The sequence below is a fragment of the Dendrobates tinctorius genome, unplaced genomic scaffold (assembly GCF_039654945.1).
Source record: "Dendrobates tinctorius isolate UK_male_01 unplaced genomic scaffold, ASM3965494v1 ptg000017l, whole genome shotgun sequence".
Lineage (NCBI taxonomy): Eukaryota > Metazoa > Chordata > Amphibia > Anura > Dendrobatidae > Dendrobates > Dendrobates tinctorius.
Genome location: NW_027361685.1, coordinates 607,700 through 679,788, shown reverse-complemented (window position 1 = coordinate 679,788; position 72,089 = coordinate 607,700). Strand labels below are relative to the sequence as shown.

At 46.3% G+C, this 72,089-nt stretch overlaps 1 protein-coding gene across 1 annotated transcript; it reads right to left on the bottom strand.

The window, feature by feature from the left end:
- Positions 1 to 23,997: 23,997 nt before the first annotated feature.
- On the bottom strand, positions 23,998 to 42,344 carry LOC141082370 (uncharacterized). The gene is made up of 5 exons (XM_073566309.1): positions 42,327 to 42,344; positions 24,740 to 24,931; positions 24,431 to 24,610; positions 24,224 to 24,347; positions 23,998 to 24,140 (listed from the first exon to the last, which is right to left on the bottom strand). The coding sequence occupies exons 1-5, from the start codon at positions 42,342 to 42,344 to the stop codon at positions 23,998 to 24,000; spliced, it is 657 nt and encodes a 218-aa protein (XP_073422410.1).
- Between the last annotated feature and the right edge of the window lie 29,745 nt (positions 42,345 to 72,089).

Here is a 72,089-nt window from a genome sequence, read left to right as displayed (position 1 = left end):
GTTCAGCTACGTAGAAATTCATGCAGCCGCACACTTGCGGTTTTGCACTTGCGGTGAGATAAATAAAACACAGCTAGCAGCGTTTTTTTCCATTGCTGCAAGTACCGCATTTTGCGGGATCGCGGCAAAACCGCAAGTGCCGCACATGTCCCATAGGGAATGAATGAGGCCGAATGCAGCGTTGCCATAAGTGATCCGTTACGTGACAGATGCAGAAAAACTGAAGGATCTGCAGCAAATGGCGAAAATCGCTGATGTGAAAGTAGCCTAAGTCACTGCCGACAGTGTCTGCATTAGTCATACTCGCCAAAGGGGGAGGCAGCACAAAAAGTGCCTAAGGCAGCACAAACTCTAAATATGGCCCTGGGTACCATGTTTATTTATATACGTCTTTTTGATTGTGTGGTATTGCACCTTGTTCGGCGGTATGATGATAAAGCATTGTTTTTTGCCTAGTTTTTTTTTTGAAGGGGTTCACTAAAGGGGTTAACTAGTGGGACAATTCTATAGGGCGGGTCGTTACAGATGCGGCGATACTAAATATGTGTATTTTTATTGTTTTGTTTTTTTATTTACAAAAAAATAATTTATTAGGGTTTTTTTTATTATTTATTTAGGATTTTATAAATTTGTTTTTACACTTGTTTTTTTTTGCATTTTATTATATTGTCCCAATGTGGGACATTACAATAAAGTGTCAGATAGCTGATCTGACACTTTGAAGAGCCCTGTGACAGATTAGCGATCTGACAAGCGCTGCACAGGCTTTCTTAATGCCTGCTCTCAGCAAGCACTGAGGAAGCTGCCTTCCTGCAGGCTCTCACGGCCATCTTGGATCCGGGGGCCTGCAGGGAGGAGACCCTCGAAGCAGCGCGAGCACATCACGCTGCTCTGAGGGTCTCAGGGAAGCGTGCAAGGAGCCCCCTCCCTGCGCAATTCTTCCCTAATCCCCTGCTACACCGCGATCATGTTTGATCGCAGTGTGCCAGGGGTTAATGTGCCGGGGGTGGTCCGTGACCACCCCTGACACATAGTGCCGGGTGTCAGCTGTGATAATCAGCTGACACCCAGCCGCAATCAGCAGCGCTCCCCTCCGGGAGGGCCTCTGATCGTGCTGACGTACCATCCCGTCCCCGGTCATACGGGCCCGGGTACCGTGGACGGGATAGTACGTCAGATGTCAGAAAGGGGTTAAACTTTTCCCGAGCATCCATTTGTTTGTTTGGTTTTCCTCCAACACTCATCTGCTTTATATAATTCAGAATCTCACGAACATGTTGCACTTTGCCCTTTATACACACACATGTATCTTTGGCAGCATATTTTGGATGGGCATTTTTTAGACCAAGTCTCACACCACACTCATCTGTTACACCGATCTTCAAATGGGCATGAAACCCATTCTGATAATTGATGGTGGCTAAACGACTAATCATTGTTGGCTGTAACCTGGATCTCTTACCTCCCATAGTCACTGCTGTTATTAATCATGTACTTTCCCATTCCTGTCATCACCATGCCCCTTTTCCAGATCACTTCATCCAACGATTCGTCCGCCATATTGTTACTAAAAACATGCACCTTCCCAGCAGCAACTGTGTTGGAAACCATGTTACAGTTTTGCAAGGTGTTCATGATGCCCCTAAAAAAAATGTGCACACTATGTTGTTATCTATCCCCAGGGGGAAATGTTTTCCAGGCCATACACTTAGTGTATGGGCATTCCAAGTCTAGGAGATCCACTCCTTTAAATTGGGCATAGTTTTAAATCAGGCCTTCCTCCACATCTCATCATCCGCCACCACTAGATCAAAAGGGTTTATGTGTTCCGTGCAGCTACAGCCAGTGTCGAATTATTAGCAAGGGTGGGTGGTTATGCTGTGCATAAAATACTTGTTCTGAAAACGGTTGAGGTGTACCCCCCAGGGGGAAATGTTTGCCTGGCCGTACACTTAGTGTATGGGTATTCCAACTCTAGGAGACCAGCTCCTTTGAATTGGGCATAGGTTTTAATCAGGCTTCCGTGTTGCTACAGCCAGTGTCGAAATCCTAACAAGGGTGGGGTTTTTTTGCTGGGCGTTAAATACTTATGGAAAAGGTTGAGATGTACCCCACAGGGGAAAATGTTTGTCAGCCCAATACACTTAGTGTATGGCAATTACAAGTCTAGGAGACCCGCTCTTTTTAATGGGAAATTTTTTGTTAAGAGGCCATCCTACATGTTTCTTCCAAGGGGGGGATTGGGCTTATTGAGGTGCATATGACTTGGTAGCAGGGCAGGCCTTGCAGTCAATGCATAAGAAAACAGAAGGGCAGTACAAAATGAATAATGTGAAGTGGATTTTCCTGGGCACATCCAGTACCTGGGTTTAAAGGCTTATTGGGGTGCATATGACTTGGTAGTAGGGCAGTCCTTGCATTCAATGCAACATTTTTTGTGGAAGCCCTCCTGGACATCTCGTGAAAGGGGTATCGGGGTGCGTCGTAATTCTTTTCAGCCCATCCACTCACTGCATATGCTATGACAGTTTAGGAGACCCACTGTTTAATAATGGCCCTTTAAGAAGATTAATGCCGGCTGATGTCCCGGTAAAAATAGGCTCTGTGACTTTGAGTCACTCATTCATAAATGAAACAAGATGTGTCTGCTTATGTGTCACACACCACATAGCAGCTAGGGTTGGTAAATGTTACATTGACATTTCCCAGTGAATGCATTTGTATTGGTTTAAAGCAATGTTAAAGTTGAAAAACGCTTCAAAAACGCTGAATCTGAACATAGCCCAAGTGGTAGAGGAAGATTTTAGTCTGGGGTTAATTATTATGTACAAGTCATTAACCTGGAAAGGATGCACCTTAACATATTTCCCAGCAAAATCCGTTTTGGTTTCATTTTGGTATGTTTCTTGGTGCACTGGTAAAAGTGGCATGAAACTCTGACAACATTGTTTACAACTGTGAACTAGGAGTCAGGAATGCTTCCAGGGGCGATCCCCATGATGATCCCGTGTCATTTTAGCAGTGTTTCCATCATTTCCCAATGTTTATAGACCTTAAAAGGACCCCCGGGGGGATTGCGGTAATAATGCTCGGGTCTCCCATAGACTTATATTGGGCTCGTTGTTCTGACCGAGTACCCAAGTATTCCTATTTGCTCGACCTGAGCAACATAGTAACATAGTTAGTAAGGCCGAAAAAAGACATTAGTCCATCCAGTTCAGCCTATAGAATTGTCAGAATAAATCCCCAGATCTACGTCCTTCTAAAGAACCTAATTACTGTAAGATACAATATTGTTACGCTCCAGGAAGACATCCAGGCCTTTCTTGAACTCCTCGACTGATTTCGCCATCACCACCTCCTCAGGCAGGAAATTCCAGATTCTCACTGCCCTAACAATAAAGAATCCTCTTCTATGTTGGTGGAAAAACCTTCTCTCCTCCAGATGCAGAGAATGCCCCCTTTGTGACCGTCACCTTCCTTGGTATAAACAGATCCTGGGCGAGATATTTGTATTGTCCCCTTATATATTTATACATGGTTATTAGATCGCCCCTCAGTCATCTTTTTTGTAGACTAAATAATTCTAATTTTGCTAATCTCTCTGGGTATTGTAGTTCCCCAATCCCATTTATTAATTTTGTTGCCCTCCTTTGTACTCGCTCTAGTTCCATTATATCCTTCCTGAGCACCAGTGCCCAAAACTGTACACAGTCCTCCATGTGTGGTGTAACCAGGGATTTGTACAGAGGCAGTATAATGCTCTCATCATGTGTATCCAGACCTCTTTAATGCACCCCATGATCCTGTTGGCCTTGGCAGCCGCTGCCTGGCACTGGCTGCTCCAGGTAAGTTTATCATTAACTAGGATCCCCAAGTACTTCTCCATGTCAGATTTACCCAGTGGTTTATCGTTCAGTATGTAATGATGATATTGATTCCTTCTTCCCATGTGTATAACCTTACATTTATCATTGTTAAACCGCATCTGCCAACTTTCGGCCCAAGTTTCCAACTTATCCAGATCCATCTGTGGCAGAATACTATCTTCTCTTGTATTGACTGCTTTACATAGTTTTGTATCATCTGCAAATATCGTATTTTACTGTGCAAACCTTCTACCAGATCGTTAATAAATATGTTGAAGAGAAGAGGTCCCAAGACCGACCCCTGCGGTACCCCACTGGTCACAGCGACCCAGTTAGAGAATATACCATTTATAACCTCCCTCTGCTTTCTATCACTCAGCCAGTTACTTACCCATTTACACACATTTTCCCCCAGACCCAGCATTCTCATTTTGTGTACCAACCTCTTGTGTGGCACGGGATCAAACGCTTTGAAAAAATCAAGATACGCCACATCCAATGACTCACCTTGGCCCAGTTTATAGCTTACCTCTTCATAAAAACTGATTAGATTGGTTTGAAAGGAGCAGTTCCTCATAAACCCTTGCTGATATGGCATTACACAGTTATTCTCATGGAGATGATCCAGAATAACATCCCTCAGAAACCCTTCAAATATTTTACCAACAATTGAGGTTAGACTTACTGGCCTATAATTTACAGGTTCACTTTTATTATTATTATTATTTATTGATATAGCGCCATTTATTCCATGGCGCTTTACATGTAAGGAGGGGTATACATAATAAAAACAAGTACAATAATGTTAAACAATACAAATCATAACTGGTACAGGAGGAGAGAGGACCCTGCCCGCGAAGGCTCACAATCTACAAGGGATGGGTGAGAATACAGTAGGCGAGGGTAGAGCTGGTCATGCAGCGGTTTGGTCGATCGGTGGTTACTGCAGGTTGTAGGCTTGTCGGAAGAGGTGGGTCTTCAGGCTCTTTTTGAAGGTTTCGATGGTAGGTGAGAGTCTGATATGTTGTGGTAGAGAGTTCCAGAGTAGGGGTGATGCGCGAGAGAAATCTTGTATGCGATTGTGGGAAGAGGAGATAAGAGGGGAGTAGAGAAGGAGATCTTGTGAGGATCGAAGGTTGCGTGCAGGAAAGTACCGGGAGACGAGGTCACAGATGTATGGAGGAGACAGGTTGTAGATGGCTTTGTATGTCATAGTTAGGGTTTTGTACTGGAGTCTCTGGGCAATGGGGAGCCAGTGAAGGGATTGACAGAGGGGAGAAGCTGGGGAATAGCGGGGGGACAGGTGGATTAGTCGGGCAGCAGAGTTTAGAATAGATTGGAGGGGTGCGAGAGTGTTCGAGGGGAGGCCACAGAGCAGGAGGTTGCAGTAGTCAAGGCAAGAGATGAGAGAGATGATGATGGCATGGACTAGGGTTTTTGCAGATTTTTGGTTGAGGAATGAACGGATTTGTGAAATATTTTTGAGTTGAAGTCGGCAGGAAGTGGAAAGGGCTTGGATATGTGGTTTGAAGGAGAGATCAGCGTCAAGGATTTCCCCGAGGCAGCGAGCTTGTGGGACTGGGGAGAGTGGGCAGCCATTTACTGTAATGGATAGGTTCGTTGGGGGGGTCACGTGAGATGGGGGAAAGATTATGAATTCTGTTTTGTCCATGTTAAGTTTCAAAAATCTAGCGGAGAAGAAGGATGAAATAGCAGTCAGACATTGAGGAATTCTGGTTAGTAGGGAGGTGATATCTAGTCCAGAGATGTAGATCTGTGTGTCATCAGCATAGAGGTGATACTGAAAGCCATGAGATTCTATGAGCTGTTCCAGGCCAAAGGTGTAAATGGAGAAGAGCAGGGGTCCTAGGACTGAACCTTGTGGGACTCCGACAGATAGTGGGCGAGGTGAGGAGGTGGTGTGTGAGTGGGAGACGCTGAATGTCCGGTCTGTTAGGTATGATGAGATCCAGGATAGGGCCAAGTCTGTGATGCCAAGGGATGAGAGGGTCTGTAATAATAGGGAATGGTCCACTGTGTCAAAGGCAGCCGACAGGTCCAGGAGGAGGAGGACAGAGTAGTGTCGCTTGCTCTTGGCGGTTAAGAGGTCATTGGTGACCTTAGTAAGGGCAGTTTCAGTGGAGTGGTGTGACCGGAAGCCAAATTGTAAGCGGTCGAAGAGGGAGCAAGAAGAGAGATGGGAGGACAGTTCAAGATAGACGTGTTTTTCCAGTAGCTTGGAGGCAAAGGGGAGAAGGGATTTAGGGCGATAGCTGGATACAGAGGATGGGTCAAGAGAGGGCTTTTTGAGGATAGGTGTGATGGAGGCATGTTTAAAGCTTGAGGGGAAAACACCAGTTGTTAGTGATAGGTTGAAGAGATGGGTTAGGGTTGGGATGAAGACTGTGGTGAGGTTTGGGATGAAGTGGGATGGGATTGGGTCAAGTGCACAGGTGGTGAGATGTGATCTTGAGAGTAGAGTGGAGAGTCGATCTTCTGTAATGGTGGAGAAGTTGGTTTTGGAGGTGGAGGGCTGGGAAGTCGGGAGGAAGGGCTCTGGGGGTTGTTGACCAAAACTGTCTCTGATGTTATCAATCTTCTGCTTGAAAAATGAGGCAAAGTCTTCAGCTGAGATGAGTGGGGAGGGAGGAGGTGCTGGGGGACGGAGGAGAGAATTGAAGGTGTTGAATAACTGTTTAGGGTTGTGAGACAGGGAGGATATGAGAGATGAGAAGTAGGTTTGTTTAGCTGTGGCGAGTGTGGTCTTGAAAGTAGTGAGGGACTGTTTGAATGCGATGAAGTGCTCATTGTAGTGGGATCTTTTCCATCTGCGCTCAGCAGCCCTGGAAGCTCGCCTCAGTTCTTTGGTCAGGCTGGTGTGCCAGGGCTGTCTGTTGATTTTGCGAGCTTTGGTATGTGTAAGTGGGGCAGCAGATTCCAAAGCTACAGCTATTGTGGTGTTATATAGAGCAGCAGCATCATCCGCATTGTGTAAGGAACTTATATCTGTGAGAGGGAGGAGGGATTCAGAGAATAAGTGTAGGTCAAGAGGCACTTTTAGAGCCCTTTTTGAATATTGGTACCACATTTGCTATGCGCCAGTCCTGTGGAACAGACCCCGTCGCTATAGAGTCCTTAAATATAAGAAATAATGGTTTATGTATTACATTACTTAGTTCTCTTAGTACTCGTGGGTGTATGCCATCTGGACCCAGATATTTATCTATTGTAATCTTATTTAGCTGGTTTCGCACCTCTTCTTGGGTTAGATTGGTGACACTTAATATAGGGTTTTCTTTGTCTCTCTGCATTTCACCTAGCATTTCATTTTCCACCGTGAATACCGTGGAGAAGGTGTTTAATATATTACCTTTTAATACATGTATCAAAGTACTACTGGCAGTTATAACATGGATGAATGTGACACGCATCTCTATTCTCTTCATACAGGTAACCAGCTTTTCCAATCTCTGCTCTGAATCCACTCCTGTGTCTCCATTCAATGTCAGCAAGCAGTTAATCCTGAATGCTATCTCTGTGTTTTCAACTCTGCAAGCTTATATCTAGTAACCAGCTTTTCCAATCTCTGCTCTGAATCCACTCCTGTGTCTCCATTCAATGTCAGCAAGCAGTTAATCCTGAATGCTATCTCTGTGTTTTCAACTCTGCAAGCTTATATCTAGTAACCAGCTTTTCCAATCTCTGCTCTGAATCCACTCCTGTGTCTCCATTCAATGTCAGCAAGCAGTTAATCCTGAATGCTATCTCTGTGTTTTCAACTCTGCAAGCTTATATCTGGTAACCAGCTTTTCCAATCTCTGCTCTGAATCCACTCCTGTGTCTCCATTCAATGTCAGCAAGCAGTTAATCCTGAATGCTATCTCTGTGTTTTCAACTCTGCAAGCTTATATCTGGTATATAGTTTTTTCAACTTACTCTGCTTGTCCCCTTATGTTGTGAGGTCAAGAAACTTTTCAAAGTGCTTTATGATCCATGTAGTGCTGGACATGTGTTTATTTGACCACAACATTTTATTGGGTCCTGGTGTCTCAATTTAGTGTGATTGATTAACGAGAAGAGAGAGAGCCAACAAAAAAACTTAGCCTTAACTCCTATATATTCAGACCTAGCTAGGGGGAGCATTTATGCAGGGGTGGCATTTATGCACATGTAATCGAAGTACATGTATCAAAGTACTACTGGCAGTTATAACATGGCAGTTAGACAGGGCAGTAGACAGGTAAGACATTTATATACATCTACTCCCTGTACATTAGGAGTGCAACAAATATATACCATATGCATTTGTGTAATTTTAATCCTGGCCACTGCATTCACACACATCCACCGCCCTGGCATTAACTCTCTACACTCCATCCATATCGGCCCCTCGCTCCTTTCCTCTCCTATGTATAGCACTCACGCTCTTTTCACGTTGTTAAATTGCACAGATCCAGTCAGTCCCTCCATTCAACATCAGAGATGCTCTCACAAATCACTTAACCATCTGCTCACTCTTTCTATCCTCCTTCTCCTAGTCGCAGGAGACATTGCTCCCAACCCTGGTCCCCCATTTTATAGAAAGTCAAGCCCCCCGACTGCTACACTTAGAAACCCCTCTAATCTTATTAATATTCCATGCCTGCCATCTGTCTCTCTTAATTGTGCACTTTGGAATTCTCGCTCAGTGTGTAACAAACGCTCCTTCATCCATGACTTCTTCCTTTCTAATTCTCTTAACCTCCTGGCTCTTACTGAAACCTGGATCCAGCAGTCAGACACTACCGCTGCTGCTGCTCTTTCATACGGGGGGCTACACTTCTCTCATACCCCAAGATCAGACAGTAGAGCTGGTGGAGGCGTTGGTCTGCTCCTATCACCAAAATGTACCTTTCAGGTTATCCCTCAAGTACCCTCACTTGTCTTCCCTTCTTTTGAGGTCCATGCCGTCAGACTCTACACCCCCTTCTCCATACGAGTGGCGGTGGTGTATCGTCCTCCCGGCCCCTCCCATCAGTTCCTGGATCATTTTGCCACTTGGCTTCCACATTTTCTCTCCTGTGACATCCCTACCCTCATCATGGGAGATTTCAACATCCCCATTGCTCTTCCCCTCTCACCATCTGCTACTCACCTTTTATCTCTAACCTCCTCGTTTGGCCTTTCGCAGCTTACTAATTCTCCAACGCATGAAGACGGAAACTCCCTCGACTTGGTCTTCTCTCGGCTTTGTGCTGTGGATGATTTTGCAAACTCCCCTCTCCCGCTCTCTGACCACAATCTTCTTTCATTCTCTATAAAGAACTGCCAGGCTGCTCAGGTCACCCCCACTGTCCAGACTTATAGAAACATACAGGCCATTAACACCCAGAAACTTATGAAGAACTTGCAGTCTTCATTGGCCCCTATCTCCTCCCTCTCATGTCCTGATTCTGCATTGAAGCATTACAATGAAACACTTCAAAGTGCCCTGGATGAATTTGCATCCCCTATAAATAGAACACCACAACGCAGACGGCGACAACCCTGGCACACCCTGCAAACACGTTTCCTGCAGCGGTGCTCCAGGTACGCCGAACGTCTGTGGAGAAAATCCAATCTACACGAAGATTTCATCCATTTTAAGTTTATGCTTAGAACATACAACACTGCCCTTCACCTCTCCAAACAAACCTATTTCAACACCCTCATCACCTCACTGTCCAATAACCCGAAACGTCTCTTTGACACTTTTCATTCTCTACTCAATCCAAGAGTACAGGCCCCAACCACGGAGTTCCGAGCTGACGATCTGGCCAATTACTTCAAAGAAAAAATTGACCAGATTCGACAGGAAATTATCTCCCAATCCCCTCATACCATGCACTGTCCTCCCTCCACCACTGCATCTAGCTCACTCTCTGATTTTGAACCAGTCACAGAAGAAGAAGTAAGCAGGCTCCTTGCATCTTCTCGCCCAACTACTTGCACCAGTGACCCATTTCTGTCACATCTCCTCCAGTCCCTTTCCCCTGCTGTGACCCCTCACCTGACTAAAATATTTAACCTCTCTCTCTCTTTTGGTATTTTTCCCTCATTTAAGCATGCCATCATACATCCACTACTTAAAAAACCATCCCTCGACCAAAACTGTGCCGCTAAATATAGACCTGTCTCTAATCTTCCCTTCATCTCTAAACTCCTGGAACGCCTGGTCCACTCCCGTCTTATCCGCTATCTCTCAGAAAACTCTGTTCTCGACCCTCTCCAATCCGGTTTCCGCTCTTTACACTCCACTGAAACTGCCCTCACTAAAGTCTCTAATGATCTGCTAACAGCTAAATCAAATGGTCATTACTCCATGCTAATTCTCTTGGATTTCTCTGCAGCATTCGACACTGTGGATCATCAGCTCCTCCTCACTATGCTCCGTTCCATTGGCCTCAAGGACACCGTTCTCTCCTGGTTCTCCTCCTATCTCTCCGACCGCTCCTTTACTGTATCTTTTGCCGGTTCCTCCTCCTCTCACCTCCCCCTTACTGTTGGGGTCCCCCAAGGATCGGTTCTAGGCCCCCTCCTCTTCTCCTTGTACACTGCCCCTATTGGTCAAACAATCAGTAGATTTGGTTTCCAGTACCATCTCTATGCTGATGACACCCAATTATACGCTTCTTCTCCTGACATCACGCCAACCTTTCTAGAAAACACCGGCGATTGTCTAAACGCTGTGTCTAATATCATGTCCTCACTATATCTGAAACTGAACCTGTCAAAGACTGAACTCCTGGTGTTTCCTCCCTCTACTAATGTACCTATACCCGACATTGCTATTTCTGTGTGTGGTTCCACTATTACTCCCCAGCAACAGGCCCGCTGTCTTGGGGTCATACTTGATTCCGAGCTTTCCTTTGCCCCCCACATTCGATAGCTGGTTCGCTCTTGTCATCTGCACCTCAAAAACATTTCTAGAATTCGACCTTTTCTTACTTTTGACTCTGCAAAAACTCTTACTGTTTCTCTTATTCATTCTCGTCTCGACTATTGTAACTCTCTTCTAATCGGTCTCCCTCTTACCAAACTCTCCCCTCTCCAATCTGTCTTGAATGCTGCAGCCAGGATCATATTCCTCACCAATCGTTACACCGATGCCTCTACCTTGTGCCAGTCATTACACTGGCTACCCATCCACTCCAGAATTCAGTATAAACTTATTACCCTCACCCACAAAGCCCTCCATGGCTCAGCACCACCCTACATCTCCTCCCTTGTTTCAGTATACCACCCTACCCGCGCCCTCCGTTCTGCTGATGACCTGAGGTTGGTATCCTCAATAGTCAGAACCTCCCACTCCCGTCTCCAAGACTTTACACGTGCCGCGCCAATTCTTTGGAATGCACTTCCCAGGTCAATACGATTAGTCCCCAATCCCCACAATTTTAAGCGTGCCCTAAAAACGCATTTATTCAGACTGGCCTATCGCCTCAACACATTAACCTAACCTATCCCTGTGTGGCAGAGCCAAAAGTTTTACCATAACCAGGTTCCCAGCATCATGTTCCCACATGCTTTATGCATCCATTAGCCCTCTGTGTCTGTACTGTCACACACTTAACATTATGGCTGGTCCATACAATCAGGGCAACTATTACCACCCACCTTTCGTGTCTACCTCTTTCCTCATAGACTGTAAGCTTGCGAGCAGGGCCCTCTTTCCTCTTGGTATTTGTTATAATCTACTGTATGATTATTGTTATGCTGTAATGTCTATTGTCTGTACGAATCCCCTCTGAAATGTAAAGTGCTGCGGAATATGTCGGCGCTATAAAAATAAAATTTATTATTATTATTACCTTTTTCCTCGTCATCTACAACCATTCTTTCCTCACAATTTTTTAATGGGCCTACACTTTCACTTTTGATTCTTTTACTATTGATATAGCTGAAGAACAGTTTGGGATTAGTTTTACTCTCCTTAGCAATGTGCTTCTCTGTTTCCTTTTTGGAAGTTTTAATTATTTTTTTAGATATTTTTCTCCTTATGGTTTTTTAGAGCTTCAGCGGTGCCATCCTGCTTTAGTAGTGTAAATGCTTTCTTTTTACTGTTAATTGCCCCTCTTACTTCTTTGTTTAGCCACATTGGGTTTTTCCTGTTTCTTGTCCTTTTATTCCCACAAGGTATAAACCGCTTACAGCGCCTATTTAGGATGTTCTTACACATTTCCCACTTATTTTCTGTATTCTTATTTCTGAGGACATTGTGCCAGTCACCCAGATTAAGGGCATCTCTAAGCTGGTCAAACTTTGCCTACCTAAAGTTCAGTGTTTTTGTGACTCCCTGACATGTCCCCCTAGCGAAACACAAGTGACACTGTACAATATTGTGGTCGCTATTTCCTAGATGGCCAACAACCTGCAGATTTGTTATTCTGTCAGGTCTGTTAGATAATATTAGGTGTAAAAGTGCTGCTCCTCTGGTTGGATTCTGCACCAATTGTGAAAGATAATTATTCTTGGCTATTAGCAGAAACCTGTCGCCTTTATGGGTTTCGCAGGTCTCTGTTTCCCAGTTAAGTATACTTGAAAAAGACCTTATTGTGGTCGAAACGTATGTTTTTACAATGGCAGAAGAAAAAATTTTTGTAAGCACTTTTTCACTCGGATTGGATGCTGCTCCTTTTTATTATTTGCTTGAGACATCTAATGTCTGTCATCCCCTGAGGAAGTAGCTCATACTTTGAAACGCGCTGGGCATAAAATATTGATCTTCTACTATAACAGCAATCATGTATTATGTCAAGCAGTGCATGAAAGTCCAAAAATAAGTTCCATAGGATTTGATATATTGGCGGTCACTTGTTTGACCCTTGGACATGCAGCAGCTACCAATTCTATGTGCTTTATCTCTCCTACAGCAGGTGAGTGGATTTTTTATACTTTTTAATATTATCATCTGATAAGACCCTATTTGCGCTTTTCTGTTCCTATAGTGCAATATATATAATTGTTATACTTCTTCCATATGGACTTTCCACTTACAATTATATATATATGTAAAGGATTTTTCTAAACTATACTTTGGGACAGATTTAGATACTTTTTATATACATACCTGATGATTTCTGTTGTGAGCTCATCTGTTCATTCATCTTTTGTGTCCGAGGATCTTCCTCTTCTGGTGAAGGAAGGTAGTGAGGCTGATTACCAAACACCTGATCAGGTGGATGGTGACTGGGTAACGGGAACTTCTGACTGGATATAAGGCAGCCGACGCCCCTTCTGAGTCGCTGGTGACTTCTCTGCTGGATTCTTGGAGACCAGTCTGATTCCTGCTTCCCAAAGATAAGTTTTTGCTCTGCTATTGAACTTATTAGTTTTGGTTTTGTTTACCTTGTTTTTTGGAGTTCAGCCATCCCCGGCTGGGGGTGTTCTGGATTCTTTTTCCTTGATCAGTGTTCTCTTTTGCTCTGCTTTCAGAATATTCTGAGTGCTGATATAGAGTTTGAAGTCTAGTGACTTCAGGGTCCTGTTTGCTTATCAGTTGTGTTGGTAATATTTTTAGCAGGGTTTTCTCGGATTGCAGACAGCAGCTTTTCTATCCTGTCCTTTTAGTTAGCTTGGGCCCCATCGTTTGCTCAACCTATCTTTCTATCTGTGTTAGTGTTTTCATCTTGCTTCACCGTCATTATATGTTGGGGGCTGCCTATTGCTTTGAGGTCTGCTCTGGGGCAGTCAGTTTTTCCCTTTTCTCTCTTTAGGCTTATGTAGATCTCCGGCTGTGACGAGGTGTCTAGGATCACCGTAGGAACACTCCACGGCTACTGCTAGTTGTGTGATAGGATTAGGGGTCTGCAATCCGCTAGTTTCCAACCTCTCTGATTTTCTGGGCTGAGCTTGTGTTTTGTTTTTTCCTCCTCGGTGACTCAATCATAACAGAATCACCAGCCATACCGCAGATTCTAGGGTACTCAAAAGCAGGAAGGAATTGTTTAAAAAAAAAGAAAGGAAAAAGGGAAAAAAAAAAAGTGTCAGAATTTTTTTTTTGTGTATATTTTTTCCTCTTTTTCTCTGAGGCCGTAGGAGGAATATTATTATTTTTTTTCTGATGGAGTTTAAGCAATTGTCTGATTGTGTGGAGCAGCTTGCTGCTGAGGTGCGGGGAATTTCCACCTACCTTGCTCGTTCACATGCTGCTGAACCAAAAATCCCCACTCCTGATGTGTTTTTTGGGGATCGGTCTAAATTTTTAAATTTTAAGAATAATTGTAAATAATTTCTTGCCTTGAAGCCTAACTCATCGGGGAGCTCTGCGCAGCAGGTTAAAATTGTCATCTCCTTGCTGCGCGGCGATCCCCAGGATTGGGCATTTTCTTTAGTACCAGATGATCCTATTCTAACTAATGTGGATGCATTTTTTCAGGCCTTGGGGTTGTTGTATGATGAACCTAATGCGATTGATCAAGCTGAAAAGACCCTGCTGGCATTGAGCCAGGGTCAAGATTCTGCAGAACTGTACTGTCAAAAATTCCGAAAGTGGGCGGTCCTCACCACTTGGAATGATGGTGCCTTGGCAGCTCTCTTTCGGAAGGGTTTGTCAGAAACCGTAATAGATACTATGTGGGATTTCCTGTTCCCTCTGGTTTTGACGATTCTATGTCATTAGCCATTCAGGTTGATCGGCGTTTACGTGAATGTAAAATTATACGGGAAATGCTGCCTCCTGTTGAACAAATGTCTGAACCTATGCAATGTGATAGAGTTTTGTCTAGGGCGCAACGTCAGGAGTTCAGAAGGCGTAATAAGCTGTGTTTTTTCTGTGGAGATACATCTCATATTATTTCTGTCTGCCCTAAACGAGAGAAACGTTTTGCACACACATTTGCTGTAGGTGGTGTACAACCTAAGTTTCTTCTGGCAATTACTCTGATCTGCTCCCTGTCCACATTTTCTGCTAAAGCCTTTGTGGATTCAGGAGCAGCCTTGAACCTAATGGATTTAGATTTTGCTAAACGTTGTGGTTTCCCTATGACACCCCTGCGGACGCCTATTCCTTTGAGGAGTATTGATGCTCCTCCTTTGGCGAAGAATAAACCTCAGTTTTGGACCCAGGTGGTAATGCGGGTCGCCCCAGACCATAAAGAAAATTGCAGATTTTTGGTGTTGCATAATTTGCATGATACCATCGTGCTGGGGTTCCCCTGGTTGCAAATCCATAATCCAGTTTTGGATTGGAAATCTGTGTCTGTGGTGAGTTGGGGTTGTTGGTGTGCTCTTAGTGACACTCCTGTTTTCTCCACCTCTCCCCAGTCGCATGAGGTTCCTGACTTTTTGGCTGATTTTTATGATGTGTTTAGTGAGAGTAAGTTTGCATCTTTGCCTCCTCATAGGAGTTATGACTGTGCAATTGAGCTGAGTCCGGGGTGTAAATTTCCCAAAGGTCGACTTTTTAATTTATCTGTACCCAAACATGAGGCTATGCGTTCTTATATTAAGAAGTCATTAGAGAAGGGTCATATTAGACCATCCTCTTCACCCTCGGGTGCTGGATTTTTTTTTGTGGCCAAGAAGGATGGTTCATTAAGGCCCTGTATTGACTATCTCTCCCTTAACAAAATTACTGTTAAATATCAGTATCTGTTACCCCTGATTTTTGACCTATTTTCTAGAGTTTAAGGTGCTTGCTGGTTTACCAAGCTTGACCTCAGGGGGGCGTATAATCTTATTCGCATTAAGCATGGGGATGAATGGAAGACAGCGTTTAATACTCCAGAGGGACATTTTGAGTACCTGGTGATGCCTTTTGGGCTCACTAACGCCCCTTCTGTCTTCCACTGCTTCATGAATGATATTTTCCGGGACTTTTTGGATAAGTTTCTGATCATCTATTTGGATGATATTTTGATCTTTTCCAGGGATTGGGACTCTCATGTGGAACATGTTCAGACTGTGTTACAGATTTTGAGGGAAAACTCCCTGTATGTTAAGGGATCGAAATGTCTTTTTGGCGTACAGAGGATTTCATTTTTGGGATTTATTTTGTCTCCATCAACTATTGAAATGGACTCGGTCAATGTACAGGTCATTTATGATTGGGTGCAGCCCACTTCTTTGAAGGCTCTCCAGAAGTTTTTGGGTTTTGCTAATTTTTATCGTAAGTTTATAGCCAATTTTTCTGTTATTGCCAAACCATTGCCTGATTTGACTAAGAAGGGCGCTGATTTGCTGAATTGGTCTCCAGAGGCTGTTTCTTCTTTTCAGGAGCTGAAGCAGAGGTTCACTTCTTCTCCGGTTTTGCGACAACCCGATGTCTCACTTCCATTTCAGGTGGAGGTGGATGCTTCAGAGACTGGTGCAGGAGCTGTTTTGTCCCAAAAAGATCCTGTAACATCTAAAATGAACCCCTGTGCCTTCTTTTCCCGAACGTTCTCTCCTTCGGAACGCAACTATGATGTGGGGAATCGAGAACTGTTGGCCATGAAGTGGGCATTTGAGGAGTGGAGACATTGGTTGGAGGGAGCTAGACATCAAGTTGTGGTCCTCACTGACCACAAGAATTTGATCTACCTTGAGTCGGCTAAACGCTTGAATCCGAGACAGGCCAGGTGGGCCTTGTTTTTCACACGTTTTGATTTTGTGGTCTCCTTTCTCCCGGGCACTAAGAACGTTAAGGCTGATGCCCTCTCTAGGAGTTTTTTGGCCGATTCTCCTAATGTGACCAAGCCTGCTGCCATCTTAGGTGAGGGGGTGGTTCTTTCTGCCATCTCGCCTGATTTGAGACGTGCTCTGGAGAAGTTTCAGGAGGATAAGCCTGAGCATTGTCCCAGTGGTAGGTTGTATGTTCCTGACCAGTGGAGGAGGAAAGTGATGTCTGAGGTTCATTGCTCCGCGTTGGCTGGTCATCCAGGTATTTTTGGTACTAGAGATTTGGTGAATCGGTCTTTTTGGTGGCCTGCCTTGTCTCGTGATGTCAGAAATGTTGTGCAGTCCTGTGGGACTTGCTCCCGATCTAAGCCTTGTTCTCGTTCTAGTGGGTTGTTGATGCCTTTGCCGGTGCCCAGGAGGCCATGGACCCATATTTCAATGGATTTAATTTCTGATCTGCCTGTCTCAGAGAGGATGACTGTTATCTGGGTGATTTGTGATAGATTCTCTAAGATGGTCCATCTTGTACCACTCCCTAAGTTGCCATCTTCCTCAGAGTTGGTGCCCTTGTTTTTGCAACAGGTGGTTCGCTTGCACGGGATTCCTGAGAACATTGTATCGGACAGAGGAGTTCAGTTTGTCTCTAGATTCTGGAGGACCTTTTGTTCCAAGTTGGGAATTCAGTTGTCCTTCTCCTCTGCATTTCACCCTCAGACCAATGGGCAGACGGAGAGAACAAACCAGACTTTGGAGGCTTATTTGAGATATTTTATATCTGCTGATCAGGATGATTGGGTCTTATTTTTACCCTTGGCTGAATTTGCTTTAAATAATAGAGCTAGTTCTGCCACTTTGATGTCACCCTTTTTCTGTAACTTTGGGTTTCATCCTCGATTTTCTTCAGGGCAGGTGGAGTCTTCTGCCTGTCCAGGGGTTGACACTGTGTTGGAAAGAATGCAGCAGATTTGGGACCAAGTGGTGGATAAGTTGTCTCTTTCCCAGGAAAAGACCCAGTGGTTTTCTAACCGGCATAGGACCATTGGTCCCCAGATTAAGGTGGGTGATATGGTCTGGTTGTCATCAAAGAATATCTCTATGAAAGTGGCTTCTCCAAAGTTTAAACCTAGATTTATTGGACCTTACAAGATTTTGGAGATTATTAATCCGGTCTTTTTTCGGTTGGCTCTTCCTGTCACATTTAAGATTCATAATGTATTTCATAAGTTCTTGTTGAAGAGGTTTGTTGAACCAGTGGTTCCTATGGTGGCACCTCCTGACCCTGTGTTGGTTGAAGGTAACATGGAATATGAGGTAGAGAAGATACTGGATTCCCGCCTGGCTAGACGGAGACTCCAGTATTTGGTTAAGTGGAAGGGTTATGGTCAGGAGGATAATTCCTGGGTCTCTGCCTCGGATATTCATGCCGAAAGATTGGTGCATGCTTTTCATCGAGCTCATCCTGATCGGCCTGGTGGCTTGGATGAGAGTTCAGTGACCCCTCCTCAAGGGGGAGGTACTGTTGTGAGCTCATCTGTTCATTCATCTTTTGTGTCCGAGGATCTCCCTCTTCTGGTGAAGGAAGGTAGTGAGGCTGATTACCAAACACCTGATCAGGTGGATGGTGACTGGGTAGCGGGAACTTCTGACTGGATATAAGGCAGCCGACGCCCTTCTGAGTCGCTGGTGACTTCTCTGCTGGATTCTTGGAGACCAGTCTGATTCCTGCTTGCCAAAGATAAGTTTTTGCTCTGCTATTGAACTTATCAGTTTTGGTTTTGTATATTTCCAACATTTTGAACATGAAAAAAGCTCCCCGTATGACTTCCCTGATGTTTATTAAGAGTTGATTTCAGTAGAAAACATTTCCCACATTAAGAACATGAAAAAGGTTTCTCCCCTGTGTGAGTTCTATGGTGATGATTAACCAAATCTGATTTCTTTGTAAAACATTTCCCACATTCTGAACAGGAAAAAGGCTTCTCACCTGTGTGAGTTCTCTGGTGCCTAACCAAATCTGATTTCTGGATAAAACATTTCCCACATTCTGAACAGGAAAATGGCTTCTCACCTGTGTGAGTTCTCTGGTGTCTAACCAAATCTGATTTCCGGATAAAACATGTCCAACATTCTGAACAGGAAAAAGGCTTCTCCCCTGTGTGAGTCCTCTGGTGAGTAACAAGCAGTGATTTACGTGCAAAACATTTCCCACATTCTGAACATAAAAAAGGCTTCCCCCCTGTGTGAGTTCTTTGGTGCCTATCCCAATCTGATTTCTGGATAAAACATTTCCAACATTCTGAACATGAAAAAGGCTTCTCCCCTGTGTGAATTTTTAGATGTATATCAAGATTACATTTTTTTATAAAACATTTCCCACATTCTGAACATGAAAAAGGCGTCTCCCCTGTGTGAGTTCTATGGTGGTTAACAAAATGTAATTTCCGTGTAAAACATTTCCCACATTCTGAACAGGAAAAAGGCTTCTCCCCTGTGTGAGTTCTTTGGTGCTTAACCAAATCTGATTTATCAATAAAACATTTCCCGCATTCTGAACATGAATATGGCTTCTCTGCTGTGTGAATTCTCTCATGTGTAACAAGATGTGATTTCCGGATAAAACATTTCCCACATTCTGAACAGGAAAAAGGCTTCTCCCCTGTGTGAGTTCTTTGGTGCCTAACCAAATATGATTTCTGGCTAAAACATTTCCCACATTCTGAACATGAATATGGCTTCTCTGCTGTGTGAGTTCTCTCATGTGTAACAAGATGTGAATTCTGAGTAAAACATTTCCCACATTCTGAACAGGAAAATCTATTCTCTCTTATGTGAATTTTTTCACGATTAAGAAAAGTCTTTTCAAGAAAACTATTTCCATATTCTGAATATGAAAATGGCTGCTTTCCTTTAGAATCAATTAATTTTTTAATGCTTATATTGTGACTTTGATTTTCCTTTGTAGTTGGTAATGAACCAAAAGATGGGACCTGTTTCATAGGATCAGATGACAGATCTTTGCTGTGAAGGGATGATGGTATATCTGGAGTAACAGCAATCACTTCAGTTGTATCCTGTGAGATCTCAAGATCATCAGATTTTAAAATTGAAGAGGTCAGCTGTCCGTCTGATCTCCTGGTACAGTCATCTGCTAAAAATAAAACCAATTAATAATTTTGAATAAAATATCCTAAAATTTTATACTTTTGAACATTTCTACTTTCTGCTCAAGCTGTCCAAAAAAAATACAAGCTTTTTAAAAATATTGAATTATTCTCCAAGACAATGACAGTTCACAGTCTATTCGAAAGCCTCATAGCATGAACCAGTGCATCATGGTGCTCAATGGTTTGTTCACTCTGCCTCCCAAACATGGAATAAAAAGCCAACAAACAATGTTATATAGGTGAAAATTATACCAATAACACATCTACTCATCTCACGGAAACACAAGACACCACTAAGGTCCATCATCAGACAGAGGAAAACCAAAAGGTTTCCACAATATTTGTGGGTCAAAAGCTCTTGAAAAGCAACATGGCTTCCATAAACAAATCCAGCAATATCCGCTCTCCCAAAGTCAAATATCCACTCTCTTCTGAGCCTTGTAGTGCGCCCAAACCATATTTAGCATCCATATATTTGGCATTACTATAGTGAGAAGAACCCACTTAATTTACGGTGTGTGTTTCCTGGAGCACAATCTGGGCACTATGTGTTGGATAATAAAATGGCAAATGTGCAATTTTCATGTTGCAACATCCAGTGCGAGCTAATTTCCGTAAAGTGTCACTACTCCCATAGAATAATTCACTGAGGGTTATAATTTCCATAATGGAGCCACTTTATGGGGATTTCTACTGCTTTAGTTTCCTGTAATTGTGTTATATTAGGGCATCTGCAGATGGTGTGTCCCCTCTCCACTGGAATCTGCTCCTGTGATGTTTGATTCCATCACCAAGCAGCGCCTTATTTCTTGTGCAGGCGTTGCTGGTAATAGAAGAGACGTCGAAACCAGAAGCTCTGGGTGGCGCTGGCTCTGTCCAGCCACTAAGATTAGGGTGCCTGAGACCAGTAGTTTCATCCAGCCTGGCAGTATGGGTTTGTGTGCTGTCCAGCAATCTGGTAGTAATCTACTACCTGCTTAAGCCAAATAGAAAGCACCAAACCCTACTAAAGCTTGAAGCCTATTCCCGGAATCTGCCAGATACAGCCTTGTTCTCCTCTGGTTCAGTCCTCTGTGCTCAGCTGGTGTATTTGTTTCCTGGTGTAATCCCAGCCCGCTTACTGACTACACTTGTGTCTTCTGATTTTCTACTTTCTCTGCTCTCCTGGTTATGGCCAACTACCTGACTATTCTTCTTACCATCTCACCCCACAGAATAGCAGGTAACACCATGGCCCAAGCCTAGGGGTCTCTGTGTAAGTCCAGAACCATATAGAGGGGTTAAAGGATGATGAGCAAGGCAATCACTGGGATCTGGAAAATAGAGTAGATAGAGCCAAGCCTTCTCGTGGTGGCCATCTTTTCATCTGCCGGGTGATCACTAACAGTGCTCCCAATACATCGTGTCTGCAAACTATTCCATCAAGATCTGTGTACGAATAGCTAAATGGCGCTCCTTCCTTTCTTAACCCTACCATGTGCCCAGAGTGTAGTGTACAACCATATATAGGGGATTGTTGGATTCAAGAGACATTGGGAAATAATTTGTAAGGTCCATTTGTTTCCTATTATCCTGGTGAAAACTCTCTGGGTAATTAGAGTATGGGGCACGGTGGCTCTTGGCAATCTAAACTATCGTAAGGGCCAATATTTTCTGTCAGATGAGTTTCAAGAAGAAAGATTAAACATTTGTAGAGAACTTTTTATAATAGTGCAGAGCTGAGGTGTCTTAAATTTAGATCTCAGGCATTTGGCAGAGGTAATGGAGACCTTATTTTAAAGGCTACCAGGTAGTTGCAGACTCACATAAGTGAGGCAGGCCGATCACACCATCATCAGACTACCATACAAAATGAACCTGTACCAAAAGAACTAGAATAAAATACATGTTACCGTATTTTTTGGATTATAAGACGCTCCGGATTATAAGACGCACCCCAAATTTTGAGGAGAAAAATAGGAACAATTTTTTTTAACAACATGGTGGTGCTTCTTAAAATCCATGCATCTTATTGCTGTGGTGAAGCGGGGTCCCAGGGTCGTTGCTGGAGGAGGCAGGAGTGGGGTGATGCTGCAGACCGCAGGGTGGGATGAGGGGGGTGTCCAATGTGCAGTGCGCCGCTGCGAGTGTTTGGTGCTGCTGGAGTGCCTGGCACTGCTGCCCAGGGTGTCTGCTACTGTGGGGGGCTCTGTCAATATTTCATGAAAGGCCAGAGCCCCTTGGATGTCCTGTGCAGTGGACTCCGTGAACATGGCCACCGCCGGGAGGTGGCGCATGCGCAGATGGAGATCTCGGGATCAAGATCTTGGGAGATGAGATTTCAGCCCTGAAATTAGATCTCAGGATTCTAGGAAGCCAACAGCATCATTACCCTCCGCTTTCTCTTACAGGCCCAGCATAATATTTTTCTTCAAGTGATTTTCTAACTTGTCAGCACATTCTACGTACGCTGTTATTTGGCTTTATAGTTTACAGATCTGGGCAGGTAACATCAGCATTTTGAGGTGGATGGATCCTCCAGGTTCTAAGTTCTATAGAAAAGGGCTTTCAATGCCCAAAGTCATTTGAACAGTTTTGGGTGGAGGAGGATGTTGTGGTCTAGAGGCAAAATGGTGTTCATGGTGATACGGCCGGACTACACCACCGATAAAGCAGCCACAGCCGGTGACTGAGAGGAATCTGTGACTTCTCTGCATTCAGTGTTCACTACTCACCTGGGTAGTCATATGTGGGAATCTCCTCTTTACACCGCTCATCATCTCTCACATATGTCTCTGTAGTATTAATATGGGTCAGATCTTCACCCTGAAACACATATTGTAAAAGTCACAGACAGATGGAGAAGTCCCATCTATGATCAGCTCTAATCCTGCCATCTCCACCGTTCTCATTACACAAGTTGTTGGAATATGTTTAGTGCAACAACTCCATTCCTGTGTATGAGTGTTTAGTTGCTAGTTTTGTATGCTGTTTATAAAGTTTTAAAAAAAAACTTGCGGAGGCTCACACCTCATGTGACTGTATTTCCTGTTTTCCTGCTGTGTCTGTGTATGAGAGAAGCAGCCTGCTGTAGATGCTGCACAGATCGAGACGCACAAATTATTTATTCCTGATCTATTAGGCCTCTTTCACACATCAGTTTTTTGCCTTCAGGCGCGATCCGGCTTTTTTTTGTAAAACCGGATCCGGCAAAATGCAATGCCGGATCCAGTTTTTCCCCATTGACTTGCATTAGCGCCGGATCGTGCCGGATGGCATTGCGTTTCATCCGTTTTTTGCCGGATCCGGCAACTTGTCTCATTCCGGCGTCTGGAAAAAACGGCTACTGTAACGTTTTTTGTCTCCGGCGAAAAAGCCGGAAGCGCCGGATCCGGCGCTTCCAGCTTTTTGCTACAATGAAAGTCTATGGGCGCCGGAATGCGCCGGATCCAGAAAAAGACGGATCCAGCCACCGGATCCGGTTTTTTTAAGTCTGCGCATGCTCAGATCCAATTGGCCAGCCCCCAGGAACAGATATAACCTGCTAGACGGATCCAGCAAAAAAACGGATCCGTTTCTACAGTTCTCCAAAATTTATGCCGGATCCGTTTTTTCTAAAAATAGCCGGATCCTGCCTGACGGCAAAAAACTGATGTGTGAAAGTAGCCTTAAGCTTATCATATATTGTTCCTGATTAGGGATGAGCGAGTAGTGAAATACTCGGACTCGCTGTACTCGTTATGACTACCTCCTAATACTCGGGTACTTGCAACGAGTAGCGAGTCAAATGTAAGTCTATGGGAAATGCGAGTAATGGGCTGTGTGTGTGTGATGGGCTAGGACTGTGCAGGGACTGTGCCGGGCTGTTCGGGACTGTGCTGGGCTGTGCAGGTACTGTGCGGGGACTGTGCTGGGCTGTGCGGGATTGTGCTGGGCTGTACGGGAGTGTGTGTGGACTGTGCTGTGCTGGGACTGTGCAGACTGTGCCGAATATTGCGAGGCGAGTAGTGAAATTTACTCGCCAGGATTCAAGTACCGCATTACTCGCCGAGTACCGAATCCTAACGAGTATACTCGCTCATCCCTATTCCTGATTGTTTCTGAATAAACAAGTTCTGTTGTCACATGCTTGAAGAGAATCGTGAGTAATCCGCTGCCAACACAAGTTCTGTGATGTATTAAGAGAAGTATAGAGTCTACATCACGTCAAATAATTATTCTCATCTACTCCTTCTTGGTCAGATCTCTTCTGGAACACTGTCCAGATCTGAGCACCACATTTAAAAAAAACATTGAAAAGCAAGAGCAAGTTCAAAGAAGAGGATGGTGAGATAAAACAAGACTGAGCACAAGACCTTCACAGCCATCTACACATCATAGGGGAGATCTCCTGACACCTTCTCTCCATCTACCTGATGATCCTGAGGAGCACTGGGATCTTCTTGGTTACAGTCCTGTGCAAGAAGAGGACGGGGACATCTCTCTGGTGTTGTCCTCTTACTGGATAGATCTGGAGGAAACACATACAGGGACCGAATTCATTCTTTACATACAGATAATTATAGGCCGTGTGTATTTAGTCCTGTCTATTACCTGGAGATGTGAGGGGCTGGGGAACCTCCATTATGACGTCCTTGTACAGATCTCTGTGTCCTTCTAAATGCTCCCACTCCTCCATGGAGAAATAGACAGCGACATCCTGACACCTTATAGGAACCTGACACATACAATGATACCGTCATCCCCCCGATCCCTTCATAGTGTTACTGTATAATGTCCCAGCATTCCCAGCAGTGTCACCTCTCCAGTCAGCAGCTCAATCATCTTGTAGATGAGTTCTAGGATCTTCCGGTCATTGACGTCTTCATGGTTCAGGGGGTGAGGTGGAGGCCCTGTGATTGGGCTCAGGGGTCTTCCCCATCCCTCAGACACAGGGTCCTGACAGCGATCACTAGAGGTCTTCTTCACCACTGTGTAATCCTGGTTATGGAGAGACACATAAATAAATCTCACTACAGACATTTCCAGAGTCCTCACCTCTCCAGTTCTGTCCATCCGTTATTCCCATAGATAAGAATGATGTAATGTGACGTCATCAGAATCTCTCACCTCTCCAGTGAGATGGAAGAGGATCTCTAGGGTGAGGTGTAACATCCTCTCCGCCATCTTGTCTCTGTCCATATCCATCCTTGATGGGTAAATCAGGAAAATTCTCTTCTGTAGAAGATCTTCACTGAGAGGATCCGATATTGTAGAGACCTGAATGAGAAGAAGATGAGCCGATGTAACATCATAAGAATCCTGTGTAATAATACAATTACTGGAGATAATAAGGGAAACATATGAGGAGATTTATTATCTTACAGGGTTTAGTTTTCTTCCCTGACATCTACTAATAAAACCTATATATTTAGGCCACAGACAACAAGCAGTTTCCTCCTCGGAGTCGGCAGCTGAACACGTTCCTCATAGACTCATCTTCCATAGCGTGAATTCTCGTCTCATTACCGACACTGGAATCGGCATTAGCAATACTGCAGGAGATATTCATTACACGCGACATGACAAATAACTCCTTCATGATGAGGACGACATCTTCATCTTCTACTACGGCTCTAGAGACAGATTTGGCCAGAGTCGGTCACTGCCTCCATCCCCACCGGCCGTCTATATGAAGGTTTCCCATCTTCCCCGCACTGGAATCTTCTCTCCCGTTAGATCTCAGCTCTGAGTCACACACAGAAGTTTGAGGTTTTTAGAAAAGATTTTTTGTTTCCACAAACACAACGGACAGAAATGATCTGACCCCAAAGTCTCCATGTACAGTGATTTATGGGGATTATTTCTGGCCTTAGGCTTTCCTGTATTACAAGAAAAACTCCAGAAAAATTAAAATGTTTCTAAAGAAAATTGTCTCCAACAATTCTTGTAAGAAGAAAAAAATATGCCAAAAGCAGAAGACACATTGTATAATTTTTAACATGTTAAATATTTATTAAAAATAAATTAATCTTTTTGGGCCCCAGAACATAGATGTACACCGCAGGGACGGCACAGATGAGGCTTCAACAAAAACCCTGAAAAGCAAACATGACACCTAAGGTGTGACAGAGTTTGGCTGAATGCCCCCCGCCTCCAAGTACTCGATAGTATGGGGCGGCCTAGTTACTCCGATACTTACATGCCTAATAATGGGGTCTGGGCTGCAATGTATGAAGGTCTATTAGGCCGGGCCAGAGGCAGCGTCCAATAAGTTACCTTATAACGCCCCCATACACATTAGACTAAAGTTCCATGAAAGCACTGATTTCGGGGAGTTTGGCCGACCATATAATGTATTTGGGGGCCTCCCGACAGATGATGTCAGGGCAGAGTAGGATCTGGCATCCTGAATTTCAGAGGATAATCCGTTTGTTCTTCCTGTAGATAATCCTCCTCTAGAGGAGTCTGGAGGCGACTCTCTCATACAGACCACAGGAAAGCTGGAATATTTGTGTGTATGGGGGAGTCGGGAGAGATCGCCGTCTGCCAAATGACCGTTCAGCCAACTCTGATGTCATGTGTATGGGGCCGTTAGTATTACACTGACAGGCAGTGATGATACACGGCACTACAGTAGTACAGGGCATCACCGGAGCCATCAGAGGCTTGTATGTTGTGTGATCGCACTGATCAGAGGGGTTTAAAAAAGGTTTAAAGTGGAAAATAAATCAGTTTCAGCAAAATAAAATATCCATCACTATATGGAAAGCAGAGTCACTGCACAATGTTAGTTACGTCTCGTCCATAACTACTTTATTATACTCTATTATCCTGTACACAGCGGAGTAGATAGAAATCACAGATCCCACAGCAATAGCTGAAATTGGACCCTCCAACGTAAAGAAAAAAAAAATCTCTCTCTATATACACTGTTCAATAAAATAAAGGGAACACTTAAACAACAGAATATAACTCCAAGTAAATCAAACTTCTGTGAAATCAAACTGTCCACTTAGGAAGCAACACTGACTGACAATCAATTTCACATGCTGTTGTGTAAATGGAATAGACAACAGACGGAAATTATTAGCAATTATCAAGACACCCTCAATAAAGGAGTGGTTCTGCAGGTGGGGACCACAGACCACATCTCAGTACCAATGCTTTCTGGCTGATGTTTTGGTCACTTTTGAATGTTGGTTGTGCTTTCACACTCGTGGTAACATGACACGAACTCTACAACCCACACAAGTGGCTCAGGTAGTGCAGCTCATCCAGGATGGCACATCATTGCAAGCTTTGGCAAGAAGGTTTGCTGTGTCTGTCAGCGCAGTGTCCAGAGGCTGGAGGCGCTACCAGGAGACAGGCCAGTACACCAGGAGATGTGGAGGGGGCCGTATGAGGGCAACAACCCAGCAGCAGCACCGCTACCTCCAACTTTGTGCAAGGAGGAACAGGAGGAGCACTGCCAGAGCCCTGCAAAATAATCTTCAGCAGGCCACAAATTTTCATGTGTCTGCACAAACGGTTAAAAACTGACTCCATAAGGATGGTCTGAGGTCCCGACGTCCACAGATGGGGGTTGCGCGCACAGCCCAACACCGTACAGGACACTTAGCATTTGTCACAGTACACCAGGATCAGCAAATTCACCAATGGTGCCCTGTGCTCTTCACAGATGAAAGCAGGTTCACACTGAGCACATATGACTGACGTGACAGAGTCTGGAGACGCCGTGGAGAGCGATCTGCTGCCTGTAACATCCTTCAGCATGATCGGTTTGGCAGTGGGTCAGTAATGGTGCGGGGTGGCATTTCTTTGGAGGGCCACATGATGTTGGGCTGTGAGCACAACCCCCATGGAGACAAAATTGTGCCTTTGGGTCGCCCTCCCAGGGCTGTGGGGTACCCGGTACCGGGCCGGTGTAAGGGGGAATGTGTCACAGCAGCAGTGACCCGGTCCATGGCCCTGGGCGCCCAATATTAATGGCGGTGGTGTTAATGGTGTTAAAGCTTATTTGAATAGTTTGTGACGCCACCCGTGGTGTTTGGCAAGGGAGATGTTAAGCCAACGCTGCATGCAGATCCGCGGGGACTGATGGTGTGGTGCAGCAAAGATGGTATAGCTCCCCACAGGTGGAGCTGTAGTCCCAGGGCAGTGTAGGTGCAATGGATAAGGAGAGGCGCAGAATGGTATAGATGCTGTTACCCAGATGTAGCGTTGCTGGAGGTGTTAGCGACGAATGAATGGAGGACACCAGAGCTTGCAGTTTCAATGCTTTACTCACAGTTCGTGGTACCCACTGGTGCCTGCCTCCGTGCCGTGTCCTCCGGGGTAGAGACTCAATCAACCTCCAGGGCAAGTCAGAGTTCTCCTCTCCAACACTCAAGATGTGCCTTTCCTGAACGACTCCTCTATTGCGGCTTTTAGTGTGAAGAACTCCAGTACCGTAGTTCTCTGGAATTCCTCCTGTCAGATGTTCCCAGAACCTCACTTGTATGACAGACAGCGGTAGCCTCTTATCGGGGACTCTCTTCTCAGAAGTTCTGGCTCTCTATCCAGTTGCTGTTGTGTCCCAAGTCTTAGATGGGAGTAGTGCATTTACAGCCAACTACTCCACCGGTGTCTGCTGCAGAACCAGAAGTGTCCATACAACCTCGGGGACCGGGCCCCAGCCTTGTGCTGAGATCCTATAGGCAGGGTTCCTCTTCCAACCCACAACTCCTCTCTGTTCTCCTACTCCTTCGTTCCGCGCTGTTCCTTCTCTCTCTTATGGAAGCTTAGGTTGCAGTTCTACGTCTTTCTCCTTCTCTTCTCTTTCCCGTGCCAGCTGGCTCAGATCACTGAGGCAGCTGCAGCACTCTTTCTAAACTGAACTCAAACTGAACTCAAAACTAACTTCCGAACTGAACTCCTTCTCGCTAGACCTCCTGTCAGACTGACCTACGATCCTCAACTTTCCCCCTCTTTTATACTGTCTTGTTACAAAGCAGGGTTTCATGAAGGGTGCTCTGCTACCCCCAGCCTGAAGCTGCTAGGTGGACCTACTGAACTATCCTGTGTGTGACATGCAGGTGTTGGAGCGTGGAAAGGAGTTCCCAACTTACCTAGTTGGTGGGGCACTACACCTTAGGAGAAGGTGCAGTACCTCTGTGGCGACTGAGCCTCAGGGGCGCCACACCTTTACCTGGAGATAAATTCCCAGTGGGGGCAATTTCCAAAATGCAATAACTTAAGTGGGGAATTCAGCTCTTTTCACACTTAAAGGGAAGGTGCCGCAATTTTATATAATTTGCAAAAAAATAGTAAGTTACAAAACATGTTGTTTCAGCAAATGTTGTACTAACCAGGATTTATGGTTTGTTTGTAATAATGTTTTCATGTAGCCACTGGGCGCTGACATCTTGATTTGCAGATCTGTGGAGGACTCATACAGTCTGCAAATATGGCCGTCCCTGCACATAGGAGACTGCGGTCGGCTTCCGACCGCACATTGCAGCCTCAGTAGCAGAGAACTGGGCACGCCCCTGTGGGCTGCACCACTCACTGCTGTAGGTGTGGCTGGGCGCCATTTTACTGTAGCCCAGTGCTATCTGCTGAGCTCCACTTACCCTCTATCACAGGACCACTTGTGGCATAACGGGTCCTGTGTTGTGAGGAGAGGCTGAAGAAAAGGAGAAGGTGGTCAGCAGAGGAGAGAAGCGCTCACTGGAGCCGGAGGATGGAGGATGGAGAGTGGTGAGTGCGGGTGACTTTCCTCTATGCTCCTCTGTCCTGCTTACTCCAGGCTCGGCCCTGTGCTTCCTGCTCCAGCGTCCTCCTGCTCTGTCTCCGCCTCCTCACTCACAGCCCCAGTGATCTCCGTAATCTGACACCTTTGCTTTTATGGCTGTCTGAGGAGGACAGTGACTTATACAGCCCATAGTCTAGTGTATAATTGGGGGAGGGCTGGAAGTTTCACCAGTGTGGGCATATCTGTAATACTGTCTGCTGAGCCGTGTATCTAATCCTCTCCTGTGTGATACTGCCTGCTGAGCCGTGTATCTAATCCTCTCCTGTGTGATACTGCCTGCTGAGCCGTGTATCTAATCCTCTCCTGTGTGATACTGACTGCTGAGCCGTGTATCTAATCCTCTCCTGTGTGATACTGCCTGCTGAGCCGTGCATCTAATCCTCTCCTGTGTGATACTGCCTGCTGAGCCGTGTATCTAATCCTCTCCTGTGTGATACTGACTGCTGAGCCGTGTATCTAATCCTCTCCTGTGTGATACTGCCTGCTGAGCCGTGTATCTAACCCTATCCTGTGTGATACTGCCTGCTGAGCCGTGTATCTAATCCTCTTCTGTGTGATACTGCCTGCTGAGCCGTGCATCTAATCCTCTCCTGTGTGATACTGCCTGCTGAGCCGTGTATCTAATCCTCTCCTGTGTGATACTGACTGCTGAGCCGTGTATCTAATCCTCTCCTGTGTGATACTGCCTGCTGAGCCGTGTATCTAATCCTCTCCTGTGTGATACTGACTGCTGAGCCGTGTATCTAATCCTCTTCTGTGTGATACTGCCTGCTGAGCCGTGTATCTAATCCTCTTCTGTGTGATACTGCCTGCTGAGCCGTGTATCTAATCCTCTTCTGTGTGATACTGCCTGCTGAGCCGTGTATCTAATCCTCTTCTGTGTGATACTGCCTGCTGAGCTGTGTATCTAACCCTATCCTGTGTGATACTGCCTGCTGAGCCGTGTATCTAATCCTCTTCTGTGTGATACTGCCTGCTGAGCCGTGTATCTAATCCTCTTCTGTGTGATACTGCCTGCTGAGCCGTGTATCTAATCCTCTCCTGTGTGATACTGCCTGCTGAGCCGTGTATCTAATCCTCTCCTGTGTGATACTGCCTGCTGAGCCGTGTATCTAATCCTATCCTGTGTGATACTGACTGCTGAGCCGTGTATCTAATCCTCTCCTGTGTGATACTGCCTGCTGAGCCGTGCATCTAATCCTCTCCTGTGTGATACTGCCTGCTGAGCCGTGTATCTAATCCTCTCCTGTGTGATACTGACTGCTGAGCCGTGTATCTAATCCTCTCCTGTGTGATACTGCCTGCTGAGCCGTGTATCTAATCCTCTCCTGTGTGATACTGACTGCTGAGCCGTGTATCTAATCCTCTTCTGTGTGATACTGACTGCTGAGCCGTGTATCTAATCCTCTTCTGTGTGATACTGCCTGCTGAGCCGTGTATCTAATCCTCTTCTGTGTGATACTGCCTGCTGAGCCGTGTATCTAATCCTCTTCTGTGTGATACTGCCTGCTGAGCCGTGTATCTAACCCTATCCTGTGTGATACTGCCTGCTGAGCCGTGTATCTAATCCTCTTCTGTGTGATACTGCCTGCTGAGCCGTGTATCTAATCCTCTTCTGTGTGATACTGCCTGCTGAGCCGTGTATCTAATCCTCTCCTGTGTGATACTGCCTGCTGAGCCATGTATCTAACCCTATCCTGTGTGATACTGCCTGCTGAGCCGTGTATCTAATCCTCTCCTGTGTGATACTAACTGCTGAGCCGTGTATCTAATCCTCTCCTGTGTGATACTGACTGCTGAGCCGTGTATGTAATCCTATCCTGTGTGATACTGACTGCTGAGCCGTGTATCTAATCCTCTCCTGTGTGATACTGACTGCTGAGCCGTGTATCTAATCCTCTCCTGTGTGATACTGACTGCTGAGCCGTGTATCTAATCCTCTCCTGTGTGATACTGACTGCTGAGCCGTGTATCTAATCCTATCCTGTGTGATACTGACTGCTGAGCCGTGTATCTAATCCTATCCTGTGTGATACTGTATTCTGAGCCGGGTATCTAATCCTCTCCTGTGTGATACTTTCTGCTGAGCCGTGTATCTAATCCTCTCCTGTGTGATACTGTCTGCTGAGCCGTGTATCTAATCCTCTCCTGTGTGATACTGTCTGCTGAGCTGTGTATCTAATCCTATCCTGTGTGATACTGTATTCTGAGCCGGGTATCTAATCCTCTCCTGTGTGATACTTTCTGCTGAGCCGTGTATCTAATCCTCTCCTGTGTGATGCTGCCTGCTGAGCCGTGTATCTAATCCTATCCCGTGTGATACTGCTCTCCTGAAATACTCTGTGCTGCTGTCACTCTGCTCCCAGAATCCTTGCTGCCTGCCATCCTCGGTGACCGAAGACCCCATTCCTCTCCTCAGATCCCGTCCTGGCGATGTGTGAAACCGAGGGGACAGGGGCCTGATGTATGGTGGAAGGAGCAGGGCGACAGCAGCACAGAGTATTTCAGGAGAGCAGTGTGCTGGTCTGTGGGGGGCGCCCTGTTCGGTGCCAGGGATTGTACAAAGAGCGCTGTGTTTTATTCACATGGATGGACCGTCTGCTTGTCTGTTCCACAGAAATCCAGGAAACATGTCTGCTGATTGATGGCCTGTTCTGATCCAGACTTTACATGCAAAGACAGTCAGTAACTTTGCAAGCCCCATCAAAATGGCTGCTCACTGTGTCTATAGATGTCATAGGTTTTTGTGCCAGATTTCAGTAGCTGCTCCCCCTAGTGTTAACAAGTGGAAATGCCAAACTTTTTAAAATTATTTTTCATATTTTGCAAAATTAAAAACAAACGATAATATTTTTTAAGAAAATGTAAACATTAATTCTTTACATTTTTTCAATTGCTGAAAAAATTTTTTTTGGATGGCACCTTCCCTTTAAGGGATCTGTATATGGAGTCTACAAACTACAGTGGGGAAAATAAGGATTTGTTACGCTGCCAATTTTAGGGCTAAAGTCACATTTTTGTGAGGAAAAAAGTAAAATTGTAATTTTTTCCTTCCACATTGCTTAAATTCCTGTCACGCTATCAGGATTCAGATATTGTCCTGTCAGAAAGAAGAATACAGGGAGCGAAAGGGTTAATAGGACTCACAGGAGGAACCGGCCCAGAAAGCAGAAGATCCAGGAGTGTCCGCCACATATATGACTGCTCTGTGCACACAGGACCTGTGATGAGGTCACAGGAGGGGAGGAGTCAGGGGTCACATGATCAGGGGCCTCAGTGTGTGCAGGACTCAGTGTGCTGGAGCGCTCCCGATAATCAGCTGCGTGTGTCGCGCTGTGTGATAGTCACAGCACCTGCATGGAGGGCGACACATGCAGCTGATTATCGGGAGCGCTCCAGGGATCCGGGGTCCCGATGCAGCTATTCGGTAAGTGATATTAGCCAATAACAACTTCTCCGACGATATTCGCTCATCTCTAGTAATAACAGCTCAAAGAAATTCACCGAACTTTTCATTAAGTTTAATAGCGAGACCCTATTAAATATTGAGCACCAGAGGGACGAAGCATTGACAGCGGCATGTAAAAGTGTGGGCGCCCCTGGTCAAAATGACCGTTATTGTGAGCAGTAGTAAGATGAAGACGAAATGATCTCTAAAAGGCCGAACCTCTAAGAAGACACATGGCCTTTGTATTCTAGGCAAAAATAATAATAAAAATAAAAAGAGACTTTTTTACAATTTCATAATTGCAAAAAGGAAAAAGGGGCGATGCAAAACTTTGGGCACCCTTGGAGATTTGTGTACTGAGATAATTTTGACCAAGATTTCACACCTTAATTAGCTTGTTAGGGTTATGGTGAGATCACATGGTGACCAGGAGCTACAGTCTGAGGAAAGGGCTAAAAAGCCTTCACTAGACCCCTGTACAGCTGTATAATGAGGCCCAGGCTTTATAGTGAAGGGACAGGAGTGAGGGCCTGTGCCCAGGAGCTACAGTCTGAGGAAAGAGCTAAAAAGCCTTCACTAGACCCCTGTACAGCTGTATAATGAGGCCCAGGCTTTATAGTGAAGGGACAGGAGTGAGAGCCTGTGCCCAGGAGCTACAGACTGAGGAAAGGGCTAAAAAGCCTTCACTAGACCCCTGTACAGCTGTATAATGAGGCCCAGGCTTTATAGTGAAGGGACAGGAGTGAGGGCCTGATCCCAGGAGCTACAGTCTGAGGAAAGGGCTAAAAAGCCTTCACTAGACCCCTGTACAGCTGTATAATGAGGCCCAGGCTTTATAGTGAAGGGACAGGAGTGAGAGCCTGTGCCCAGGAGCTACAGTCTGAGGAAAGGGCTAAAAAGCCTTCACTAGACCCCTGTACAGCTGTATAATGAGGCCCAGGCTTTATAGTGAAGGGACAGGAGTGAGGGCCTGTGCCCAGGAGCTACAGTCTGAGGAAAGGGCTAAAAAGCCTTCACTAGACCTCTGTACAGCTGTATAATGAGGCCCAGGCTTTATAGTGAAGGGACAGAAATGAGGGCCTGTGCCCAGGATCTACAGACTGAGGAAAGGGCTAAAAGCCTTCACTAGACCCCTGTACAGCTGTATAATGAGGCCCAGGCTTTATAGTGAAGGGACTGGAGTGAGGGCCTGTTCCCAGGAGCTACAGACTGAGGAAAGGGCTAAAAAGCCTTCACTAGACCCCTGTACTGCTGTATAATGAGGCCCAGGCTTTATAGTGAAGGGACTGGAGTGAGGGCCTGTTCCCAGGAGCTACAGACTGAGGAAAGGGCTAAAAAGCCTTCACTAGACCCCTGTACTGCTGTATAATGAGGCCCAGGCTTTATAGTGAAGGGACAGGAGTGAGGGCCTGTGCCCAGGATCTACAGACTGAGGAAAGGGCTAAAAGCCTTCACTAGACCCCTGTACAGCTGTATAATGAGGTCCAGGTGTGGCGCCCCTGAGGCTCAGTCGCCACAGAGGTACTGCACCTTCTCCTAAGGTGTAGTGCCCCACTGCCTAGGTAAGTTGGGAACTCCTTTCCACACTACACACCTGCATCCCACACACAGGATAGTTCAGCACTGATCACATTGCGGCTCATGCTTAGAGGGTAGCAGAGCACCTCTGGTGATTCCTTGCTTCTTAACACGAGATGTGCTGGGAGGTGGGTGGAGTGGAGATCCATATAAAAGAGTGGGAAGGTTTAGAATTGCAGGTCAGTCTGACAGGAGGTCAGGCGAGAGGAGTTCAGTTCTGAAGTTAGTTTTGAGTTCAGTTTGAGTTCAGTTTAGAAAGAGTGCTGCAGCTGCCTCAGTGATCTGAGCCAGCTGGCACGGGAAAGAGAAGAGAAGGAGAAAGACGTAGAACTGCAACCTAAGCATCCATAAGAGAGAGAAGGAACAGCGCAGAACGAAGTAGTAGGAGAACAGAGAGGAGTTGTGGGTTGGAAGAGGAACCCTGCCTATAGGTTCTCAGCGCAAGGCCGGGGCCCGGTCCCCGAGGTTGTATGGACACTTATGGTTCTGCAGCAGACACCGGTGGAGTAGTTGGCTGTAAATGCACTACTCCCATTTAAGACTTGGGACACAACAGCAACACGGATAGAGAGCCGGGATCCAGGAGGTCCCTGATCAGGCTACAGTTGTCTGTCATACAAGTAAGGTTCTAGGAACATCTGACAGGAGGAACTTCAGAGTAACCACTGTACTGGAGTTCTTCACACTAAAAGGTGCAATAGAGGAGTCGTTCAGGAAAGGCACATGTTGGCGGAGTGTTGGAGAGGAGAACCCTGACTTGCCCGGGAGGTTGATTGAGTCTCTACCCCAGAGGACACGGCACGGAGGCAGGCACCAGTGGTTACCAAGAACTGTGAGTAAAGCTTTGAAACTTCAAGTCCTGGTGTCCTCCATTCATTCGCCGCTAACACCTTCAGCACTGCTAAATCTGGGTACCAGCATCTATACCATTCTGCGCCTCTACTCATCCATTGCACCTACACTGCCCTCGGACTACAGCTCCACCTGTGGGGAGCTACACCATCTTTGCTGCACCACACCATCAGTCTCAGTGGATCTGCACGCAGCGTTGGCTCAAAATCTTACTTGCCAAACACCACGGGTGGCGTCACAAACTATCCATACAAACTATAGTATTAACATCACCGCCATTGATATTGGGCGCCCAGGGCCACAGACCGGGTCACTGTTGCTGTGACACATCCCCCTTACACCGGCCCGGTACCGGGTACCCCGCTGCCCTGGGTGTGAGGGCGACCCACAGACTTTATAGTGAAGGGACAGGAGTGAGGCTTGTTCCCAGGAGCTACAGTCTGAGGAAAGGGCTAAAAAGCCTTCTCTAGACCCCTGTACAGCTGTATACTGAGGCCCAGGCTTTATAGTGAAGGGACAGGAGTGAGGGGCTGAACCTAGAAGCTACAGTCTGAGGAAAGGGCTAAAAAGCCTTCACTAGACCCCTGTACAGCTGTATAATGAGGCCCAGGCTTTATAATGAAGGGACAGGAGGGAGGGTGTTGTGAGTTCATTTTCCCCTTCTTCACTGAGGTCTGGGGAACTCCCTATTCTGGTAAAGGAAGGTAATGAGCCTGATTATCAGGCACCTGAGTCTAATGAGGATGACTGGCTGAGTGGAGTCACTGACTGGATATAAGGCTGCCGACGCCCTCCTGCCCTGCGGGTGATTTCTCTGTGGACTCCTAGGATACCAGTCTGATTCTTGCTTCCCTAAAGCCAAGTTTCTGCTTTGCCTGTTTGCATTTATGTTTTGTGTTTGTTTTCCTTGCTTTTTTGGATTCTGCCATTCCCTGCTGGGATGAGCTGAATCTCCTTTTGCCTGTTGCTCTGTCTTCAGAATATTCCTGAGTACTGACATAGCTTTTTGAAGCCTAGCGTCTTCAGGGTCTTTTTCACTGTCAGTCTGTTGGCTCTTATTTTCATAGGGTTTTTTACGGCTTGCAGACAGCAGCCTTCCTGTCCTTTCCTATCTAGGTAGTTTTGGGCCCCGTCTTTGCTCAGTCTATCTTTCTGTCTGTGTTGGTGTTTTCATCTTGCTTCATCGTCATTATATGTTGGGGGCTGCCTACTGCTTTGGGGTCTGCTCTGGTGCAGTTTAGATTTCCCCTTTCTTTCTTTAGGCCTATTTATTTCTCCAGCTGTGATCGAGGGGTCTAGGGCATCGTAGGAACCCCCACGGCTACTGCTAGTTGTTGTGATAGGATCAGGGGTCTGCAATCCGATAGCTGCCAACCTCTCTGGTTTTCTGGACTTAGCTAGCATTTCTGTTTTTTGCCTCCTACGGTGACTCAATCATAACAGGAGGGCCTGTTCCCAGGAGCTACAGACTGAAGAAAGGGCTAAAAAGCCTTCACTAGACCCCTGTAGAGCTGTATAATGAGGCCCAGGCTTTATAGTGAAGGGACAGGAGTGAGGGCCTGTGCCCAGGAACTACAGTCTGAGGAAAGGGCTAAAAAGCCTTCACTAGACCCCTGTACAGCTGTATAATGAGGCCCAGGCTTTATAGTGAAGGGACAGGAGTGAGGGCCTGTGCCCAGGAACTACAGTCTGAGGAAAGGGCTACAAAGCCTTCACTAGACCCCTGTACAGCTGTATAATGAGGCCCAGGCTTTATAGTGAAGGGACAGGAGTGAGGGCCTGATCCGAGGAGCTACAGACTGAGGAAAGGGCTAAAAAGCCTTCACTAGACCCCTGTACAGCTGTATAATGAGGCCCAGGCTTTATAGTGAAGGGACAGGAGTGAGGGCCTGTTCCCAGGAGCTACAGTCTGAGGAAAGGGCTAAAAAGCCTTCACTAGACCCCTGTACAGCTGTATAATGAGGCCCAGGCTTTATAGTGAAGGGACAGGAGTGAGGGCCTGTGCCCAGGAGCTACAGTCTGAGGAAAGGGCTAAAAAGCCTTCACTAGACCCCTGTACAGCTGTATAATGAGGCCCAGGCTTTATAGTGAAGGGACAGGAGTGAGGGCCTGTGCCCAGGAGCTACAGTCTGAGGAAAGGGCTAAAAAGCCTTCACTAGACCCCTGTACAGCTGTATAATGAGGCCCAGGCTTTATAGTGAAGGGACAGGAGTGAGGGCCTGTGCCCAGGAGCTACAGTCTGAGGAAAGGACTAAAAAGCCTTCACTAGACCCCTGTACAGCTGTATAATGAGGCCCAGGCTTTATAGTGAAGGGACAGGAGTGAGGGCCTGTGCCCAGGAGCTACAGTCTGAGGAAAGGGCTAAAAAGCCTTCACTAGACCTCTGTACAGCTGTATAATGAGGCCCAGGCTTTATAGTGAAGGGACAGAAATGAGGGCCTGTGCCCAGGATCTACAGACTGAGGAAAGGGCTAAAAGCCTTCACTAGACCCCTGTACAGCTGTATAATGAGGCCCAGGCTTTATAGTGAAGGGACTGGAGTGAGGGCCTGTTCCCAGGAACTACAGACTGAGGAAAGGGCTAAAAAGCCTTCACTAGACCCCTGTACTGCTGTATAATGAGGCCCAGGCTTTATAGTGAAGGGACTGGAGTGAGGGCCTGTGCCCAGGAGCTACAGTCTGAGGAAAGGGCTAAAAAGCCTTCACTAGACCCCTGTACAGCTGTATAATGAGGCCCAGGCTTTATAGTGAAGGTACAGGAGTGAGGGCCTGTTCCCAGGAACTACAGACTGAGGAAAGGGCTAAAAAGCCTTCACTAGATCCCTGTACAGCTGTATAATGAGGCCCAGGCTTTATAGTGAAGGGACAGGAGTGAGGGCCTGTGCTCAGGAGCTACAGGCTGAGGAAAGGGCTAAAAAGCCTTCACTAGACCCCTGTACAGCTGTATAATGAGGCCCAGACTTTATAGTGAAGGGACAGGAGTGAGGGCCTGTGCTCAGGAGCTACAGTCTGAGGAAAGGGCTAAAAAGCCTTCACTAGACCCCTGTACAGCTGTATAATGTGGCCCAGGCTTTATAGTGAAGGGACAGAAGGGAGAAAAGTGGGGAAAGGAGCCAGAAGAGCCGGACTGCCCATCACTAACCTGCAGAGCCGCACTCCACATATATGGCTGCTCTGTGCACAGGACCTGTGATGAGTTCACAGGAGGGGAGGAGTCAGGGGTCACATGATCTCCGGAGTGAAGACGCTCCATGGAGCCTTCTCCTCAGTGACATTCCCGCCATTATTCGCCCCTCACTACTGGCTCAATTACCCCGCGCCGCCTTCTCTACACAGTGTTATGTGTGGAATGTAACGTGTGATTTCTCTGGAGGGAAATAGACCCCACACATGAGAGAATTATCACCGGTTACCGGCCGTCTACTATATGGCGGCATATGATTGTGCTATCGACTCCACACCAGGAGCCAAAATGCCCAAATCTCGGTTATTTCCTCCTTTCAGAGTCCGGCTGAGGTCGGGGTCACACTTGGGAGAAACTCGCCCGAGTCTCGCTCCTCAGTGCCCTTGTGGATTAGCCTCTGTAGGGGAAACGACACCGGCTGTCAGGGACAGGGGGCCCAACATAAATCCAATATTCGTTGTAAGAAAACCCAACCTGATGCCGCCATTCGGGGTAACCAATGCTCCGGCAGTCTGTGACAATGTCAGTAATTATATTTTCCTCACTGATTGGTAGATTTGTGGTAATTTTCCTGGATGATATAGTGAGTTACTCCCGTCCTCTGGAGGAGCATGCTGAGCATGTCAGACAGGTTCTCCGGGTTCTACGTGACAACTATTTATTTGGTAACCTGGAGAAATGACAATTTGTGGTCCAGCAGGTCCAGCTCTCAGGACATTTGACTTCTGCATTGGGGTCTCAGATGGACCCCGTTACGGTCCCAGCAGTCCCTTCATTGGTTTTAGCCAAGTAACCTGAAAGTGTTACAGAGATTTCTTGTAGTCGAGATACTGAGGAACAAACAAGCGAAAAATAGGGTCTTACCTGATAACCAGATATAATGAGAGTAGGGGAGTATTACACTCACCTGATGGAGTGGCGCCTTTACACCATGCTCAATGCATAAATCAGCTGCTGCAGGACACGGGGCCAAAGACCGAGCAGAAGAGCTGATTCGGGTATAATGTGTCTGTACCTGCGCTGCTGATGGAGACGATCGGAGATGGAGATTTTCATTAAAAACGTTTATTCAAATAGGTTTTCAAAGTCAACGCGTTTCACAGTCACGCAGGACGTCTTCCTCAGGACGAAACCTGATAGTGGATAAACATGTGAAGCCTGGAACGTTTTATATGCAGTCTTTATAATATTAATAACAATAATCTTTTTATTTAGATAGCGCCAATATATTCCGCAGCACTTTACAGTTTGCACACATTATCATCGCTGTCCCCGATGGGGCTCACAATCTAAATTCCCTATCAGTATGTCTCTGGAATGAAAAAACGCCAACAAAGCACAAAATGTCACAGTTCATGAGAAAGTCCGTCACACAAAGATAAATTATAGTTCATGAAAAAACAGAACACACTTACATACAATAATTATATTATAAAGTGCCTATGAATGAAGTGAGGTCACCTAAAAGAATGAATAAAGATATACTGTATCTTTCGGACTATAAGATGCACCCCAAAGTTTCAGAAGAAAAATAGGGCAAAAGTTAATGTGTCAAATGGGGTTCTGTCCCACAGTCTGAATTCAGTAAACCCGGGGGGGGGTCGGCAGCGCTGGTGGAGCCGGGTCACAGGAGGTGTTCGGTGATCCGGCGATGATCTGACTTATCCCAGGCTGGTGCAGCAGGAGCCTCTGTAACATCTGTAATCTCACTGAGGCCCTTTGGAGTAAGGGGGTTTAGTTTATAAATCCAGAAGATTTCTTCCCGATGTAGTTGTCCAATGCGATTCTGACCCTGTGGGGGAATCTCCTCTGTGGGGAATATTCTCAGTTGTGTGGAATCTTTCTTGTGTTTGATGGTGCAGTGACGTGAAAGCCCATGTTGGAGAAAACCCTATGGAGTATTGGAACGGTGTGAGTTCAGCCTTTTGTGGAGGGGTTGGGTCGTCCTTCCCACATATAATTTCTGGTATGAGCATATAATCACGTATGTAACATAACTGGTGGAACATGACATGGGAGTTTAGATTGGGAAAGTTTCACCAGTAGAAATAAGGGTGAATTCAGAGAGACCATGGCAGATCGAGTCACAACAGAGGCAAGTTTTCAGATTGCATGTAATGATTTTATTCGGGAGACAGGCGATTTTTAGCAAATCTTCCTTCTCTTTTATGTTTGCTGGTGCTAGGACATTGTTCAATGATGGAGGTCTTCAAAATATCAAAAACGGATTGCTGGGTAATGTTTTTCCCACTCCAGCTGTCTAAAATGCTCATGATGCTTCTGCAGAGGACGTGAGTAACTCAATATATAATCCAGGTAAACTACCGCAAATCTACCCATCGGGGAGAAAAAACATGACATTTTCAAAGGCTGCCGGAGCATTGTTTAATCTGAATGGCATCACCAAATTTTCAATATGCCCCTCCGGTGTATTGAATGCGGCCTTCCATTCATCACCATTGTGTATACGTAAAAGAGTAATCATAAGGAATTGAAAGAATTGTCACCCAGATCCTTCTAACAATTGTATTCCATGGTGAAACGAGACATCAAACCATATTAGAGTGCGGCGTGCAGGTAGCAGGGAGCTATACAGAGGAGAGAGCCTGACGGACTACGGCCGTTTCGCACTTGCTTAGCACTTCTACCGGTCCATGCTTGTCAGGGGGTTACACCACTTCATTTTAACAAGGGTTAGGGAATGGTTAACTGAGAAGTGTAAAACATTTACAGTGAGTACAGTGAGATGATTAATACAAAAAATTAATAGAATTATAACATAGATCACAGCCACACAGACATATTCAATGTATCACTGAGGCCAAGGGGAACTTGTGCATCGCAATCCACAATCCATGCTGCTTCTCTTGTTAGTAGTAATCTATTCTGGTCACCGCCTTGTACAGGATAATCACCGGGCTCAATTCCTGCAGATCTCAGCACATTGGGGTCCGCATTATGGACCTCTCTTATATCATTAATGTCACAGATCCTTTCCCTGTGTGACTGAATGGAAATGTTCTCTGAGCCTGATGTGCCGCGGTCTAATAGTCTGGGCAATATAAGAATCATCCTGGGCAGTATATGACATAAAGCGCTTGCTCTGTGCGGCCCGTGATTAGTTTATCTACTGTCATCGCCCCGATCCTCAGATTTCTCCTGTAAGATGGAGATGACAGAAGGAGCGATCCCCACAATGGAAATGGCCTCTTGGACGTCTTCCATGTAACCAGGTGACTTTATTGTTCTTCTCCTGGAATCTTTCCTGTAGCGATAAGTCATCTAAGTCACCGCTTCTTCTAGAAGCAATCGAGGGTTGTTCTTTGCTGCTACGGCTAAATCTTTATCTCCTCACAAATGCCAATTCCTGTTTATCGCTGATTTTATTACATTCATATTGGGATTAGGTGTAAAAGTGACAATAAACCTTTTATTATCTCGTCCTTTTTTCTGCTCTTCCTCCTGGATCTTGTAACTAGACCCACATGGGTTCCTCCATCGCTCTAGCACAGTGTAATAATGTTGGCGGATAACCTCTGTGTAATAAGTCGTCTGTCAGGTCATTCGCTTGTTGTAGGAAACCTTCTTCTCTACTATTCATTGTTCTCAGCCTCAGATACCGGCTGTATGGTCGGCCTCTGTTAGTATGTTCCAGGTGCGCATTATTAGAATGGAGGGACATATTGGGGGCTGCAGGTTTTTATAGGTGCTGGTTATTATTCTACCATCCACTATTTTATTATTCACATCTGAGAAATCTAAGTTATTCTGTCCAAATTGTGAATAAATCTCATATTAACCTTATTCTCCTCCTTAAATATTTAATGAAATCATTAACCCCTTTCTGTACCAGGCCACACCAGAAACACATCATCCATGTACCGGTGATCCGCACGGAGGTGTCAGTTTTACACTATAAATATATTTATTTTCAAAGTCTGGCAAGAACAAATTAGTGAGACTGCAGCATCCGGCGCCCCCATCGCTGTCCCCGTCATCTGGGTGGACCAGCTGCCCCCAAAAGAGAAGGCCTTATGGGACAATATAACATTCAGGCTTTCCAGGATGAATCCAATATAGTCATCTGTTTCAGCAGTGTTTTCCATAGATTTTTTATTGCTTCCAGTCCTGTGATTTGTGGAATTCGTGCGTACAAGCTCCCGACGTCGATCAAAGCCAATCTATAACCCTCCTGCCAATCTATACCGGACACAATTCTCTATAATCTCCGGTGTCCTTGATGTGAGCAGGTGCTATTCTCAGTAATGGTCTCAGACACCGGTCTATAAATGTAGATAAAGATTCTGTTACTGATCCGACCCCGCGCACTATCGGGTGGCCTGGTGGGGGCGCTGCGTCTTTGTGAACTTTAGGAATATAACACCAATGCGGCTTGTGTGGAAATTCAGGGAAGAGTTTCTCTGATATTTCTTAGACAATCGTCCCTTCTCTATGTGAAATCTCAGAGAAGATCTTAGTTGTTCCTTCTCGTTATTTGTGGGATCAGCGCTTGTTTTTCTCTGTGCTGCTCTCTGATCGCTGTCTTTCTGCTCCTTACTATATTGTCCATTGCTACTAACACTACATTATTGCCTTTATCGGCTTCTCTAATAACAGGATCTTGGCAGTTTTTATCTCCTTCGGTGCTCGCTGTTCTTTTTTGTTACATTATCTGTTGTTTTTGTACAGCACTGCCTGTGTGTCTTTTACCGCTCTGTAAAAAACATAAAAACAATTAACCCGATCAGTAAACACCGGAAATAGGAAAAATGTGAGAATGACAAAATTACGTATTTATGGTTGGCACAATTCCACAAAAAATGCTGTAACGAGCGATCACAATTGTACTAATAAAAACGTTATCTCGTCCTGCAGAAAATAATCCATCATACAGCTCCACCGGAGGAAAATAACAATGTTACGGGTCTCGGGAAATGGAGAAACTGCTCCAAAAATGTTTCTTTCCAAACCTCAGATTTTTTTTCTCCACTAAAAGAATAATAAAAACTGGAGATGTTCGGTGTTGCCGTAATCATAGTGATGAGGAGAATCATATTACACAGTCAATTATACCACAAAATGTACAAAAACAATTCACAATAAACAATGTCAGAATTGTTTTTTCTCGATTTCACCGCACTTGGAATTTTTCTCTCGTTTTTGAGTGCACTATGTGGTAAAATTAAGGGAGTCATTGAAAAGTACAACTCGCCCCGCAAACATCAAGGCCTCATATGTCTATGTGGCCAGAGAGATAAAGAGTTATGGCTCTGGGAAGAAAAAAACAGAAACAAAAAACGAAAATGGGCCGCAGCATGAAGGGGTTAATTGTGTCTTTCTGCCACTTAAAGGGAAAGTTAGAAATTATTTGTTTTGTCAATTCCGCGTTATGTTCATGGCTTCTGATTTAGAGGAGTTGACTATAAAACACATACCTGTGATTCCAGCTTACTCCGTGTCTCTGGCACCGATAGGGTCCTGGTTACCAATAGGGGGCGACTGGGAAAAGATCTGGTCACAATTAGAGACTAAATGGATCCGGCAATTAAACCCCTGACATCCCAATGGTGTAGATGAAGTTCTCAGCTTCTCCCCTTTCCTATAGGGGGTTTGGTGGAATTCGTTCTCTACACTCTTTATTACATAGAACAGTTTTCTCTGATCTCAATGTGTCTTATTTGTTTCTTATTTCCCCATAATACACCGGTCACAAGATCGCCGATCTGCACTTTACTCTCCGATGGTGACGATCCTCTAGACATCCGGACAGTCAGGAGCATTGGATCCCACCTGTGTCTCCCCACTATTCTAACAATGGACGCTCTCTCCGCCATCATTTCCTCCTCTATACGGTTATTACGGGGAATGACGCTGTGATGACTTCTCTTCTGGGAGAGACACAGATCACAGGTGACTAATATTGCAGTGTGAATAGACACTTATATTTTCCGGTATTTTTCTGCCCTTACATTGTGGGTTATGAGGTGTTTGGGGCTTGTTTTTTGTTCCGCCCTTTTCCCTTTGTTTTTATCTTTCCAGTTGGTAATTGGGATTCTAATATAAGCCCATATATCCCGGGAAGTGTCAGGTGCTGGGATCTCATTATATTATTAATAACAATTTCATTCCCGATTATTCCCGTCATTTATTGCTCGTTACATTCTCTCTATATAATAACAGATTCCTCTTTGTTACACGTCCTAATACTGATCATTTATATCTCTATATTGTAGAGGAAACATTTCTAGGAGTGTATACACTTCACCACAAACATTTCCCATAGATTTTATTATCATCACTGTTATTAAGCTGCTTTTCTCTTTATATCTTTACCATATCACTTTTTATTCTCTTTTCTTACCCGTTGCACAGTTGCACTCTCACTGGTCACTTGGTGGGGTCACATTTGGCCCTTTTCACCTGCATTGTTTTGTTTCCGGACCCCCCTCACTATCACTTTACCTGATTGATCACTACCAGATGGCTCTATGCAGCATTATCCATCTTGGTCTTACCAACAGGTTTTCATCCTGATCCTCCTGCTTCACTGGGGAAGATATGACCGGGGAACAGCCCAAATTCCTTTAGAAACACCCCCACTTTACCCCAGAGTTACTCCCCTTGCCTGGATTAGTGCAGGACCTTGGTGTGTTGGAAACACTTATCCGTACCCTCTGAGGAAGCTGACGTGGCGAAACGCCGGTAAGAGGGAATAGTGGTGACTCTGCCATCTTTCTCTGTACACTCCCGGCATGTCATCTGTAGGATCTGTAATCCCCATCTCTTGTTAGGATGGTTCCTCCTTTACACTATATGGGCTGTGCTGTATTCCTGGGATATCCCATATAGCACTGGCTGCACTTTATATCTCCTATCTGTATCCCAGGGATGTAATGCGCTGTCAGCTCTTTATTCTCTCACTATTTATACCCTTTGCTCTGTGTCCTCTCATTATATAAGATATTCATCTATAAGTGCACAGGATCTATTCCCCTTATACACTGATATCCAGTGATAGATCTACAATCCGTTTCCATATATCTATGTATGGATTTATCTTATACTCAGTAAATACGGTGCACTTATCTCATCCCCACCTTGATAGTGACACTCTCTTAGGATTAGAGTTGAGCGACTTTTGGTTTTTTAGGGTCGCGTTTCGTTTCGTGAAACCCGACTTTTCCAAAAGTCGGGTCGAGCAAGATCGTCCGATTATAGGGAAAAGTCGGGGTAGTCACGAAACCCAATTTAAGTCAATGGGGAATAAAAGTCGGCAGTGAGAGGACAGGAAACACACCTACAGTGCCCATTTGAATGCCAAAAGCATCAATTCTTCTTAAGCTTGTCAACCTTAATTAACTTCATAATACAAGTTATGCACTGAAAAATGGGGGTTATTTGGCTAAAGTTGTGGGGGGGGGGGGAGGGCTGGCTGCAGGTTTTCATGTGCCCTGGGCGAAAGAGCGCCCCTTTAACACATACCACAACTCATCAATGATCATGCTCCGATACGGCAGAGAAATAGCGGTATAGTACAATGAAAAATACTTCACTTTTTACATCTCATGACGAGGCCCATCTATTTCTCCATACAGAATCATTGGTCCCATATAATGTTTGAAACAGTATTTGATGAGCTCCACATAATGCTACAGTATATGTTGGTCCCCATGGATGAAGCTCCACTGTCTTATGGGCCCAAATAATGCTCCAAACATAATGGGCCCCATTTCTAATGCTCTAGTGTATAATGGGCCCTGTAAATGCTGCTCCAGTGTCTGATGTCCACCTTTGGAATGTTCCAGTGTATGGTGGGCCCCATCTATCATTCTCCAGAGTATAGTGCTCCCCAAAAATTGCTGTCCCAACATTGAAAACAATCAAATAAGTCTCCTCGCTAGGGAATCCCTGTACTAGTCTGGACTCCTCGTCATCCCCATCTTCCATCTCACTGCACAGTATTTCAACTTTGCAAGTACTGTGATCCTGAGCAAGCAGGGGGGGCCCACTCGTTGGCGACGGCACTGGCACAGGGCCCCTGATAGTACGGTGGTGTGTCTGATGGCGGGTGGGCCGAACCTGCACTTTCATCTGCAGCTTCCTCTTTGTCACCGTGTAAGATGGAACTGTATATGGGAAGGGTAACCTGAGTTTCATCAGGGTCAGATTCAGGCCGTGTAGCGTGTGAGGGGAATGTAGTGGTCTGGGTCAATGTACCAGCAGATTCATCGAGCAGTGGCTGGGCATCAGTGCACTTGTGTCGCCCCCAGGAGTACGGTCGCCACAGTGGCATTACCTTCCTCCTAGGGAGTGTGATGTCATGCTTGGGAGCAACGAAGGATCTCTCTAGCAGGTTAACTGATTGGGCGGCGTTATTCCCACGAGTCATGACCCTCCAAACAGCGTTCATGAAGGCAAAGTGTTTGTTTTACGTGGGCAGTATGGTTGCAAAGCTGAACCTTAAAGGAATGTCCAGAAGGGCACCACCAGGAGTGGAGCCTACGGTTAAATTCGACTCCACCTGGGAAACCTCAACCATGCCAGCTACAGAACAGATGCACACATTGCAAGCTTAATTCCATTAACGAACGAGACTCCGTCATGCCCCGCGGTCCGAGTCCGGCTTACTAGAGGGACACGTGAGGCTCTGGAACATGAGATTGGCCAATAACTGGTGTGTCATGCCCTTACATGTCCGTGGCTGCATGTGCGCTACACTGAAAAGGCCAGCGTTTGTCGCTTACAGGTGCAGATAACCCGCTGAACAACGTTAGTGATGGGGATCACTGATTACAATTATTACCCGCGAACAATGATTTCCCAGTAAGTGCAGGTCAACTGCAGTTCCGGAATTAGGCCTAACCGTCATTCCTGAAAAAATGAAAAACTTACGTGTGCAAACCACAGGTGCTGTAGCTTGCTTAACAGCTCGCCAGCCGTTCTCACGCCCAGTATGGGTTACACGTGATTGCACAAAGGTTAGAAAGGGTACCGTATCCCCGGATAACATGTATGGATAGCGTACACATTCAAAATATATGTCTCAGGAGGCAGGCTCAGACGGTGTTAGGCCCAGTATGGATTGCACGTGATTGCACAAAGGTTAGAAAGGGTACCGTATCCCCGGATAACATGTATGGATAGCGTACACATTCAAAATATATGTCTCAGGAGGCAGGCTCAGACAGTGTTAGGCCCAGTATGGATTGCACGTGATTGCACAAAGGTTAGAAAGGGTACCGTATCCCCAGATAACATGTATGGATAGCGTACACATTCAAAATATGTGTCTCAGGAGGCAGGCTCAGACGGTGTTAGGCCCAGTATGGATTGCACGTGATTGCACAAAGGTTAGAAAGGGTACCGTATCCCCGGATAACATGTATGGATAGCGTACACATTCAAAATATATGTCTCAGGAGGCAGGCTCAGACGGTGTTAGGCCCAGTATGGATTGCACGTGATTGCACAAAGGTTAGAAAGGGTACCATATCCCCAGATAACATGTATGGATAGCGTACACATTCAAAATATATGTCTCAGGAGGCAGGCTCAGACGGTGTTAGGCCCAGTATGGATTGCACGTGATTGCACAAAGGTTAGAAAGGGTACCGTATCCCCAGATAACATGTATGGATAGCGTACACATTCAAAATATATGTCTCAGGAGGCAGGCTCAGACGGTGTCAGGCACAGTATGGATTTGACGGCCCAGATTACACAGCGGAGGAGCAGGGACAGGTAAAGATTGCAAATGCTGGGGCCCTGCCCAAGCAAGGGGGGCCCACTCGTGGGCGTCGGTACTGGCACTGGGCCCCTCATAGTACAGCGGTGTGTCTGACGGCGGGTGTGCACCACCACCGTCAGAGACACTTGATTGCACTATGAGGGACCCTGTGCCAGTGCCCGCGCCCAAGAGTCGGCCTACCCACCTGTCCAGGGCAACGGCACTCGCACGGTGTCGTGCGCAAGGTGGTGACCCCGGCCATGGGGGGGGAGGCAGCACAGTTAGGGAGTTTTAGAAAGTGGCATATGTTGATGTTGGACATTCAGCTGATGCAAAAGGCGAAATAGGTCAAGTCCCAGGAAGAGGTGGACCAAAGCAAGCCATTTTTCTGTCACCCTATGTGTCATCAGGGGAAGGTGGGACAAAATCCTTGGAAACCAATGCATGGTTCATTTTAATGAAGGTTAGATCATCCACATTTTGGGTTGACAGACGGGTCCTTTTTTCTGTCAGGATTGATCCAGCTGCACTGAAGACTCTTTCCGATAGCACACTTGCAGCTGGGCAAGCGAGCTCCTGTAAGGCATATTGGGCCAATTCAGGCCAGGTGTCCAGTTTAGCGGCCCAATAGTCAAAGGGGAATGACCTGTGTGGGAGAACATCGATATGGGAGGAAAAGTAGTTTGTAACCATGGTTGACAACTGCTGTCTCCTGTCACTTTCCATCGATGCAGTATTACCAGTTGTGTGAGCGGTATTTGAAAAATCAGTCCACAACATTGTCATGAAACCCCTGTCTCCAACGCCACTTCTGCTGTGTGCACCACCAACACCTCTGCCAAGCTGCCTCCGGCCCGTACAGCTCGTGTGAGAACCATCACCGCTGCTGTGTGCTGGGAATGCCTCAAGCAACCGATTTACCAGAGTTGCTTGTTTATTAGCCAATATTAGGTCAAGGTTCTCCTGTGGCATGATGTTTTGTAATTTGCCTTTATAGCGTGGATCCAGGATGCTGGCCAACCAGTAGTCGTCATCGTTCATCATTTTGGCAATGCGGGGGTCCCTTTTTAGGATCCGCAAGGCATAATCTGACATGTGGGCCAATGTTCCCGGTGTCAATGATGCACTGCGAGTGCTGGGTGGAGGAGCACTTTCTGGCAAATCCACATCCCTCCAGTCACGCACAAACCCTGTACCAGACCTTGCCACGCCAACATTTTCACTTGCCCCACGAGATGCATCCTCCTCCCCTAAGTAATCATCCCCATCATCATCCTCCTCCTCCTCTTCTTCCTCCACCTCGTCCAGGAGAGGTCCCTGAGCAGACAAAGGCTGAATGTCATCAAGGATTCCCTCCTCCTCTTCCTCCTCATCAACATTGACTGCAGAAGCCTGCTCCTTAAGGTGCGTCAAAGTTTGCATGAGCAGACGCATAAGTGGGATGCTCATGCTTAGGATGGCGTCGTCTGCGCTTACCAGCCGTGTGCATTCCTCAAAACACTGAAGGACTTTACAGAGGTCTTTCAGCTTTGACCACTGCACACCTGTCAACTCCATGTCTGCTCTCAAAGTGCCTGGCCATGTATCCTCCCACAAATGCATTATGGCCTGCCTCTGCTGGCACAGCCGCTCCACCATGTGCAGGGTGGAGTTCCACCTTGTTGCAATATCGATAATGAGGCGGTGGTTGGGAAGGTGGAGCAATCGCTGCAGCTTCTGCATACGAACGGAGTGTACAGGCGACCGGCGGATGTGCGCGCACAGTCTTCGCACCTTCTGGAGCAGGGCTGTTAACTCCGGATAATTTTTGAGGAAGCACTGCACCACCAGGTTCAAGGTGTGAGCCAAGCAAGGTATGTGGCTGAGTTTTGAAAGGGCTATGGCTGCCACAAAATTACGGCCGTTATCACTAACTACCTTGCCTGCCTCAAGATGTACACTGCCCAGCCATGACTCAGTTTGTCGCTTCAAGTACTCGGCCACTACCTCGGCGGTGTGCCTGTCGCCCAAACTAGAGTTGAGCGAAACGGGTCGAAAAAATTCAAAAGTCGCCGACTTTTGGCAAAGTCGGGTTTCATGAAACTAAACCCGACCCTAGGATGAGGTCGGCCACGAGGTCGGCGACTTACGCGCCAAAGTCGCATTTCAAAAGTTTGTTTTGCGCTCTTTTTCAGCCAATCAGGATCCACGGACACTGTGTGCAACGTGATGACATAGGCACGGGTCACCACCATCTTTCAGAAGGCCATGCAAGTGATTGGCTTGCTTTGGTGGGCGTCACAGGGGGTATAAAAGGGCGTGCACGCCGACCGCCATCTTACTTCTGCCGATCTTAGCATAGGGAGAGGTTGCTGCTCATTCTGTAGGGAGAGCGTTAGGCAGGGAAGAAGACAAAAAAACTGCTTCTGCTGCTAGCGATTTGGCCTGCACAACACACCAGTCACTGTGTGTGCAGTGCAAGGGGAGGCTATATTGTGGTGTATCAGTGGTGTTGGTTGTTGGGCTGCCTTCTAAGGCTTCCTGACAGGCTGGCATTGCTGTTTACCCACTGCTTCGCAAACTGCTTTTTTAAAAGCAATCCAATCTCCCTTATCCTCTAGTCACTTTGGTCACAGCTGCGCCATCGAGCCTGTCACATAGCGCTCAGATATTCATTGGGCCTCAAACTGCTTAAGCAATCCCAATTTTTTTTTTTTTGTCCTGCTGAGAAGAAAAAAAAACTGCTTCTGCTGCTGATAGCAATTTGGCCTGCACAACACAACAGTCACTGTGTGTGCAGTGCAAGGGGAGGCTATATAGTGGTGTATCAGTGGTGTTGGTTGTTGGGCTGCGTTTTAAGGCTTCCTGACAGGCTGGCATTGCTGTTTACCCACTGCTCCGCAAACTGCTTTTTTAAAAGCAATCCAATCTCCCTTATCCTCTAGTCACTTTGGTCACAGCTGTGCCATCGAGCCTGTCACATAGCGCTCAGATATTCATTGGGCCTCACACAATCCAAAAGTGTCCAGTGTCCAAAAGTGTGTGCAGACATTCAAAATCTCACTTATCCTCTAGTCACTTAGGTCACAGCTGTGCCATCGAGCCTGTCACATAGAGCTCAGATATTCATTGGGCCTCACACATTCCAAAAGTGTCCAGTGTCCAAAAGTGTGTGCAGACATTCAAAATCTCACTTATCCTCTAGTCACTTAGGTCACAGCAGTACCATCGAGCCTGTCACATAGCGCTGAGATATCAGTGGGCCTCACACAATCCAAAAGTGTCCAGTGTCCAAAAGTGTGTGCAGATATTCAAAATCTCCCTTATCCTCTAGTCACTTAGGTCACAGCAGTGCCATCGAGCCTGTCACATAGCGCTGAGATAACAGTGGGCCTCACACAATCCAAAAGTGTCCACTGTCCAAAAGTGTGTGCAGATATTCAAAATCTCCCTTATCCTCTAGTCACTTTTGTCACAGCAGTGCCATCGAGCCTGTCACATAGCGCTGAGATATCAGTGGGCCTCACACAATTCAAAAGTGTCCAGTGTCCAAAAGTGTGTGCAGATATTCAAAATCTCCCTTATCCTCTAGTCACTTTTGTCGCAGCAGTGCCATCGAGCCTGTCACATAGCGCTCAGATATCAGTGGGCCTCACACAATTCAAAAGTGTCCAGTGTCCAAAAGTGTGTGCAGATATTCAAAATCTCCCTTATCCTCTAGTCACTTTTGTCGCAGCAGTGCCATCGAGCCTGTCACATAGCGCTCAGATATCAGTGGGCCTCACACAATTCAAAAGTGTCCAGTGTCCAAAAGTGTGTGCAGATATTCAAAATCTCCCTTATCCTCTAGTCACTTAGGTCACAGCAGTGCCATCGAGCCTGTCACATAGCGCTCAGATATCAGTGGGCCTCACACAATCCAAAAGTGTCCAGTGTCCAAAAGTGTGTGCAGATATACAAAATCTCCCTTATCCTCTAGTCACTTAGGTCACAGCAGTGCCATCGAGCCTGTCACATAGCGCTGAGATATCAGTGGGCCTCACACAATCCAAAAGTGTCCAGTGTCCAAAAGTGTGTGCAGATATTCAAAATCTCCCTTATCCTCTAGTCACTTAGGTCACAGCAGTGCCATCGAGCCTGTCACATAGCGCTGAGATAACAGTGGGCCTCACACAATCCAAAAGTGTCCACTGTCCAAAAGTGTGTGCAGATATTCAAAATCTCCCCTGTCCTATAAACACCTTGTACCTTGTTTAACATTACTATATAGTTTGTTGGATTTTGTCTACATTTCTACCAAAAATGAGGAAGGCTGGTGGAAGAGGCCGTGGAATTGGGCGGGGGTTGGCAGCTGGTAATGATGGTGTTGGTGGTGGATCTGATGGTAGTGGCAAGAGCAAAATAGGACCGAATGCAGGAGGTGCTGACCCTGCGTCATCGTCTGGCTACATAAGGCCTCGAATGCTTAGTTTTCTAGGAGTTGGCAAACCGCTTTTAAAGCCAGAGCATCAGGAAAAAGTTTTGTCTTACATTGCTGACTCAGCCTCCAGCTCTATCGCCTCCTCTTCTTCAGTTGTAAAAAGTAAAAGCACTGAGTCGTCATTGGAGGCTCATGTTCATGAACCACACCTTTCCTTGTGTCCTTCACCCCAACCAAGATTGAAGGATGACGCAGGCCATACTACTGATTACTCCATGGAGCTGTTTTCACATACCATGCCTGGATTATCAAGTCAAATGGTGAATTACCCAGGCCAAGATGAATCTGACATGGAGTGCACTGATGCACAGCCGCTGATGGATGATTCTGCTGGTACATTCACTCAGAGCACTACATTGTCCTCGCAGTGTACAGAGCCAGATTCTGACCCTGATGAGACTCAGGTGCCCCTTCCCGCACACTATACCACCATACACGGTGACACAGAGGAAGGTGCACATGACATAGAAGAGGAGGTGATGGATGACCCAGTTGTTGACCCAGATTGGCATCCATTGGGGGAAGAGGGTGCTGCTTCCAATAGCTCAGATGAGGAGCATCCACAGCAGACGTCGACATCGCAACAGCTGTTATCTGGCAGGCCCGGAGCACTCCAAAGACAGGTTCCAAACATCAAAAGAGTTGCTGGACAGCTTGTCCAGAGGGTCAAAAGATCACAGCGTGCTAGGCCGCAAAATGTCTGCCAAAGTAGGAAGAGTGCAGTGTGGCACTTTTTTGAACAAAATCCTCATGATCAGGCCAAGGTTATCTGTAAGAAGTGCGCAAAGACCTTTAGCCGAGGGAAAAATCTGAAAAATTTGAATACCAGTTGCATGCTTAGACATTTAACCAGCATGCACTTGCAAGCGTGGACACAACACCAAACCTCAAGTGCCACATGTGCAACTGATCACAACGAAGGTAGTCATCAACGCTACATTGTTTCCCCCACTGTAAGCCCACCGGTTAGCACAGCAGCAAATGTTGAGGTGTCGTTGCAAGACCACAGCAGTCAGGGAATCCCACTGTTATATCAATGAAAGACTGATTCTAGGCCATCAGAAAGAACACCAACTCCATCACCATCATCAACCCTCTCTCAGTCCGCCCTGTCCACTGCTACTTTCACCATATGCAGCTCTCAAGTCCAGCTCACCCTCCCAGACACTATGAGTAGGTCAAGAAAGTACTCAGTCTCTCATCCGCGTACACTGGGTTTGAATGCCCACATTGCCAAACTAATCTCGCTTGAGATGATGCCCTTTCGGTTGGTGGAAAGCACAGCTTTCCGCGAACTCATGGCCTATGCAGTACCACGCTATGACCTACCCAGTCGCCACTTCTTCTCTCGCAAAGCCATCCCAGCCCTCCACCATCATGTGAAAGACTGCATTGTCCATGCACTCAAGCAGTCAGTGAGCGGAAAGGTGCACCTCACAACTGATGCATGGTCCAGTCGGCATGGCCAGGGCCGTTACGTGTCCATCACTGCGCACTGGGTTAATGTGGTGGATGCAGGGTCCACAGGGGACAGCGGTGGTGGGACAGTGCTGCCTAGCCCACGGTATAGGAAACAGTTGGCTGTAGGCGTTCGACCCTCCTCCTCCTCCTCCTCCAGAAGCGAAAGCTCGTCCACAGAGCGCAGTCGTACGAGCACTCCATCTGCAGCTGCCACTGTTGCACACGATGTGTCCCCCTATCGAGCAGCTAGTGGAAAGCATCAGCAGGCTGTGTTGCAGATGATGTGTTTGGGTGACAGACACACCGCCGAGGTGCTGGCCGAGTACTTGAAGCGACAAACTGAGTCATGGCTGGGCAGTGTACATCTTGAGGCAGGCAAGGTAGTTAGTGATAACGGCCGTAATTTTGTGGCAGCCATAGCCCTTTCAAAACTCAGCCACATACCTTGCTTGGCTCACACCTTGAACCTGGTGGTGCAGTGCTTCCTCAAAAATTATCCGGAGTTTACAGCCCTGCTCCAGAAGGTGCGAAGACTGTGCGCGCACATCCGCCGGTCGCCTGTACACTCCGTTAGTATGCAGAAGCTGCAGCGATTGCTCCACCTTCCCAACCACTGCCTCATTATCGACATTGCAACAAGGTGGAACTCCACCCTGCACATGGTGGAGCGGCTGTGCGAGCAGAGGCAGGCCATAATGCATTTGTGGGAGGATACACGGCCAGGCGCTTTGAGAGCAGACATGGAGTTGACAGGTGTGCAGTGGTCGAAGCTGAAAGACCTTTGTAAAGTCCTTCAGTGTTTTGAGGAATGCACACGGCTGGTAAGCGCAGACGACGCCATCCTAAGCATGAGCATCCCACTTATGCGTCTGCTCATGCAAACTTTGACGCACCTTAAGGAGCAGGCGTCTGCAGCCAATGTTGATGAGGAGGAAGAGGAGGAGGGAATCCTTGATGACATTCAGCCATTGTCTGCTCAGGGACCTCTCCTGGACGAGGTGGAGGAAGAAGAGGAGGAGGAGGATGATGATGGGGATGATTACTTAGGGGAGGAGGATGCATCTCGTGGGGCAAGTGAAAATGTTGGCATGGCATGGTCTGGTACAGGGTTTGTGCGTGACTGGAGGGATGTGGATTTGCCAGAAAGTGCTCCTCCAACCAGCACTCGCAGTGCATCATTGACACCGGGAACATTGGCCCACATGTCAGATTATGCCTTGCGGATCCTAAAAAGGGACCCCCGCATTGCCAAAATGATGAACGATGACGACTACTGGTTGGCCAGCATCCTGGATCCACGCTATAAAGGCAAATTACAAAACATCATGCCACAGGAGAACCTTGACCTAATATTGGCTAATAAACAAGCAACTCTGGTAAATCGGTTGCTTGAGGCATTCCCAGCACACAGCAGCGGTGATGGTTCTCACACGAGCCGTACGGGCCGGGGGCAGCTTGGCAGAGGTGTTCGTGGTGCACACAGCAGAAGTGGCGTTGGAGACAGGGGTTTCATGACAATGTTGTGGACTGATTTTTCAAATACCGCTCACACAACTGGTAATACTGCATCGATGGAAAGTGACAGGAGACAGCAGTTGTCAACTATGGTTACAAACTACTTTTCCTCCCATATCGATGTTCTCCCACACAGGTCATTCCCCTTTGACTATTGGGCCGCTAAACTGGACACCTGGCCTGAATTGGCACAATATGCCTTACAGGAGCTCGCTTGCCCAGCTGCAAGTGTGCTATCGGAAAGAGTCTTCAGTGCAGCTGGATCAATCCTGACAGAAAAAAGGACCCGTCTGTCAACCCAAAATGTGGATGATCTAACCTTCATTAAAATGAACCACGCATGGGTTTCCAAGGATTTTGTCCCACCTTCCCCTGATGACACATAAGGTGACAGAAAAATGGCTTGCTTTGGTCCACCTCTTCCTGGTACTTCACCTATTTCGCCTTTTGCATCAGCTGAATGTCCAACATCAACATATGCCACTTTCTAAAACTCCCTAACTGTGCTGCCTCCCCCCCCATGGCCGGGGTCACCACCTAGCGCACGACACCGTGCGAGTGCCGTTGCCCTGGACAGGTGGGTAGGCCGACTCTTGGGCGTGGGCACTGGCACAGGGTCCCTCATAGTGCAATCAAGTGTCTCTGATGGTGGTGGTGCACACCCGCCGTCAGACACACCGCTGTACTATGAGGGGCCCAGTGCCAGTACCGACCCCCACGAGTGGGCCCCCCTTGCTTGGGCAGGGCCCCAGCATTTGCAATCTTTACCTCTCCCTGCTCCTCCGCTGTGTAATCTGGGCCGTCAAATCCATACTGTGCCTGACACCGTCTGAGCCTGCCTCCTGAGACATATTTTGAATGTGTACGCTATCCATACATGTTATCTGGGGATACGGTACCCTTTCTAACCTTTGTGCAATCACGTGCAATCCATACTGGGCCTAACACCGTCTGAGCCTGCCTCATGCTGTATAGACATATATTTTGAATGTGTACGCTATCCACACATGTTATCCGGTGATACGGTACCCTTTCTAACCTTTGTGCAATCACGTGCAATCCATACTGGGCCTAACACCGTCTGAGCCTGCCTCATGCTGTATAGACATATATTTTGAATGTGTACGCTATCCATACATGTTATCCGGGGATACGGTACCCTTTCTAACCTTTGTGCAATCACGTGCAATCCATACTGGGCCTAACACCGTCTGAGCCTGCCTCCTGAGACATATATTTTGAATGTGTACGCTATCCATACATGTTATCCAGGGATACGGTACCCTTTCTAACCTTTGTGCAATCACGTGCAATCCATACTGGGCCTAACACCGTCTGAGCCTGCCTCATGCTGTACAGACATATATTTTGAATGTGTACGCTATCCATACATGTTATCTGGGGATACGGTACCCTTTCTAACCTTTGTGCAATCACGTGCAATCCATACTGGGCCTAACACCGTCTGAGCCTGCCTCCTGAGACATATATTTTGAATGTGTACGCTATCCATACATGTTATCCGGGGATATGGTACCCTTTCTAACCTTTGTGCAATCACGTGCAATCCATACTGGGCCTAACACCGTCTGAGCCTGCCTCCTGAGACATATATTTTGAATGTGTACGCTATCCATACATGTTATCTGGGGATACGGTACCCTTTCTAACCTTTGTGCAATCACGTGCAATCCATACTGGGCCTAACACCGTCTGAGCCTGCCTCATGCTGTATAGACATATATTTTGAATGTGTACGCTATCCATACATGTTATCCGGTGATACGGTACCCTTTCTAACCTTTGTGCAATCACGTGCAATCCATACTGGGCCTAACACCGTCTGAGCCTGCCTCATGCTGTATAGACATATATTTTGAATGTGTACGCTATCCATACATGTTATCCAGGGATACGGTACCCTTTCTAACCTTTGTGCAATCACGTGCAATCCATACTGGGCCTAACACCGTCTGAGCCTGCCTCCTGAGACATATATTTTGAATGTGTACGCTATCCATACATGTTATCCGGTGATCCGGTACCCTTTCTAACTTTTGTGCAATCACGTGCAATCCATACTGGGCCTAACACCGTCTGAGCCTGCCTCATGCTGTATAGACATATATTTTGAATGTGTACGCTATCCATACATGTTATCCGGTGATACGGTACCCTTTCTAACCTTTGTGCAATCACGTGCAATCCATACTGGGCCTAACACCGTCTGAGCCTGCCTCATGCTGTATAGACATATATTTTGAATGTGTACGCTATCCATACATGTTATCCAGGGATACGGTACCCTTTCTAACCTTTGTGCAATCATGTGCAATCCATACTGGGCCTAACACCGTCTGAGCCTGCCTCCTGAGACATATATTTTGAATGTGTACGCTATCCATACATGTTATCCAGGGATACGGTACCCTTTCTAACCTTTGTGCAATCACGTGCAATCCATACTGGGCGTGAGAACGGCTGGCGAGCTGTTAAGCAAGCTACAGCACCTGTCCAGACAAGTACAGGGATTCCCTAGCGAGGAGACTTATTTGATTGTTTTCAATGTTGGGACAGCAATTTTTGGGGAGCACTATACTCTGGAGAATGATAGATGGGGCCCACCATACACTGGAACATTCCAAAGGTGGACATCAGACACTGGAGCAGCATTTACAGGGCCCATTATACACTAGAGCATTAGAAATGGGGCCCATTATGTTTGGAGCATTATTTGGGCCCATAAGACAGTGGAGCTTCATCCATGGGGACCAACATGTACTGTAGCATTATGTGGAGCTCATCATATACTGTTTCAAACATTATATGGGACCAATGATTCTGTATGGAGAAATAGATGGGCCTCGTCATGAGATGTAAAAAGTGAGGTATTTTTCATTGTACTATACCGCTATTTCTCTGCTGTATCGGAGCATGATGAGTTGTGGTATGTGTTAAAGGGGCGCTCTTTCGCCCAGGGCACATGAAAACCTGCAGCCAGCCCTCCCCCCCCCACAACTTTAGCCAAATAACCCCCATTTTTCAGTGCGTAACTTGTATTATGAAGCTAATTAAGGTTGACAAGCTTAAGAAAGAAGAATTGATGCTTTTGGCATTCAAATGGGCACTGTAGGTGTGTTTCCTGTCCTCCTCTCACTGCCGACTTTTTTTCCCCATTGACTTACATTGGGTTTCGTGTTTCGGGGCGACCCCGACTTTTCCCTATAATCGGACGATCTTGCTCGACCGGACTTTTGGAAAAGTCGGGTTTCACGAAACGAAACGCGACCCTAAAAAACCAAAAGTCGCTCAACTCTAGCCCAAACACATCATCTGCAACACAGCCTGCTGACGCTTTCCACTAGCTGCTCGATAGGGGGACACATCGTGTGCAACAGTGGCAACTGCAGATGGAGTGCTCGTACGACTGCGCTCTGTGGACGAGCTTTCGCTTCTGGAGGAGGAGGAGGAGGAGGGTCGAACGCCTACAGCCAACTGTTTCCTATACCGTGGGCTAGGCAGCACTGTCCCACCACCGCTGTCCCCTGTGGACCCTGCATCCACCACATTAACCCAGTGCGCAGTGATGGACACGTAACGGCCCTGGCCATGCCGACTGGACCATGCATCAGTTGTGAGGTGCACCTTTCCGCTCACTGACTGCTTGAGTGCATGGACAATGCGGTCTTTCACATAATGGTGGAGGGCTGGGATGGCTTTGCGAGAGAAGAAGTGGCGACTGGGTAGGTCATAGCGTGGTACTGCATAGGCCATGAGTTCGCGGAAAGCTGTGCTTTCCACCAACCGAAAGGGCATCATCTCAAACGAGATTAGTTTGGCAATGTGGGCGTTCAAACCCAGTGTACGCGGATGAGAGACTGAGTACTTTCTTGACCTACTCATAGTGTCTGGGAGGGTGAGCTGGACTTGAGAGCTGCATATGGTGGAAGTAGCGGTGAACAGGGCGGACTGAGAGAGGGTTGATGATGGTGATGGAGTTGGTGTTCTTTCTGATGGCCTAGAATCAGTCTTTCATTGATATAACAGTGGGATTCCCTGACTGCTGTGGCCTTGCAACGACACCTCAACATTTGCTGCTGTGCTAACCAGTGGGCTTACAGTGGGGGAAACAATGTAGCGTTGATGACTACCTTCGTTGTGATCAGTTGCACATGTGGCACTTGAGGTTTGGTGTTGTGTCCACGCTTGCAAGTGCATGCTGGTTAAATGTCTAAGCATGCAACTGGTATTCAAATTTTTCAGATTTTTCCCTCGGCTAAAGGTCTTTGCGCACTTCTTACAGATAACCTTGGCCTGATCATGAGGATTTTGTTCAAAAAAGTGCCACACTGCACTCTTCCTACTTTGGCAGACATTTTGCGGCCTAGCACGCTGTGATCTTTTGACCCTCTGGACAAGCTGTCCAGCAACTCTTTTGATGTTTGGAACCTGTCTTTGGAGTGCTCCGGGCCTGCCAGATAACAACTGTTGCGATGTCGATGTCTGCTGTGGATGCTCCTCATCTGAGCTATTGGAAGCAGCACCCTCTTCCCCCAATGGATGCCAATCTGGGTCAACAACTGGGTCATCCATCACCTCCTCTTCTATGTCATGTGCACCTTCCTATGTGTCACCGTGTATGGTGGTATAGTGTGCGGGAAGGGGCACCTGAGTCTCATCAGGGTCAGAATCTGGCTCTGTACACTGCGAGGACAATGTAGTGCTCTGAGTGAATGTACCAGCAGAATCATCCATCAGCGGCTGTGCATCAGTGCACTCCATGTCAGATTCATCTTGGCCTGGGTAATTCACCATTTGACTTGATAATCCAGGCATGGTATGTGAAAACAGCTCCATGGAGTAATCAGTAGTATGGCCTGCGTCATCCTTCAATCTTGGTTGGGGTGCAGGACACAAGAAAAGGTGTGGTTCATGAACATGAGCCTCCAATGACGACTCAGTGCTTTTACTTTTTACAACTGAAGAAGAGGAGGCGATAGAGCTGGAGGCTGAGTCAGCAATGTAAGACAAAACTTTTTCCTGATGCTCTGGCTTTAAAAGCGGTTTGCCAACTCCTAGAAAACTAAGCATTCGAGGCCTTATGTAGCCAGACGATGACGCAGGCTCAACACCTCCTGCATTCGGTCCTATTTTGCTCTTGCCACTACCATCAGATCCACCACCAACACCATCATTACCAGCTGCCAACCCCCGCCCAATTCCACGGCCTCTTCCACCAGCCTTCCTCATTTTTGGTAGAAATGTAGACAAAATCCAACAAACTATATAGTATGTAAAACAAGGTACAAGGTGTTTATAGGACAGGGGAGATTTTGAATTTCTGCACACACTTTTGGACACTGGAGACTTTTGGATTGTGTGAGGCCCAATGAATATCTGAGCGCTATGTGACAGGCTCGATGGCACAGCTGTGACCTAAGTGACTAGAGGATAAGTGAGATTTTGAATCTCTGCACACACTTTTGGACACTGGACACTTTTGGATTGTGTGAGGCCCAATGAATATCTGAGCGCTATGTGACAGGCTCGATGGCACAGCTGTGACCTAAGTGACTAGAGGATAAGTGAGATTTTGAATCTCTGCACACACTTTTGGACACTGGACACTTTTGGATTGTGTGAGGCCCAATGAATATCTGAGCGCTTTGTGACAGGCTCGATGGCACAGCTGTGACCTAAGTGACTAGAGGATAAGGGAGATTTTGAATCTCTGCACACACTTTTGGACACTGGACACTTTTGGATTGTGTGAGGCCCAATGAATATCTGAGCGCTATGTGACAGGCTCGATGGCACAGCTGTGACCTAAGTGACTGGAGGATAAGTGAGATTTTGAATCTCTGCACACACTTTTGGACACTGGACACTTTTGGATTGTGTGAGGCCCAATGAATATCTGAGCGCTATGTGACAGGCTCGATGGCACAGCTGTGACCTAAGTGACTAGAGGATAAGTGAGATTTTGAATCTCTGCACACACTTTTGGACACTGGACACTTTTGGATTGTGTGAGGCCCAATGAATATCTGAGCGCTATGTGACAGGCTCGATGGCACAGCTGTGACCTAAGTGACTAGAGGATAAGTGAGATTTTGAATCTCTGCACACACTTTTGGACACTGGACACTTTTGGATTGTGTGAGGCCCACTGATATCTGAGCGCTATGTGACAGGCTCGATGGCACAGCTGTGACCAAAGTGACTAGAGGATAAGGGAGATTGGATTGCTTTTAAAAAAGCAGTTTGCGGAGCAGTGGGTAAACAGCAATGCCAGCCTGTCAGGAAGCCTTAAAAGGCAGCCCAACAACCAACACCACTGATACACCACAATATAGCCTCCCCTTGCACTGCACACACAGTGACTGGTGTGTTGTGCAGGCCAAATCGCTAGCAGCAGAAGCAGTTTTTTTGTCTTCTTCCCTGCCTAACGCTCTCCCTACAGAATCAGCAGCAACCTCTCCCTATGCTAAGATCGGCAGAAGTAAGATGGCGGTCGGCGTGTACGCCCTTTTATACCCCCTGTGATGCCCACCAAAGCAAGCCAATCACTTGCATGCCCTTCTGAAAGATGGTGGTGACCCGTGCCTATGTCATCACGTTGCCCACAGTGTCCGTGGATCCTGATTGGCTGAAAAAGAGCGCAAAACAAACTTTTGAAACTCGACTTTGGCGCGTAAGTCGCCGACCTCGTGGCCGACCTCATCCTAGGGTCGGGTTTCGTTTCATGAAACCCGACTTTGCCAAAATTCGGCGACTTTTGAATTTTTTCGACCCGTTTCGCTCAACTCTACTTAGGATACATGTTACTCTATGATGGCACTTCTGCACATGGCCACTAGATGGAGCTACAACATTTGACATTTGCCTGAATTTTTATATCTACACATGGTTTACACAAATTATATTTTCTTGTGGTAACTCTATACTATTTACCATTAGAAGCTGTGTATTTCTGTAATTATTTGTATGTACACATGATTTATTACTTCTGTCTCTGTAAAAACAATCCTCTTTAACCCTTTCTGACCTCGGGTGTAAATGTACTTCCTCCCTTTGATGTGGGCTCCGGCGGTGAGCTCACATCTTTTTCGGCACGTCAGCTGTTTTGAGCAGTTGCCATTTGCCCCTAACAGCCTCTGACAGCGACATTTAATGCGCAATTCCAGCAAGCGCGCCGGAAATCCCGCCCATCGGTCACGGATGGGTTGGCATGACAACCAGTGGTCTCCAGCAGACCTCTATGCTTCTCACTGCCGGAATGCTATGAGCGCTGCCCACTAGCAAAAACCGAATGAACCAGTGATCGTCCCACTGAACCTTGCTCCCCTTTTAACATGGGCAAAACGCTACTCAGACAACACAGGGTGAGGGTAAAACAGTGTGGGCAATGCTTTATTCTACCACAGAACAGGCAGATAACACATAGAACAGTCCCAGCACAGTACCCAAGATGGGGCACATTACAGAGTCTCACCCTTCCACTGACCCGCCGGGATAATAGCTGCTGTGACTTCAGATCTTCCAGGGTCGTTACTCCACCTGTGTCACACACACAGAGAGGAGGTAACAATAAGTGTAGGAAGATGACAGTCCATACAAGGTACAAGGCCAATTGATCTGAGGATCACAACCTGGCTTCTCCAAACGTATCCATGGTTTAGCAATGGTCAATAGGGCAAATCTGAATTCTTCCAACCGAGGCTGAAAACCCCTAGGTTATTTCCTATAGAATAATCGATCCGTGTTTCTCATAATGGAGCCATGATGTAAAATGGCTGCTGACCTGTCTCTGGTCCTTTTGAGATGTATGGATGTCTTGGCAGAATCTCTCTGGCTGTTTCTTTCTCTCAGTCTCTTTATACAGAGGCATGTAACCTATTTTTAGACTTAACAAGTGTCCTTCATTCAGTATTTACATAAAGGGTAAGAATGGAGATGAGATTAATTAGCATTACTTGATTATTTAAACCAGGGATCTCAAAGTCGGCAGAGTAAATGGGCCGCACATAAAAAAAATTTGAGCTGGGGGGGCCGCATTCCTTTCAAACTTAATACACCTTGTACACGCGCAGCTCCGCTCCGTACACCTCGTACATACAGGGCTCCGCTCCGTACACCTCGTACACACAGGGCTCCGCTCCGTACACCTCGTACACACACGGCTCCGCTCCGTACACATCGTACACACAGGGCTCCGCTCCGTACACCTCGTACACACAGGGCTCCGCTGCGTACACCTCGTACACACACGGCTCCGCTCCGTACTCCTCGTACACACAGGGCTCCGCTCCGTACACCTCGTACACACAGGCCTCAGCTACGTACACCTCGTACACACACGGCTCCACTCCGTACACCTCGTACACACACGACTCCGCTCCATACACATCGTGCACACATGGCTCCGCTCCGTACACCTCGTACACACACGGCTCCGCTCCGTACACCTCGTACACACAGGCCTCAGCTATGTACACCTCGTACACACACGGCTCCGCTCCGTACACCTCGTACATACAGGGCTCCGCTCCGTACACCTCGTACACACAGGGCTCCGCTCCGTACACCTCGTACACACACGGCTCCGCTCCGTACACCTCATACACACAGGGCTCCGCTCCGTACACCTCGTACGCACAGGGCTCCGCTCCGTACACCTCGTACGCACAGGGCTCCGCTCCGTACACCTCGTACGCACAGGGCTCCGCTCCGTACACCTCGTACGCACAGGGCTCCGCTCCGTACACCTCGTACGCGCACGGCTCCGCTCCGTACACCTCGTACACGCACGGCTCCGCTCTGTACACCTCGCACACACACAGCTCCGCTCCGTACACCTCGTACACACACGGCTCCGCTCCGTACACCTCGTACACACGGCTCCGCTCCGTACACCTCGTACACACAGGGCTCCGCTCCGTACACCTCATACACACAGGGCTCCGCTCCGTACACCTCATACACACAGGGCTCCGCTCCGTACACCTCATACACACACGGCTCCGCTCCGTACACCTCGTACACACACGGCTCCGCTCCGTACACCTCGTACACACACGGCTCCGCTCCGTACACCTCGTACACACACGGCTCCGCTCCGTACACCTCATACACACACGGCTCCGCTCCGTACACCTCATACACACACGGTTCCGCTCTGTACACCTCGTACACACACGGCTCTGCTCCGTACACCTCGTACACACACGGCTCCGCTCCGTACACCTCGTACACACAGGGCTCCACGCCGTACACCTCATACACACATGGCTCTGCTCCATCCACCCTGTAAACTCCTCCTGAACCCACGCATAAACTTACCTTCATCCAGCACCATGACAACCACCACACAGACAGCAGTGTCCATCCTGCACACACTGAGGCCCCTGATCATGTGATCCCTGACTCCTCCCCCTCCTGTGACCTCATCACAGGTCCTGTGCAGTGTGTGCACACAGAACAGCCAATGCCATCGCTGCTCCTGAATGCATGCCTCCTTGCCTCCTGAAGGCATGTCTCCTTGCCTCGGGAGTGAGACATGTGGTGCACCGCAGGCCGCATGTTTGAGACCCCTGATTTAAACTATTTGTATAGTTTTTCCTTTTTTGCTTTAGCAGTCAACAAACTGGCTCCATAACACAATCAATTTCGTGATTCAAACCTGCTGGGGCTAGAGTGTCCAGGGTAAAAATCCATCTGGATTCCATATTGTATGTAGGCAGAACTAAGAGACCTCTGCAAGTAAGGATCAAGGAGCACCTTAACAACATTAGAAAGGGATATAAGGGACATCCATTGTCCCGCCACTTTGCAGACATGCACAATCGATCACGCAGAGGTGTCTCCTATATGGGCATACAATTAGTTAAGCCAAATCATAGAAGGGGCGACTATCTCAAAGCAATGTCCCGAGTGGAATCCAGATGGATTTTTACCCTGGACACTCTAGCCCCAGCAGGTTTGAATCACGAAATTGAGCTCTATGCGTTCTAGTGTTTTCCTCACTTTGTGGTACAAGTTTTAAGCCCCAAACAAAAGGGCTTAAAAGTGAAGCTACATCAGAAGTATGGACATGATTTCATATGAATGTCGGACCTTTTGATCAGGCCATAAATGAAAAACAGGGCCCGATAAAATGGGGCTTTTTGAAATATGCACATACTTTTTATTTTAATTTTTATATTTTTTCCTATTTTTAGTATTATTCTTGATATATATATTTTTATATATATATTTGCATTCTCATTTTTTAATCTATTTTAATTATGTTAATAAATAAAGGTTACACCACATGCATATTTTATTTATGTCTTTCTTAATCTCATCATTCATTCCCTTTTATATACACATATTCTCTATGTCCATCCATTTGGATTCAGTCTCATGCAACCTCTACTTGTTTTAGGGTTAGATGCAGACACTGCCGTCCTCCCCTCCTGATTCTCACTGAATCCACAATCTCTCCTCCTAATGAGGCTTTCTTATCAGGCAGCTGTGGGTCAGGTGATTACTCTGCAGGGCTTCAGGATACGTTATAAGGACGCTCTATGCAATGGCAGGCACAACCCTGATGAAGAGACGTTCTCTCGAAACGCGTTGGTTTTGTGCCATTAGCCAGCCACCGTCCTTTCCCAGTGTGACGTCACGCTACACCCTGCCCCCACCACACGCCGACCTCCTCAGCGTCGCTCACGGCCGGAGCACGCAAGGTAGCGGCGATCCGCACTGCTTCACTGCCCAGCAGCAGCGGTCATCACCCACCCCACCTAGCACGCTTGACTGCACCACCGACCACCAGCTTCCAAGTAAGTGCCACCCCTCCCTGCACTATACCAGCCAGCACAAGCCTCCTCTAACCCTCACCCATGTCACAGGTCTGCCTCTGCATAGAACAGTCTAGTACCAGGTGCTCTTGATTTATCTAAGGATATTCAGCCACAAGCATTTGGCAAGGTTAGCCTCAGCCTCCACCCCAACCATCTATCGTTATTCCTTCGTACCTTTTGGCTTTTTTTCTGATATTCAAATCTTTTTTTTTTATTAGTAATTATATTTAAACCAGGATTAGGGGACATGTGCCAGCCAATATCCCAGTAACAGTTCCAAGGTTGGATGCATTATGGTCGGATTCATTAATAAGTAAGTCTAGCAGAATCTCTTTTAACCCTTAAGGGTTTGCCCCCCCTTTTTTGTAAGATAAGCGTACTCCACTTCTTTATTTATTCATTCACTTTATTGGCAGCTACTTACATTTTCAAGACAAAGCGATCAGCCTTAAGGGCATTGCGTTTTTTCTATACACTAACAAGTAAGTAGCTTATTTTCTAAAACAAAACCAAAAAAAAAAAAAATAGGCTTTATTTATTTATTCATTCATTTATTCATCTCACTTTTTGTGGCAGCTATCCATATTTCCAAGACCAGGCAACCAGCCTCCAGGACATCTTGTTTTTTCTATACATTATCAAGTGAGTAGTCTAATGTTAACCCTTGTCTTTCCCAGTATAGCGCGGTGTAATTACTATTTTAAGCTTGTCTCTTTTTAGCAGGTATTAGCACAGAACCTGTCAATCACCAGCAACATCTGGGAACACCCAATTTTTTCTTCTGGGCCAAGTGGACTAGCGCCAGTGTGTCACTCTATTATTTAAGATATATACCGTATTTTTTGGACTATAAACACACACCTAGGTTTAGAGGAGGAAATTAGGAAAAAAATTGAAGCAAAAAATGTGGTCAATTCTGTACTTAATATCCCCTATCCTGGTATATATGGCCCCCTCATCCCTATCCTGATACACATGGCCCCCTCATCCCTACCCTGGTATACATGGACCCCTCATCCCTATCCTGGTATGCATGGATCCCTCATCCCCTATCCTGGTATGCATGGATCCCTCATCCCCTACCCTGGTATGCATGGATCCCTCATCCCTATCCTGGTATGCATGGATCCCTCATCCCCTATCCTGGTATGCATGGATCCCTCATCCCTATCCTGGTATGCATGGATCCCTCATCCCCTATCCTGGTATGCATGGATCCCTCATCCCCTACCCTGGTATGCATGGATCCCTCATCCCTATCCTGGTATGCATGGATCCCTCATCCCCTATCCTGGTATGCATGGATCCCTCATCCCTACCCTGGTATACATGGACCCCTCATCCCCTACCCTGGTATACATGGACCCCTCATCCCTATCCTGGTATGCATGGATCCCTCATCCCCTATCCTGGTATGCATGGATCCCTCATCCCCTACCCTGGTATGCATGGATCCCTCATCCCTATCCTGGTATGCATGGATCCCTCATCCCTATCCTGACAGGAATGATCGCCTTCATCCCTATACTAGTATGCAGGGCCCCCATTTCACCCTGGTACGCAGGGCCCCATCTCTATTCTGGTACGATTGGCCCCCATCCCGATCCTGTTATGTATGGCCCCATCCCTATTGCCCCCACCCCCATCCTGGTATGCATGGCCCCATCAGAAAACAAAAAAAATATTATATTTGCCAGAGTACTCGCCAGGACTGTTCCTCAAAGATCACGGTGAGTATTCATTGCTCTTCAGTAGAGTGCAGTATCAGCCACCGACATCCTGCTGCTGCCGGCAGTCACATGTGCTGCTACTTAAGAGAAATGAATATTCATTGGATTCATCATTCATTCATCAGGAGATTATTTAATATTGAACTATATTCAAGCGGGACTAGATGAAGAAAACCCTAAAATCATGTATCATGTTATCCGAAACAGTCAGAAAACTAGCCACATATTGGCAGATCCCAGACCTCAGACTATATACTGTGTAAGTTTATAAGCCCCTCCAGTGTCAGGAATAGATAGTATGTGAAAATCCCGTAGATACCGCTCAGGGAACACTTTACTTTCAGAGATAATTTCCATATTCATACTAAATAATGGCACAGATCTCCCAGACATTATGACTGCACATATCCCTAGTCTTTATAACGATATTGCACTCATTCCCTGACAGACCGCAGCATGGCCATTAGTTAGAAGCTGCTAATGATCTTTGGAGCAGGTAAGTTCTCCCTGAGTGGTACATAATGAGTTTAGTCTAGGACAATTTGTCTGCACTACTAATTAACAGCAGTTACATTACCAAACTAGGGCAGTCCCTATAGGAGAAAAACACAAGAATTATACTGTATTTTCACATACTATCTATTCCTGACACTGGAGGGGCTTATAAACTTACACAGTATATAGTTTGAGGTCTGGGATCTGCCAATATGGGGCTAGTTTTCTGACTGTTTCGGATAACATGATTTTAGTTTTTTTTCCATCTAGTCTGGCTTGAATATAGGTCAATATTAAATGTAGTCTGCTGATGAGTCGCCTTTGGTGAGGATGACAAAACTCACAGAAATGAGAGGCTTGGAGAGTGAGTGTGTATACCCTATCACCCTATCTACTGAAACGTGGGGTACATGTTTTTTCTATTAGTCATCTTCTGACTAACCTTCAGGGGGTAAATTTATGGGTATAGTTTTACATTTTGAGTTAATAAAGTTTAGTTTTATCCTTTTGTCAGCAAACATGAGGAATGACAAGAGACAACCCCTTTAAGAAGATCTAATTTTGGTTAAAACGTTTCCAACATTCTGAACATAAAAAAGGCTTCTCACCTATGTGACATCTCTGATGTTTATTAACAGTTGATTTCCAAGTAAAACATTTCCCACATTAAGAAAATGAAAAAGGCTTCTCCCCTGTGTGAGTTCTCTGATGGCGATCAAGACTTACTTTCCATTTAAAACATTTCCCACATTCTGAACATGAATATGGCTTCTCTGCTGTGTGAATTCTCTGATGTCTAACAAGATTTGAATTATGAGTAAAACATTTCCCACATTCTGAACAGGAAAAAGGCTTCTCCCCTGTGTGAGTTCTCTGATGGCTTTCAAGACTTACTTTCCATTTAAAATATTTCCCACATTCTGAACATGAATATGGCTTCTCTGCTGTGTGAATTCTCTGATGTGTAACAAGATTTGGTTTCTGAGTAAAACATTTCCCACATTCTGAACATGAAAAAAGCTTCTCTCCTGTGTGAGTTCTCTGGTGATTAATAAGATGCTCTTTCTGGTTAAAACATTTCCTACATTCTGAACAGGAAAAAGGTTTCTCCCCTGTGTGAGTTCTCTGGTGATTAATAAGATGCTCTTTCCGGCTAAAACATTTCCCACATTCTGAACAGGAAAAAGGCTTCTCCCCTGTGTGAGTTCTCTGATGGCGATCAAGATATATTTTCCTTTTAAAACATTTCCCACATTCTGAACAGGAAAAAGGCTTCTCCCCTGTGTGGGTTCTTTGATGGCTATCAAGACTTACTTTCCATTTAAAATATTTCTCACATTCTGAACATGAATATGGCTTCTCTGCTGTGTGAATTCTTTGATGTGTAATGAGATTTGGTTTCTGAGTAAAACATTTCCCACATTCTGAACACGAAAAAAGCTTCTCCCCTGTGTGAGTTCTCTGGTGATTAATAAGATGCTCTTTCTGTTTAAAACATTTCCCACATTCTGAACAGGAAAACGGCTTCTCCCCTGTGTGAGTTCTCTGGTGATTAATAAGATGCTCTTTCCGGCTAAAACATTTCCCACATTCTGAACAGGAAAAAGGCTTCTCCCCTGTGTGAGATCTATGGTGATTAACCAATTGTGATTTCTTGTTAAAACATTTCCCACATTCTGAACATGAAAATGGCTTCTTTGCTTTAGGAGCAGTTTGTTTTTTAATGTCTCTTTTGTGACTTTGAATTTCCTTAGTAATCGGTAAAGAATCAGAAGATGTGACCTGTTTCATAGGATCAGATGACAGATCTTTACTGTGAATAGATGATGGTATATCTGGAGTAATGGCATTCACTTCAGTTGTATCTTGTAGGATCTCAAGATCATTAGATTTAAAAATTGAAGATGTCAGCTGTCCCTCTGATCGCTTGGTACAGTCATCTTCTAGGATAAAAAACAATTTTTTTAATAAAATATCCTTGAGTTTTATATTTTTGAACATTTCTACTTAAACTGTCCATAAAAATGGCAAGCTATGTAAAAAACTTTAATTATTTACCAAGACAATGACAGTTCACAGTCTAATAGAAAACCTTGTTGGATGAGCCAGTAGTGTGTGGTGTTCAACTGTTGGTTCATTCTGCCTCCCAAATATCAAATATAAAGAAACCAATCAATGTTACATAGGCAAAAATAATTGGAAGAAGTTCTCCAGCTCCACGATGTTGTGAAAACAGATTTCTTTATTCACATCAGACGTTACAAAGAGGAAGTTAAAATGCCTGCATAGAAAATACAGATGCTTGCGTTCTCAAGGCATTTCTAGAGTCTCAGCACCCTTAGTCAAGGCAGGTTAGAGTTAATGCTATAGTTAGGGTTAGTGTTGGGGCTAAAGTAAGAGTACTGTCACGCTTGGCGATGCACCAGCGATCCCGACAATGATATGACCTAATAGGGATCGCTGGTGCATCGCTACATGGTCGCTGGTGAGATGTCAAAGTCAGATCTCACAGCGACGCAGCAGCGATATAGAATGATACGACAGTCCTTGGGATCCGGTCTCTCAGACCTGTAGTACTGAGGTCATTCCTCATTGTCCCTGTCAAACACAGCGATGCATGCTGGCCCGCGGGACACCAGCGATCAAAAAATGGCCCAGGACATTCGAGCATGATCAGCAACACCGCAGCAGGGGCCCAATCGCCGCTATGTGTCACAAGTAGCGAGAACGCAGGTGAGATCGCTGATGCGTCACAAAATCGATCTCGCTATGTGAGACGGGGGCTAAAGGGTTCCTGTCAGGCGAAAGTTAAGGTTACTGTTAGGCAAAAGTTGGGTTACTGTTAGGCAAAAGTTGGGTTACTGTTAGGCAAAAGTTGGGTTACTGTTAGGCAAAAGTTGGGGTTACTGATAGGCAAAAGTTAGGGTTACTGTTAGGCTAAAGTTAGGGTTACTGTTAGGCTAAAGTTAGGGTTACTGTTAGGCTAAAGTTAGGGTTACTGTTAGGCTAAAGTTAGAGTTTATTCTACAGTTAGGGGTAGGCTAAAGAATTAGGCTTTTCTCAATTGTCTCCCCAATAATTTGGTCACGTCAGTCATGTTACATGAGAGTTTTCTATTTCCGGAAAAAAAAAAACTATAAACGAATAAAATGGCCCGTCAGTATTATAGTGCAGAGGAGGCTTATGCACTTTTATGTTCTGACAGTGAAGAAAGTTCAGTGTCAGATGGCGATGTGGATTTCGAGGGTTTTAGTAGCAGCGACAGTGATAGCTCAGAAATGAGCAGTGATTCTGGTCCATCCTCACACACAAGGACCAGTACAACAAGAAGGAAAAATAGCGCTTCTGGAGAAATGTCTCCAACTCAGGGAACAATGCCCAGTACTAGC

What these genes read in the sequence shown, in the direction of transcription:
- LOC141082370 (XM_073566309.1), bottom strand. An exon ending in TCTTCCATCTCACTGGAGAG is followed by an intron (nt 24,611 to 24,739) that starts GTGAGAGATTCT and finishes CTCCATAACCAG; the next exon opens with GATTACACAGTGGTGAAGAA. An exon ending in TTGAGCTGCTGACTGGAGAG is followed by an intron (nt 24,348 to 24,430) that starts GTGACACTGCTG and finishes TGTATGTGTCAG; the next exon opens with GTTCCTATAAGGTGTCAGGA.